General features: G+C 44.1%; 2 protein-coding genes across 2 annotated transcripts; one reads left to right on the forward strand and one right to left on the reverse strand.

The window, feature by feature from the left end:
* Positions 1–1151: 1151 nt before the first annotated feature.
* On the forward strand, positions 1152–24937 carry ASH2L (ASH2 like, histone lysine methyltransferase complex subunit). The gene is made up of 16 exons (XM_069967092.1): positions 1152–1306; positions 5726–5792; positions 5870–6012; positions 6107–6195; positions 7879–7973; positions 8234–8329; positions 8433–8528; positions 9079–9154; positions 15581–15671; positions 17830–18047; positions 18140–18307; positions 19336–19529; positions 19615–19707; positions 20905–21003; positions 21089–21148; positions 23280–24937. The coding sequence occupies exons 1-16, from the start codon at positions 1203–1205 to the stop codon at positions 23385–23387; spliced, it is 1797 nt and encodes a 598-aa protein (XP_069823193.1). The 5' UTR covers positions 1152–1202; the 3' UTR covers positions 23388–24937.
* A 3416-nt stretch (positions 24938–28353) lies between these two features.
* On the reverse strand, positions 28354–47348 carry LOC138767620 (fibroblast growth factor receptor 1-like). Its single transcript, XM_069945256.1, has 18 exons — positions 47331–47348; positions 43732–43897; positions 42817–43071; positions 40521–40598; positions 37875–38041; positions 37181–37304; positions 36074–36264; positions 34879–35023; positions 33999–34201; positions 33619–33764; positions 33409–33530; positions 32696–32806; positions 31745–31935; positions 30719–30841; positions 29652–29722; positions 29427–29564; positions 28808–28913; positions 28354–28706 (listed from the first exon to the last, which is right to left on the reverse strand). Exons 1-18 carry the CDS (start codon positions 47340–47342, stop codon positions 28548–28550), a joined length of 2508 nt encoding a protein of 835 aa, XP_069801357.1. The 5' UTR covers positions 47343–47348; the 3' UTR covers positions 28354–28547.
* Positions 47349–53764: the final 6416 nt, after the last annotated feature.

The following is a 53764-nucleotide window of genomic DNA, read 5'->3' on the forward strand; positions in this document are numbered from 1 at the left end:
TCCGCTGCTTCCATAAGCTTTATTCTATATTTTGCCACTCTTCGGGTGGATGGCGAGGAATGAACCCGCTAAGTCCGTGGGAATTCCGTAGTGTGGACATACTCTTAAAAAGTATAAAATTAAAAAAAGCCATACCCCCCCCCCCATAAAAGTTTAAATCACCCCCTTTCCCATCTTATAAATAAAACATATAAGAATAAACGCATTATATATCGTAGCATGTGTAATTGTCCGATCTATTAAAATAAAACAATATTGTTCCCGCACGGTGAGTGGCATGCCAGGAGTGCAGATTTTTTGAAATTACATTTTATATTAAAAAAAAAATCAATACGTCCGATTTAAACAAATATGGTACTAATAAAAATTAGAGATCACGGCGCAAAAAATGACATCCCATACAGCCCCATAGGTTGAAAAATAAAAGCGCTATAAGTCATAAAAAAAACAGTAAAACTTTAGAAAAGCTATATAAAATGCATATCGCTGTATTCAGACTGACCTATAGAATAAGGATAATGTACCGAAAAGCCGTGGGGGGGACCCGATACAGAGATCGCTGGGGGGGGGGGGGCTAAAATGACCCCCCCCCCCCACCGGGGTCATTTTAGGCTCTTTCCTTAAGGGGTTAATTTTAACATACAGAAAGATACCGGTGAGATCCTTTTTTTTGTACGTCCACTTTTCAATAGGAGATGCGTTTTCAGGTAAAACCTTATGGGTTTTTTTTATGTGAAAATTGACAGGTTTTCTGTAGCAAAAACCACATAGGTGTGAAGTAGCCCTTACAGCTAGCAGAGAGTAGTGGCCCGGCTCTCCAAGGCTCCTGAATGGTCACTACACAGTCTAGTATTACCGCTTACAACATTCGGTACCCAGTGCTCTCCAATATATATAACATTTCAGCTACTGATGAACCACAACCCCCAGCACGTCCTGACAACCAGGGACGGAGGTTTCTCTGAGACAGATTATTTTCTTTTCTCATTATGGATACCAGACGTCTCCCACACCCGCTCACCCCTCCTCTCCGATCTCGTGAGCTTTCGTTTTATCTTTCCCGCGCTTTCCTCTCACTGTGGGAAAACACTGCTCTTGCCCTGACCAAACATGGCCGGCGCCTCACTCTTGCACTCTGCGCATGCTTGGCCACGCCCCCTTCCTGTCCCCGCCCCAGGGCGGTGGACACGTGGTTTTTGTGTATGAAGATGGCGTCGGTTGCGGATAAGGAGGGTGTCGAGGCGGGAGGTGGAGCAGCAGCGGGGTCCGGGTCTAGCCCGACTGGGGGCGGAGACAACCGGAGCGGGTGAGAAGGGGAGGAGCTTTGTGACGATTTGGGGTGTCAACTGTGTGTGTGGTCGTCCTGTCTGCTGCAGCCCATTCATTCCTCCTGTCCTGTATTGTTACTGAGGGGACTACAGGTCCCAGCATGCGTTGTATCTGTGTTATAGTCCTGTATCTCTATCACTACCCCCCCCCATGTGCCCCTCCTGTATAGTCATACACCCCTATCCCTATGTGCCCCCTGTATAGTCATACACCCCTATCCCTATGTGCCCCCCTGTATAGTCATACACCCCTATCCCTATGTGCCCCCTGTATAGTCATACACCCCTATCCCTATGTGCCCCCCTGTATAGTCATACACCTCTATCCCTATGTACCTCCTGTATAGTCATACACCCCTATCCCTATGTACCTCCTGTATAGTCATACACCCCTATCCCTATGTACCTCCTGTATAGTCATACACCCCTATCCCTATGTGCCCCCCTGTATAGTCATACACCCCTATCCCTATGTGCCCCCCTGTATAGTCATACACCCCTATCCCTATGTACCTCCTGTATAGTCATACACCCCTATCCCTATGTGCCCCCCTGTATAGTCATACACCCCTATCCCTATGTGCCCCCCTGTATAGTCATACACCCCTATCCCTATGTACCTCCTGTATAGTCATACACCCCTATCCCTATGTGCCCCCCTGTATAGTCATACACCCCTATCCCTATGTGCCCCCCCTGTATAGTCATACACCCCTATCCCTATGTGCCCCCCTGTATAGTCATACACCCCTATCCCTATGTACCTCCTGTATAGTCATACACCCCTATCCCTATGTGCCCCCCCTGTATAGTCATACACCCCTATCCCTATGTGCCCCCTGTATAGTCATACACCCCTATCCCTATGTGCCCCCCTGTATAGTCATACATCCCTATCCCTATGTGCCCCCTGTATAGTCATACACCCCTATCCCTATGTGCCCCCCCCCTGTATAGTCATACACCCCTATCCCTATGTGCCCCCCCTGTATAGTCATACACCCCTATCCCTGTGTGCCCCCCCCTGTATAGTCATACACCCCTATCCCTATGTGCCCCCTGTATAGTCATACACCCCTATCCCTATGTGCCCCCCCTGTATAGTCATACACCTCTATCCCTATATGCCCCTGTATAGTCATACACCCCTATCCCTATGTGCCCCCCCTGTATAGTCATACACCCCTATCCCTATGTGCCCCCTGTATAGTCATACACCCCTATCCCTATGTGCCCCCCCCCCCTGTATAGTCATACACCCCTATCCCTATGTGCCCCCCCTGTATAGTCATACACCCCTATCCCTATGTGCCCCCTGTATAGTCATACACCCCTATCCCTATGTGCCCCCTGTATAGTCATGCACCCCTATCCCTATGTGCCCCCCCTGTATAGTCATATACCCCTATCCCTATGTGTCCCCCCCCTGTATAGTCATACACCCCTATCCCTATGTGCCCCCCCTGTATAGTCATATACCCCTATCCCTATGTGTCCCCCCCCTGTATAGTCATATACCCCTATCCCTATGTGTCCCCCCCTGTATAGTCATACACCTCTATCCCTATGTGCCCCCCTGTATAGTCATACACCCCTATCCCTATGTCCCCCTCCCCTGTATAGTCATACACCCCTATCTCTATGTGCCCCCCCTGTATAGTCATACACCCCTATCCCTATGTGCCCCCCCTCTATAGTCATACACCCCTATCCCTATGTGCCCCCTCCCCTGTATAGTCATACACCCCTATCCCTATGTGCCCCCCCCCTGTATAGTCATACACCCCTATCCCTATGTACCTCCTGTATAGTCATACACCCCTATCCCTATGTACCTCCTGTATAGTCATACACCCCTATCCCTATGTGCCCCCCTGTATAGTCATACACCCCTATCCCTATGTGCCCCCCTGTATAGTCATACACCCCTATCCCTATGTACCTCCTGTATAGTCATACACCCCTATCCCTATGTGCCCCCCCTGTATAGTCATACACCCCTATCCCTATGTGCCCCCCCTGTATAGTCATACACCCCTATCCCTATGTGCCCCCCTGTATAGTCATACACCCCTATCCCTATGTACCTCCTGTATAGTCATACACCCCTATCCCTATGTGCCCCCCCTGTATAGTCATACACCCCTATCCCTATGTGCCCCCTGTATAGTCATACACCCCTATCCCTATGTGCCCCCCTGTATAGTCATACATCCCTATCCCTATGTGCCCCCTGTATAGTCATACACCCCTATCCCTATGTGCCCCCCCCCCTGTATAGTCATACACCCCTATCCCTATGTGCCCCCCCTGTATAGTCATACACCCCTATCCCTGTGTGCCCCCCCTGTATAGTCATACACCCCTATCCCTATGTGCCCCCTGTATAGTCATACACCCCTATCCCTATGTGCCCCCCCTGTATAGTCATACACCCCTATCCCTATGTGCCCCCCTGTATAGTCATACACCCCTATCCCTATGTGCCCCCTGTATAGTCATACACCCCTATCCCTATGTGCCCCCCCCCTGTATAGTCATACACCCCTATCCCTATGTGCCCCCCCTGTATAGTCATACACCCCTATCCCTATGTGCCCCCCTGTATAGTCATACACCCCTATCCCTATGTACCTCCTGTATAGTCATACACCCCTATCCCTATGTGCCCCCCCTGTATAGTCATACACCCCTATCCCTATGTGCCCCCTGTATAGTCATACACCCCTATCCCTATGTGCCCCCCTGTATAGTCATACAACCCTATCCCTATGTGCCCCCTGTATAGTCATACACCCCTATCCCTATGTGCCCCCCCCCCTGTATAGTCATACACCCCTATCCCTATGTGCCCCCCCTGTATAGTCATACACCCCTATCCCTGTGTGCCCCCCCTGTATAGTCATACACCCCTATCCCTATGTGCCCCCTGTATAGTCATACACCCCTATCCCTATGTGCCCCCCCTGTATAGTCATACACCCCTATCCCTATGTGCCCCCCTGTATAGTCATACACCCCTATCCCTATGTGCCCCCTGTATAGTCATACACCCCTATCCCTATGTGCCCCCCCCTGTATAGTCATACACCCCTATCCCTATGTGCCCCCCCTGTATAGTCATACACCCCTATCCCTATGTGCCCCCCCTGTATAGTCATACACCCCTATCCCTATGTGCCCCCTGTATAGTCATGCACCCCTATCCCTATGTGCCCCCCCTGTATAGTCATATACCCCTATCCCTATGTGTCCCCCCCCTGTATAGTCATACACCCCTATCCCTATGTGCCCCCCCTGTATAGTCATATACCCCTATCCCTATGTGTCCCCCCCCTGTATAGTCATATACCCCTATCCCTATGTGTCCCCCCCCTGTATAGTCATACACCTCTATCCCTATGTGCCCCCCTGTATAGTCATACACCCCTATCCCTATGTCCCCCTCCCCTGTATAGTCATACACCCCTATCTCTATGTGCCCCCCCTGTATAGTCATACACCCCTATCCCTATGTGCCCCCCCTCTATAGTCATACACCCCTATCCCTATGTGCCCCCTCCCCTGTATAGTCATACACCCCTATCCCTATGTGCCCCCCCCCTGTATAGTCATACACCCCTATACCTATATTTCAATGTATAAATGGTTAAATAAAAAAAATATATTTTCTTTAATTTACATTACATGTTTATATAACTTTAACAACGAAGTTTTTTTAATTTGCTGGAATAAGTTATAATGGCTGCTGAACTTTTCCATGCAGCAGATGTGTGTATTCCCATATAAATCCATGAGACAATGGTCTGGCTTGTTCTATCAGCATGCAGAGCGTTGTTGTCTCCTAGAGCAGCGGCACAGCGGTATCCATACCTGGCGGAGCATGTGCAGCACACAAGGGTCCATACGGTGTCTGTATTGTGCTGTACAAGCTCCCGACTTGGCAGGGAACATGGAGGTGTGTGGATCTGTGTCCTGGCCGGAGCTGGGTATATACAGTAGCTATGTCATGGCTGGAGCTGGGTATATACAGGAGCTATGTCATGGCTGGAGCTAGATATATACAGTAGCTATGTTATGGCCGGAGCTGGGTATATACAGTAGCTATGATATGGCTGGAGCTGGGTATATACAGTAGCTATCTTATGGCCGGAGCTGGGTATATGCTGGAGCTGGGTATATACAGGTGCTATGTCATGGCTGGAGCTGGGTATATACAGGAGCTATGTTATGACCGGAGCTGGGTATATACAGGAGCTATGTTATGACCGGAGCTGGGTATATACAGTAGCTATGTTATGGCCGGAGCTGGGTATATACAGGTGCTATGTTATGGCCGGAGCTGGGTATATACAGGAGCTATGTCATGGCCTGGCTATATCCTTCTGTCATTGCAGTGACTCCATACACCTGAGTTCAGGAGCTGCACTGGACACTGAGTCTTCCAACGAGAAGGACGCTTTGGTAAGTAGCTCTTATGGACACCCGCACCTGTCTTCTCCATGGTACAAGAGGAAAAATAAAGTCTCTGTCTCTTCTAGGACTCCACAGCAGAAGGGGAAGTCATGGACACCCAGACCGGCTCAGTGGATGAAGAAAATGGCCGCCAGCTTGGCGAGATAGAGTTACAGTGTGGCATCTGTTTTAAGTGGTTTGGAGCAGAAACATTCGGCATAGATACCACGTATGTTATTATAAGGGGGTTATAGCTACAACAAGCTAGTATTGTGTAGGAAATATATCTTATAATGGACCATTCCTTTCCCCTCTCTGTGCAGGTCATGTCTTCCGTTTATGAACAATTACAGCTTCCATTGTAACGTGTGCCATCACAGCGGGAACACCTACTTTCTGAGAAAGCAAGCCAGTAAGCGAGCAATGAGAAGCCAGTCCATTACTATAGAAATGTGACTGTACGCTTGTGTCGCCAGGATCTATAGAGTTCATATAGACAGGGCCATGCCTAATGAAACCTCGGGCAACCGAACCATTAGTGACAGCCGGAAGTGGAATATCCCTTCCATATATCTAAATAGTGTTGTGTGGACCTGTCAAAATGTTTGGGTTCAGATAACATTGCCGAACCCAACGTCCGGCGTATGATTCCTGCAGCTGCAGAAGTTGGATGCTGCCCTAGGGCATAGGCTGTACCCATGTTTTTCAAGACTCCTTAGGGCGGCATCCAACTTCTGCAGCCGCGGGGTTAAAATACTTAGGGGGAGTTTTATAAGAGGGTGTTAAAGGGGTAGTGCGGCGGTAAACAATTATTCACAGAATAACACACATTACAAAGTTATATAACTTTGTTATCTATGTTATGTCTGTGAATGACCCCCCCACCCGTGTACCCGGAAGTGTGGTGCGCTATACATACCTTTCACGTGCCGACTCGTCTCCGATCTTCAGTCTGCGATGTCGTCTTCGGACGGCCCGGCCGAATCCCTCCGAGCGTCCTGAGTGCCGGCCGCCCTCTTCCGCGTCATCAGCTGCTCAGCCGCGATTGGCTGAGCCAAACTGTGCTCAGCCATTCGCGGCTGAGCATCTGATGACGCTGAAGAGGGCGGCCGGCACTCAGGACGCTCGGAGGGATTCGGCCGGGCCGTCCGAAGACGACATCGGAGACGAGTCTGCACGTGACAGGTATGTATAGCGCACCACACTTCCGGGTACACGGGTGGGGGTGGTGGGACACGGGGAAGGGGGCCATTCACAGACATAACATAGATTACAAAGTTGTATAACTTTGTAATGTGTGTTATTCTGTGAATAATTGTTTACCGCCGCACTACCCCTTTAAACTTAGGGCCCTATTAGACCAGACGATTATCATTCAGATTATCGTTAAATCGTTTGAATCTAAATGATAATCGTTCATTTGAATAGCAGCTAACGACCGAACGAGAAATCGTTGATCGTTTAATAAGACCTTGACCTATTATTATCGTTGATTGTTCGCATTGAATAAGACGACGTTCGGTCGGTCGCAGTAGTGACGAACGCAATAGCGACGACGAGACAACCGCAAGAACGATCATAAGTAACTATTATCTTTCCATGTAAATGGGCGAACAATTTCAGGTCTTTTGTAATAGCGGTCCTTTGGATCGTTTATTATTAACAATTATGCGAACGATAATCGTCCGGTGGAATAGGGCCCTTAGACTGGTGCAAACTGCCCATAGCAACCAATCACAGCTCAGCTTTCATTTTACCACAGCTGAAAGCTGTGCTGTGATTGGTTGCTGTGGGCAGTTTGGGCCAGTCTAAATTTTACACCCTTTAAATCTGGGTCTTAGTGTTCAGGTTCGACAACGTTATCTGAACCTGAGTATTTTGACAGATTTGCAATTTTTTGTTTCTGCAACTTTTGAGTGTGGATTTCTGGGACCTTATTCTGTGATAGTGACAGTAAATCTCGCTCAGTCACCTGAAAAGGTCCTATATGTATATTTAGGATGCCAGAAACTCCTTCACTTCCCATCTGTTTTATTTTGCATTCAGTATCACAATGATAAATCCTAATTCGGTTTATTATAACTTTGTATTGTAGACTTGAAGGAAATGTGTCTTACCACTTTGGCCAACCTAACATGGCAGTCCCGGAACCGGGATGAACACCCTAAGACTATGTTTTCTAAAGACAAGGTGAGGTTTATTCCTCTGTATAGACATTTTGGGGGAGATTTATCAAACATGGTGTAAAGTGAAACTGGCTCAGTTGCCCCTAGCAACCAATCAGATTCCACCTTTCATTCCTCGCAGACTCTTTGGAAAATGAAAGGTGGAATCTGATTGGTTGCTAGGGGCAACTGAGCCAGTTTCACTTTACACCACGTTTGATAAATTTCCCCCCTCATTTTTATATGTCATGAACTTCATCTGTCATTGCTTTCTGTCACCTGCAGGATATAATACCATTTATTGATAAGTATTGGGAAAGTCTAACTACCCGGCAGCGGCCTGGAAAAATGAGCTGGCCTAACAGTATAGTGAAGACTATGGTGAGTGAGTCCTGTGTCCTAGTACTACTGACTACCTGTGTGGTCAGACGTCTCGCTCTCTAGGTGTTAGGTCTCACTTTTATTCTGTGACTTCTGATTTCAGAGTAAAGAACGGGACGTGTTTTTAGTGAAAGAACATCCAGATCCAGGCAGCAAAGACCCAGAGGAGGATTATCCAAAATTTGGGCTGCTTGACCAGGTGACTAAGGGGTATTCCCATCTGATAACATGATAGTGGGGTTCAACCATTGGGATCTTCACCAGTCTAGTCATGGATTTCAGATGTCAATGCTTAACGTGGATGTCTTGTGGATTTTTCCCATTAGAGAAGAGGAGACTGAATGAGAGCCAAATCTACAGCAGAAACTTTGGAGGAGATTTATCAAACATGGTGTAAAGAGAAACTGGCTCAGTTGCCCCTAGCAACCAATCAGATTCCACCTTTCATTTTCCAAAGAGTCTGTGAGGAATGAAAGGTGGAATCTGATTGGTTGCTAGGGGCAACTGAGCCAGTTTCACTTTACACCATGTTTGATAAATCTCCCCAAATTGTCTCCATGCAGGTTTTAGATACAGATTTTCAGTGACGTTCTGTGTCGGAAAATTTGGCAGGGATAATCTCAGTGTGCACATACCCCTACATCTATGAATGAAGCTTTTGTAGTGGAACATCCTCTGTATCAGAAAAAAATATAATCTCTTCTTACCTTACATCTGTCTGATATGTGGAATTCTGTGTTTTATTTTAGGACTTGGCAAATGTTGGTCCGGCTTATGATACCCAGAGGCAGAGCAGCGCAGTGTCCAGCGGAGGGGGATTAAATGGTGAGAGATCTCATTGTATTGTGCTTGCTGCATTTTCGGTCCTTATGTGTAACACCATCTCAAGTGAATGATTTGGCTTGAGCCCTTAGGGCACTATTACACCAAACTATTATCGACTGTACTTTGTTGCCTTTTAACATGACCTATTACACCAAACCATCAGGCAACATGCACAATGTTGTCTTAACCCTTAGGCGACCCTGGACTTACCCGTTCAGAGCGGGACCGCGCGGCGGACGCGCACTGAACCGCCGCGGTTCCGGGTGCCGCTCGTAGCCCGGGGCTGTGGCTATTAGCGGGCACGGTCTGATCGCCATGCCTGCTAATAAAGTAATCGGATGCAACTGTCAAAGTTGACAGCTGCATCCGATTAGTTGTATGCAGCCGTTCCCTGGTGTCTAGTGGGGCTCCGAGGAGCTAGCCACACATCCTGTTGCAGCAGCCGGAAGCAATCAAAGTGCCTATCTCATCAATCTAAGCAGCATAGATCTCAATGAGAGATCAGTGTACTTATACTAGAAGTCCCCCAGGAGGAATAACCCTAACCCCAGAGGGGCTTCTAGTATAAGTGTAAAAGTAAAAAAAAAAAAAAAAAAGTTATTAATAAGCCCCCTTCCCTAATAAGTTTGAATCACCCCCCTTTTCCCATGTTTTATAAATAATAATAAATAAATAAATGTTATTGCCGTGTGCGTAATCGCCCAAACTAGTAATTAATCACATTCCTGATTTCGCACAGTAAATGGCGTAAGCGCAAGAAAAACCCCAAAGTGCAAAATCGCACATTTTTGGTAGCATCAAATCCAGAAAAATTGTAATAAAAAGTGATCAGAAAGTCATATATGCGCAATCAAGGTACCAATAGAAAGTACAGATCATGGTGCAAAAAATGACACCTCACACAGCCCCATAGAGCGATTTTAACCCCTTAACGACATCGGGCGTACGTATACGCCCCCGCAGGGTGGGCTTTAACGCAAACGGGCGTATACGTACGCCCGATGTTTCCCCGATCGCTGCGTGTTCGCACACAGCGATCGGGGACGATGGCCTGCTATAAATCATAGCAGGCCATCTTAGCTTCACGGCACGGGGGGGTGGTTAACACCCCCCGTGCTTACGATCGCCGCTATAGGCTGATCAATTCAGATCAGCCAATAGCGGCGATCGGAACCTTTCCAGGTCATCGATGACCCGGAAAAAAATGGAGGTCGGTGCTGTCCAAGGACGGCACCGACCGCCATTACTGTAAAAAGTAATGGTGGTCACCGTGCCACCGGCCCGATCGCCGTGAACGGCTGTCCGGTACCGGCCGGCCGTTCACGGCGATCGGGCCGGTGGCACGGCGAACAGAGTCCCACAATATAGTAAATACCTGCCCTGGACCCCTCAGCTAGGTAGCCGAGGGGTCCAGAGCCGGTATTTGTACATTACTCACCTGTCCCGGGCTCCTGATCGGCGTCTTCCGGGTTCGCGGCGTCCTCGTGTTCGTTCGGGTCTTCGGCTTCCTCCGTGACGTCACGTTCGGCTTCTCTCGGCTATTTTCGGCTCCAGCGTCGGCTTTTTCCGTATTTTTCGCTCTGCTGCCCTCTAGCGGCTGATATGTGTAATACACTTATCAGCAGCTACAGGGATGTTCAGAATGTAGAAAAAGTTTTTGTTTTTTTTTCAAATTTTTTTTTTTTTCTATTTTCCGCACCCTATCGCCGCTGAGTGTTGATCAGCATCGCACGAAAGTGCGCTGCTAATCAGCAACTCCTCCTTTTTGGCATAGGGTGTTTTTTTTTCTATATTCTACTGCCACGGTCTGCTTATAAGTGCCGCACATAAGTGCGGCATTTATCAGCAACTCCTTTGTTGGCGTAGGTTTTTTTTTTTTTATACTTACTGTAAAAAACACTACACTACACCACACTACATTGAATAAAGTTTGACACTACACCACTACATACCCCATATACTAGTCCCCGTATAACGATGGCCCCCAGGGTGTTTTTGGCGTCAGAGGGATACGTTATTGCCTCCGACACCGAAACAGCCAGTGAGGATGAATGGGGGGATCCTTCTTTCCTCCATTCATCCTCATCATCCTCATCATCCAGTGACGTGTCTGGGGGTAGCGTAGCGTATGCTGCCCCGCAGACACGTCTTTTCTGCCAGTACCGTCCCAATAAGAGATGACGGTATGGAGTGAAATTCTACAAACTCTGTGAGCGTACCTCAGGGTACACTTACAGACTTAGGGTACGTGCACACTGCAGAATGGCGAAGGATAACCCTTCGTGCATTCCGCAGCTGGCACCCGCCGGCGGACTGATGCGGGCGCATGTCTCTACCCGTGTCATAGACTCCATTCTATGCACAGGCGGATTCCATCGTCCATCCAAAGAATGAACACGTTGGACGGAGACCGGAATCCGCCCATGCATAGAATGGAGTCTGACATGGACGGAGACGTGCGCCTGCATCAGTCCGCCGGCGGGTGCCAACTGCGGAATGCACGAAGGATTATCTGTCGCGATTCCGCAGTGTGCACGTACCCTTAGAGTGTATGTAGGAAGGGACACCCAAATGCAGCCCCCAGATGCCCCCTCCCCCCCCATCCTCGGGACAAGTGGGAAGATCGTCCGGGAACTGATCTTCCCACTGCTGGATAAAGGTTACCACCTGTACGGGGATAACTTTTATACCAGCACCCCCTCTTCCGGTCCCTCGCTGCCCGAGCTACTGTAGCTTGCAGCACGATCCGAAAATATCAGAAGTAGTAATAGCGCCCTAATATTTAGTAGCCATATAGCGGACCCAGCGCTTCTGGATATGAAGGACCCCGTATCGCACCAGGACAACATTTTCCAGGTGACGTCCCCCACACTGGAAAACAGGAGACCCCAGAAGAAGTGCAGAGTGTGGCGTAACAGGGGGATCAGGAAGGACACCATTTTCCAGTGTGACACCTGTCCTGATCACCCCGGCCTCTGCATACTGGATCGCTCCAAGGCGTACCACACGTCACTGGGGTTCTACATTATCTAAATTCTTTCCCTTATTCCTATTTCAGGGGTCACGTTGGTCCAGGGATTATTCTGATCGCCATTATGGAGTCGGGAAGGAATTTTTCCCCTGTGATGAGGCTACTGTCGTCTGCCTCACGAGGGGTTTTTGCCTTCCTCTGGATCAACACAGGTTGAATTTGATGGACACCTGTCATTTTCAACCTTATAAACTAATAATTGGCCTAATACCCCCAAATAAATTAGAATGGTCCCTTTTCCCCAGCTAAGTAGGTATGGCCGCCATTCCCATTAGAGGATGCCATGATGCAATTACAAAGCCTCTGTGCGGCCAGGACAGTAGAAACCCCCCACAAGTGACCCCATTCTGGAAACTACACCCCATAAGGAATCTAAGAAGGGGGGCAGCGGGGATATGGCCCCCTGGTGACGGCCACATTTGGGACGTGAAAATGAAAAAAATTGTATTTTTTATTTTCTCGGCACATGTTCTACGTAAGTGCCCGTCACCAGTGGGGTCCATATCCTCACTGCACCCCTTGTTAGATTCCTTATGGGGTGTAGTTTCCAGAATGGGGTCACTTGTGGGGGATTTGGCTAGAATGGATGATGAACGCCATGTCGCATTTACAGAGCCCTCGTGCTGCCAAAACACTGGAAACCCCCCACAAGTGACCCCATTTTGGAAACTACACCCCTCAAGGAATCTAACAAGGGGTGCAATGAGGATATGGACCCCTTGATGACGGGCACATTTGTGCCATGAAAGTGAAAAAATGAAATTTTTTACTTTTACGTCACATTGTTCCACATTTGTGCCCGTCACCAGTGGGGTCCATATGCTCACTGCCCCCCTTGTTAGATTCCTTGAGGGGTGTAGTTTCCAGAATGGGGTCACTTGTGGGGGGTTTCCAGTGTTTTGGCAGCACGAGGGCTCTGTAAATGCGACATGGCCCTTGAAATCCTTTTCAGTGAAATTCAGCTTCCAAAAGCCAATTGGCGCTCCTTCCCTTTGGAGGCTCGTCCTGCGCCCGCTTGGCACTTTATGTCCACATGTGGGGTATTTCTGTACTCGGGAGAAACTGCGCTACACATTTTGTGTCTTTTTTTTTCCTTTTATCCCATTGTGAAAATGAAAAATTGAAGGCTAGAACAACGTTTTAGTGTAAAAAATAAATTTTTCTTTTTTCACGCCATATTGTTCGGAAAATCTGTGAAGCACCTATGGGGTCCAGATGCTCACCGCACCCCTTGTTACATTCCTTGAGGGGTGTAGTTTTCTAAATGGTGTCCCTTTAGGGGTGTTTTTTAGGTTTTGGCACCCCAGAGCCTCTGCCAACCTGAAGTGGTACAGTCAGAAATGACCAAATATAACGGAGGCGTTGAAATTCACTAGGCGCTCCTTTGTATCTGAGGCTTGTGGTTGCGTCAAATATTTCTATAAACTGCAGAAACGGGACAATAATTATTGGGGTGCATTTCTCTGGTAATAGGTTTATAATTATGAAAAATATTGGATTACAATATAATCTCTGCACAGAAAATAAAAATTTTCAAATTCCTTACACACTTAGCTTTTATTTCTGTGACTCCCCTAAAGGGTTAAAACACTTTCTGGATATGCTTTTACAGAGTTTGGGGGGTGCAGTTTCTGAAATGGGGTGCTTTGTGGGGCTTTCTAACATACAGGCCCCTCAAATACACTTTGAGGCTGGGTTCACACTATGTATATTTGAGGCTGTATTTGTGAGGCTGTATAGCAACCAAAACCAGGAGTGGATTGAAAACACAGAAAGGCTCTGTTCACATAATGTTGTAATTGAGTGGATGGCCGTCATTTAATGGCAAATATTTGCTGTTATTTTAAAACAACGGCTGTGGTATTGAAATAATGGCCGTTATTTACTGTTATATGGCGGCCATCCACTCAATTTCAACATTGTGTGAACAGATCCTTTCTGTGTTTTCAATCCACTCCTGGTTTTGGTTGCTATGAGGACCTGACATGAGGACCAAATACAGCCTCAAATATACATAGTGTGAACCCAGCCTAAACCTGAACAGGTCCCTAAAAATATCTGATTTTGAAATTTTACTGGAAATTTGCTGCTAATGTTTTAAGCTCCCTATTGTCTAAAAAAAATGAAAGATAGTTTAATAAATGCCGCCAACATAAAGTAGACATGTTGCTAATGCTATTTAATATATAATTTATATAACCACTTTCTGTATACGCAAAAAAGTTTCAAAGTTGGAAAAATGCATTTTTTTCACATTATTTGGTTTTTATTCATAAAGATTTGTTATGAGTATCGACTCCAATTTACCAGAAATGTAAAGTACAATATGTCACGAGAAAACAATCTCAGAATCAGCCGGATAGGTAAAAGCATCCCGAAGTTATTAATGACTAAAGTGACACTGGTCATATTCATAAAATTTGTCTCTGTCCTTAAGGCCATTTCAGGCTCTGTCCTTAAGGGGTTAAGGTGCATATATTTGTTAACAATGGTTTGAATTTTTTACAGGCCATCATATACAATGAAAGTTATACATGTTTCATATAGTTGTAATCGTAACGACTTGAGGAATATATATAAGAAGTCAGTTTCACCCCGGGGCGAATGGCGTAAAAACAAAAAAAAACAAGTAAAAGAGAAATGCTTTTTTTTTGTTTTTGTTTTTTTCAATTTCACCACGCATTGAATTTTTTTCTGGTTTCGCAGTGTACTTTATGAAAAAAATTCAGCCTTTCGTTGCAAAGTACAATTAGTGGCACAAAAAATAAGGGCCCATGTGGGTTTCTAGGCGAAAAAATGCTATGGCCTTTAAAGCACAAGGAGGGAAAAACGAAAACGCAAAAATTGAAATTGGCCCGGTCCTCTAAGGGTTAAAACATGATCTTTCACAGCGATAACAATAGTGACATACTGCTGGCCACTGCTTGGTGCAATGGCGGCAGCAAACCGCCGCCATCTTTTTTTTTTTTTGGGGGGGGGGGGGGAGGGGGGGCTACCTGGACAATCTAAGGATCAGCCAAGGAGTCGATCATCGGCTGATCGTTGTCTTTTAATGTTTTTTAAAAAAATTTGGCCGCTGGATTGCGTTACTCTGCGTGTAATAGTGATGCATGGTGGACAGCTAATGGCAATGTAAAGAAAATTATTGGCTGTGACTCTGACCCATCTCTGCCAGTGGTTGACTGAGTGGCCTGTCACTTCAGAGATGGCTTCAGCGGGGCCTGCAGTGAGCAGTAAAAAGGCAGTAGGACTGGTGAAGATCCCAATGGTTGAACCCCACTATCATGTTATCAGATGGGAATACCCCTTAGTACTTGTATCCATGTATCTGCCTCCATAACAGAACCTGAATGAATACATCCTCATCTCACGCTGTTAACTTTGTTTGTATTAAGGGTCTGCGGCCGCCAGCTCTGCAAAAGGTAGAGGAGCTAAACGCAAGCAGCAAGATGGCAGTTCTTCCAGTGCAACCAAAAAAACCAGAAGGTAACACATCTGAACTTTTCTTAAAGGGGCTGTCTGGCTAGTAGAAAAGTTAATTCCAACATCATGTAGCTATAATACATTGCATATGCGTTTGGTTTTGACCACATGGTGATAGCAACTTGGTAGCTTCTCTGCTGAAGGAGGAAGTGGAGTGCTGGGGTGCAAAACAGGTTTTCTGCTCCCTGGAAAACCCCTTTAAGCATATGATGATTTGCAAAGTCTAGATCTGTACTAGACCTATATGTGGATTTGGTATTTTTGCCTCTGGTTAGAAATCCAAAAGGGAAGCCGAGGCAAAATCTGCATTTAATATTTTTTACAGACCTGCAAAGAGAAATTCTGCTGCATTTTGGATTTAACCAGAGGCCAGTTATATACTGGGGTTATACAGACGTGTGGATTTTGTGTCCATATTATGCCTGCTGGTCCTGAATCAAATGTGGGACTGATGGTTTGAACTGACAGCTGTCAGTTAATTGTAGGCCGGTGATAAGACCCTATAGTCAGGCCTGGACTGCCAGCCATAACATGGACTTAAAGGGGTTATCCAGCGCGACAGATTTTGTAAGCCAAAGCCAGGAATGGATATGAAAAGATGAAAAAGTCTCATTCTTTCCTTTATGACCTGTTCTCTGTTTACAGTCTGTTCCTGGCTTTGGTTTCCAAAATCTGTCAGATAAATCAGTCTGTGTAAAGGCACCATAAGGGACTGATCACCGGCCTACAATGAATAGATGATAAAAATGCTTACAAAAAGATCTTACAATACACATAACTGACCACTAGGTGGTGCTTATGTCTGGCTAGAAGGAGAACCATCTTTTCTATTAGCAGACTGTTGAGGCACAGGTGTAGTTGTCTGTTTCTTAAAGCCACTCTGTAGCCACTGCCTACGTCATCTTGTAGAGTTCTTGGGATCGGATCCCGTGCAGGCGCACCTACGCGACCGGCTTTATCAAACTAGTCTAGCTGGTGCGTCAGTGCGCCTGTTTGGGATCCAATCCCAAGAACTCTACAAGATGATGTAGACAGTGTGCGCCAACATGAGATGGGGTGGGGTGGCCGCTGACAGGCATGCGAGCCGGGGCTGGGCCGAGAGCGGCACTAAACAGGGCGTGGAAGACTGGCAGAGGAGACACCACAGAGGCGGCGCAGACCCGGCCATGTCACTACAGCGACGCCGAAGCTCAAAAAAATACTGCATGCGCATTCACATGGAACCCTGTAAAGGCGGGCAGGGGGCAGCACGGGAGGCAGGGGGTGACTACCAGCAACACCACAAAGGCGGCGCTACACTAGGGCACAAATGCTCTCGGCCCGCCTCTTAGACACGGCAGCCCCGCTACTAAAGTTGGGTTTTCTCATGAAAGCCTAACCTGCTTTATAAAACATACCACCAGAAAGGACTTCGCCTAAGCTACAACAAGGTACAAGTAGTTTGGGGGGGGGGTTCCACAGTGGCTACAGAGTCACTTTAAAGGGATAGTGTGGAGAGCAGAAGACAGCAAAAGTTTTAAAGGGGTTGTCCAGTGTTAGAAAAACATGACCACTTTCTTCCAGAGACAGCACCACTCTTGTAACAAGTTTGCGTGAAGGTTTTTTTTAACTCCGTTCCATTGAAGTGAATGGAGCTTAATTGCAAACCACACCTGAACTGGAGACGAGCGGTGCTATCTCTGGAAGAAAGTGGCCATGTTTTTGTAGTGCTGGATAACCCCTTTTAAGCTCCTCAGCGCTCACTTCTTGCATTTCAACATCTTGTATACCTTCATAGACAGAAGGGAGCAGGTGCATAATCCCAATTATTTCATTGGGCGAAAACTACACCTACACACAGTGTCCGATGGTGCAGCAACATTGTGACGCTTTCGGTCATCATGTGAAACATGGTCACCTGTTTGCTTGTAGCTATCATCCTCAGTAAGCTGTACCACCATCTTATATAGCCATGACTTGCTACTACTTTTCAGATGTGACCCATTGCTTCAAGCAGTTTTTCTCACAGTTGTATACATATATGTATGATATTTGTCCATCACTTATAGAAAACGTTAGACGTTAAGATGTCACATAGGACAGTATAGGCAGTATAGAATCCAGAGCAGTGTCAGTAATCCTCCTATATCTCCCTATAGTAATAATGTGATTCTCTTTGCAGTGATCCACTGTTTGCCACACAGCGCCTGCCTCCCCATGGCTACCCATTAGAGCATCCGTTCAATAAGGATGGATACCGATACATCCTGGCGGAGCCTGACCCGCATGCACCTGACCCCGAGAAGCTGGAGTTGGACTGCTGGGCTGGAAAACCTATTCCAGGAGACTTGTACAGAGCCTGTCTATACGAGAGGGTGCTGCTCGCCCTGCACGACCGAGGTGAGGAAGATTTCTGCAAGTGTCACTGTGATCTTCACTTTACCATGGCATAGTACATGGCTTCATATGTTATTAATGGATTCGGTTTTCAGCTCCTCAGTTGAAGATCTCTGATGATCGCCTGACTGTATTGGGAGAGAAGGGATACTCCATGGTGAGGGCATCGCACGGCGTCAGAAAAGGATCTTGGTATTTCGAGATGTTTGTCGATGAGATGCCGCCAGATACAGCTGCCCGGCTGGGCTGGTCACAGGCTTTAGGTATGGTGTCTAATAAAGAGAGAGATTTGGGGTCTTGTAGGGGTCTATATTTTGATCATGAACTTGTTGATCTCATTGAGCTATTCCCTCTATTCGCTGTTCTTTATAAGGAGGGATTGTAGTTTGAAAACCATATTGGATTTCTCAGGTCTGTGGACATGTCTAAGTTAGTAGAAACCTTTGCCTCTTCAGGGAATAACAGCTCAGTGACTAAGACATGTGCTGATCCTCTGTTATTTGATTATGACATGCCAAAAGTTTTGATAGGTCCAGGTCTGAACATTCAGACCGGTTCCAATCCTGAGAACGATCTGTGTTACTTGATGGTTCGGGCTTCTAAGGGCCCTATTCCACTGGACGATTATCGTTTGCATATCATTAACGATTAACGATCGCAAACGACCACTATTGCGAAAGACCTGAAAACGTTCACTCATTTCCATTGAACGATAATCGTTACTTATGATCGTAATTGCGATCGTTTTTTCTTCGCTATTTATTCGCTATTGCATTCGTATCTATTGCGAACGACCGAACGATGTCTTATTCAACGCGAACGATTTGCGAACGAGCAACGATAAAAATAGGTCCAGGTCTTATAAAGCGATCAACGATTTCTCGTTCGGTCGTTAATCGTTAACTGCATTTCAACCGAACGATTATCGTTTAGATTCGAACGATTTAACGATAATCTGAACGATAATCGTCCAGTGGAATAGGGCCCTAAGTCTGTGAAGCCTTACTGAGATGGAGCGGATGTGCCACAGCATGGTCCTCTCCCTGCTCGTTCTCCCGATCGGTACGGGTCAAAACTTTTGGCACGTCTCTCATGTGTCAAAAGTTTTCTTTTTATGACCAGTACGTTTTAAGTATAAGTGAAGTTGTATTTGTCTGCTGCTGTGAAAACTTTGACACTTTTGACTAGGAGTTAAAACGCATCATCGTATGGTGAGATAGGAGTAAACATTGCATCCGTATGGATATGATATTGGATTCTGGTAAGGGATAACTCTCATTCTCCTCTGTAGGTAATCTTCAGGCTCCATTAGGTTATGACAAGTTTAGCTATTCCTGGCGCAGCAAGAAGGGAACAAAATTCCATCAGTCAATAGGGAAGCACTATTCTGATTCCTATGGACTGGGAGACACCCTGGGCTTCTACATCAACCTCCCAGATGAGACGGAGACGGCCCTGGCTCTGCCCGACACCTACAAAGACAAGGTAAGGGGGCACAGATCTAGTACAGCACATTGCCTCATGTTATGGATGGTGTCATTCATCTCCTTATATCTGTGTTCTCTCTCAGGCCTTGATTAAATTCAAGAGTTATCTCTACTTTGAAGAGAAGGACTTTGTGGATAAAGCAGAAAAGAATCTGAAGCAAGCCCCGGGCAGCGAGGTGAGTTATGTTTCCTTGGTTTAATCTGTTACCAGAGCTCACCTGAGGCCCCCAGGCCTACTATGGCTGTGTGTCTATAGAGGCCCAATTACACAGACCGATGGTTGAATCTGGCAGACACAGTCTCATTTAATAGGGCCAACCATCATCAGATGAATAAGCAATTGCCCACTTGTCGGCTGATTGCTCAATTCTGACCTGTCAAAAAACTAATATGGCTGCACTTCTCGCTGTGTAGATGTTGGTGGATTAAAGCAAAGGGTGACAAGGATAGGGTGTAGTGGGTGACATTTATCACATTGCGCTGCTCAAACCATACGTCAAAAAAAAGTTCATTGAAAAAAAAAAAACTGGACAGCTTTATCATACATCCCGGGACACATGTATGTGTGTGTGTGTGTGTATGTATATATATATATATATATATATATATATATATATATATATATATATATATATATATATATATATATACACATTTTTATTTTTTTGCTATTAAACCTGGCATAAAGTGCAAGCTTAAAAATAAAAAAAATAATGAATTTGCATAATTTATTCAATACAATGAAGTTCCCTAAAATAGTTCCTGTAACCTGTAGTACCACGCATGTGTAGCCCTCTGGAATACAACTTCACAGCGATCTCGGGATTGGTAGGGATCCCAGCAGTCGGACCTCTACCGATGCACAAGCTATACTATCCCATGTATAGGGAATAACTTGCTTGAGACTATCCATTGCAGCAGGAGTCTCCCACCTCTGCCCTGTCTGGGGTAGGACACTGTTTTCTGCATTGTTTCTTAAACAAACAATCCTGAGAAATTAGATTATCTGGTTTATTTCTAGGTTTAAAGTAGGGATGGTCCGAACCGAGTTCGGTTCGGGTTCGTACGAACCCGAACTCTCGGCAATGATTCCCGCTGTCTGCCTGCTCCGTGGAGAGGATGGATACAGCGGGAGGACCGCCTGGAAAACTGGGATGCAACCATAGCCATAGGCTGTATCCCAGTTTTCCAGGTGGTCCTCCCGCTGTATCCACTCTCTCCACGGAGCTGGCAGACAAGCGGGTATCTGTTGCCGAACGTTCAGGTTCATACGAACCCGAACCTCGGAGGGTTCGGACCATCCCTAGTTTAAAGTCCTATTACCTCAGCTCTTGGTGATTACCCCTGCTTTTTTTTTTCCCTCTCTGATACAGATCATATTTTATAAGAATGGGGTCAGCCAAGGAGTGGCCTATAAAGATATTTTTGAAGGTGTCTATTACCCAGCGATATCCCTCTACAGGGGCTGCCAAGTAAGTATACAGTACAGGAAGCTTTTAGAAATTCTAAATGATAAGAATGAAATATGTTTACATGCTTTTAATTTTTTTTTTATAGGTTTCTATTAATTTCGGACCTCATTTCAAGTATCCACCGAAGGATCTGACCTTTCGCCCGGTGAGTCTAAAATATTTAAAGTGTCACTGTTTCCTAAAACTTTTGACATGTCAAAAGTTTTGATCGGGCCGGGTCTGAGCGTTCAGACCCATAACGTTCGGGAGATAAGAGTCGAGACAAGACCACGCTAAGCACAGTCCTTTCCATATCCCTGAAAAAAAAAAAGTTTTCAAAAAGCCTTGTTTATACCAAAATGGTAAAGATAAAAACTACTGATCATTATAACACACTGTGGGGGAGATGTATCATTATAACACACTGTGGGGGAGATGTATCATTATAACACACTGTGGGGGAGATGTATCATTATAACACACTGTGGGGGAGATGTATCAAACATTTAATAAAGTGAAACTGGCTCAGTTGCCCCTAGGAACCAATCAGATTCCACCTTTCATTTTCCTAAGAGTCTGTAAGGAATGAAAGGTGGAATCTGATTGGTTGCTAGGGGCAGTTTCACTTAATTCCATGTTTGATAAATCTCCCTATAACTCTTCACAAAACTTTTATTTTTGCAGGACTAATATTGCAATGAACAATATTTTATTTATTAAATCAGAAATGTAAAAACACATGATTAAAAAGGAACAAAAGCAATACCAAACAAAAGAATCAGTGAGAAAACATATAACCGTCAATTTATATATTAGTTCAGCAGTAGTATGGGTGTGGATTCCGGCACTCCAGACTTGGTAAATTAAAACATCGCTTTTATTAAGTGCAAATGAAAACATAGCGCTATGTACAAGCTGACCAACGCGTTTTACACAACTGCGCTTAATCATGGTCATGATTAAGTGCAGTTGCACACAATGATAAATTTAGGTAAGTGAAGCAGTCCAAGAAAAAAATAGTGTATGTAGTCCTGCAGGATCTCACATCTAAGGGGCCTATTCCACTGAGCGATAATCGGCCCGATTTGGGCGATTATAGCTCAGTGGAATAGAGATAACGATCAGCCGATTATCAAGTCATTGGCTGATCGTTTATTTAGGCCCAAACCTAACATCATCAGTCACCCACCGCGCATCGCTGCGTGGAATAGCGGTGCGCGGCGGTCGACCGTCGCTTTGAGAAGCAGCATACATTACCTAGCAGGGCTTCTCCTACGCTCGGTCTTCCTCCCTGGGTCCCGTGGCGCAGCAGCAGCTTCGGTGCGGCCTGACTGAGCTGTCAGACCGCTCAGCCAATCACAGGCCAGGACCGCCACGGCCTGTGACTGGCTGAGCGGTCTGACAGGTCAGTCAGGCCGCTCCGGAGTTAATGCTGCACCGCAAGACCCTGGGAGGAAGACTGAGCGGAGGAGAAGCCCTGCCAGGTAATGTATGGTGCAAGGGCTGCAAGGACATCGGTAACTATGTCCTTGCAGCCCTCGCTTACGATTGTCGGGCCGTGGAATAGGCCCAGTAAACGAGCGCCGATCTAGAATAGGACCATAAGGTGTAACTTGACGCCCACTGCTAACAATAAGCGAGATCCTGCAGGACTATATGCAATATATATATTGCACTGCTTCGCTTGTACTTATGCTTATCATTTTGTATACACTCCATTGTGCCATCTAGTGGTAGATACATGTATACTCACACATACTATATACAGCATGTATTGGGATATAGATATATATCAACTACATATGAATTTATGGTTATATGTCTTCTCACCGATTCTTTTGTGTTTTCGTACTGCTTTTGTTCCTTTTATAATCATGTGGTTTTTAAATTTTTGATTTAATAAACAAAATATTGTTCATTGCAATGCTTGTCCTGCATATCCTTGTTTGATCCAGATGGGATTTTTAGTTTTTTTTTAATGGGTATTCTTTATGCATAGGGATTTTTCTTAAAAATAAATTTATACCAAACTGCCCTCTTTATGTATAAGTTGTAAAACATATGTCTCAGGAGGTCTTAGGTTCCTAATTTCTTTTGACCAGTGTGTAGAGCGGTGACAAAGGTCATCCCTCTTTTTGGACGACCTGTCCTATTTCATATTACAGAGACAGAATGTTGATTTGGTTCAACACCATGTAATGCTATATTTTTCCTGTGGTGGCGCTGCAGGGGAACTATTGCCAGTGCTGGCTAAAGTTAACCTCATTGAAATAAACCTGTCATTATTATCCTTACAGATGAGCGACATGGCCAGAGAGGTGGTGGTCGAGCACACGTTAGCGGACGTTCTTTACCATGTAGAAACTGAAGTTGATGGCAGAAAGAGTCCTCCTTGGGAGCCTTAACCTTAGTTATATTTTATTAGTGTTTTTTTGTTACCCTTCATTCCTCCAACCCCTATAAGGGTTATTACACGTATAATGAATTCTGGATCCCTACATCAGATTCCCAGACCCCTGCTTGTTATCATTAACTTTCACTATGTACGTTAATGAGTGATGTCCCTGCAAGGCCGGTCACACGCTAACATATTATGGATGCTAAATTGCAGCCTGACTGTGGGTCTGATCACCTGAGCTGAAAGCTGTAAGATCAGATCTTCAGTCTCATGGTGCATTTACACAGACAGCTTTATTTGACAGATTTTAGAAGCCAAAGCCAGGAATGGATTTGAAAAGAGGATAAATCTCAATCTTTCCTTTTATGACCTGTTCCCTGTTTAAAGTCTATTCCTGGCTTTGGCTTCCAAAATCTGTCAGATAAATCTGTCTGTGTAAACGCACCATTAGGGTCCATTTACACAGAGATGATCTGCCAAAGATTTGAAGCCATAGCCAGAAATGGATTTGAAAAGAGGAGAAATCTCAGGCTTTCCTTTATGACCTGATCTCTGTTTATAGTCTGTTTCTGGCTTTGGGTTTAAGTCTTTGGCAGATAATCTGTCAGATAATGTTTCTGTGTAAATGGACCCTAAGGCACCTATTACTCAGCCTGATATTGAGGAGGAAGCGAGTCCAGACCTCGTTCCCTACTCGTTTGTGCTATTATACGCACAGAAATCATGCGGTGGCCTGCACTGACGATCTTTACATCTTCCGCTTGGCCCATAGAAGAGAGTATCGTTCTGCTGCCGCTGCTCCTATTCACGGAGTGATTGGCAGCAGACCATCACTATAGTTGTCAGGATTTTAGAACATACTGAAAGACAATGATCATTCAAGATCGTGCATGTCAGCTGATCCTCTCCTTTCAACACGAGCTATTACACCAAACGATTATCGCTATGTAATTGGCCCAGTATGGCCGATAATCGTTTTGTGTTATATGACTCGAAGGCTAGGACTTGTGACCGTAATACAGAAACGAGTCCGTATAATGCTTGTGTGAAACCGGCTTAAGACAAAGCTAGGAGTATATAGTCGTCTATTCCCTGACAGCGAGCAGAACATGAACTGTGTGATACAGAAAGTATATTGGAAAATTGTATGATTTTTCATTCAGCAAAGAATAAGCCTCACAGTAATGTGACCCCTTTTAATTTTAAAGATTTGGCCACTGCTGCTGCTTATCTGAAGAGGATTCAACACAGGATCATCCATATAAGCATATGAATACATTGACAGTGCAAGGTCCTGCACATCAGGATACACACTAATATTACACAAGACTTTCCTGGATATACGGCCAAAGCATAAGCAGCGTGGCTTCCAAGTATTCTCATGTTTTATTAACTTAAATGCAGTATAGACTGGGTCATTCACTATTCTTCAACAAAGTATTATTCTTCCTGGTCAGTGAGGGTTGCCTTGTGTGTCGCTGAATCTTGTAGTTCAACTCTGATGTAAAAATATTACTTGTTTCTTTTAAATAAAGATTTTTTTTTTATTATTTACAATTCTATTTTCTTTTCATTTTTTTTAACATGTTGCTAAAGGACTACTTAGTGGCTGTCTAGATGAGAGTTCACACTAACACACATGCTTATCTGTTAAAGGGAATCTGTCTGCACCTAGACTGGACCAAAGTGCTAACAATTTAGTGTAGATGGTACCTGTAGTGTGTGTCCATGCAGTAGATTCTGAGCGATATTATGTCTCATATTGTAATCAAGAGTCAAAGAGGAGTAGTGGCTTGGTGTTTGTGCTTGGCGTTTCGGCATACCTCGCCACTACTTTCTTATCCCTCTTTTTCATGCATGTTTACTGCTGGCCGGCCTCCTGCTTGATGATGTTGTTTCCACTGTGCACGCATGCGCCCCTGATCTCCCAGGCCACACAGCCGCCAACCAGAGTTTATTGATGTCACTCTCTGCTTACCCGCAGTCCTCCCTGATTCCTGGAACAGCAATGTCAGAAGCGTGCAGCCTGGGAGATCAGAGGCGCTTGTGCGAACTGGCAAGATGGCGACTAGCCCTTGCCAGCAGCAGTGGTGCATGCACAGTGATGATGACAGCAAGGAGCCGGAGTCTGACCAGCAGTAAATATGCATGAAAAAGAAGTAGGGAGAAGTGTCAAAACGTGGCACAAACACCAAGTCACTACTCCTCTTTGACTCTTGATTACAGTACGAGACCAAAGATTGCTCAGTCTACTGCATGGACTGATTCACTAAGGGTACCATGCTCACAAGGAACCTGACACCTACACTGTCAGCACCTCTGGTCTGGGTGTTGACAGATTCCTTTTAAGAGGTAGTCTGAAATGCACACCCTCTACTGCTTGTTCATTATGCTTTACACTAAATCTGTCTGACCTTTCGCTTTTCAATAGGGGTAAGTGCCTAGACAGTAACTGTTCCAGACTTTGTAGGGACACACCTTACGACAAGGGATTGGTAACATACAGTTGTCAGTTAAAGGTGCTATAATTTGCTATTTAAATCAATGGGATGTGGGTCGTAGGCAGACAAATGTGTGATTCTGATCAATAGGAAGAGCTACAGGTTGCAGATACTGTCATGGGGATGGGGAGGGGGGGGTACTGTTATATAGAGGTGGAGCTGTTTAACCCCAGAGGGGAAAATTGGACAGGCCATGTTATAACTTGGCCTGCTTAGGCCTTTTTCACACGGTCAGTGATTTTTCTGGGCTGCAAAACCTCATACTATTTTTTTTTTTTCCATGATCCGTGGAAAATGATCTGTATTTGCATCAGTTTCCGTAAAATGTAAATTGTATTAGTTTGTTTAGATTAGATCCAGATGTGAAGTGCATAAAAAATACAGGTCCCAGAGACTTCTTTTTGTAATCTGTACTGCTATGACAATCCACTTTAGGACATGTCGGAACAAATTACAGATCAGAATTAAAACGGACTGTGTGAATAGCCCTATATAAATCAATATTCTCTAAGTTTAACCGTGATCCACAATTACAGACAATTTTACGGGAAGTGTGAATAAGACCTTACTCATGTTTTCCCTAATCTCCACAAAATATGGTCTATGGTGCCTGTGTGAACAATGAAGACAAGAAGCGCACAGCCTGTGATATCATTGGCTGTCAGGACGGCGCACACCCAATGACAGCATTGGGGCATACTTGAACTTGGAGGCTGGCACGAGGCATTCCAGTGCAGAATATCCATGGAGAAAAGTTTGACATGTAAATTATTTGGGTGGACAGCGGAATCTGCCTGAGCATAGAATGGAGCCTATGGGACTGGCGGAACTTCAAGTGGGGGAATCCGCTTGAAGTTCTACACACAGATTCCATAGTGTGCACATACCCATATAGTTAAATCTGATTCCAAATGTGTTGGAGCTGTGGTCTAGGAGTAGCTCACCTGTCTAGAGACCTGCCAGCAGTTCATTCTTTGGTTTAAATGCCCTAATGGAAATGAAATATAGGTCTTTATTATTTTTTTTTCTCATTATTGTATCATTTTTAAGGCTATGTTCACACACAATACTTTTGCTCAGTATTTTGCAACCCAAACCAGGAGTGGATTGAAAACGCAGAAAGGCTATGTTCACACACTGTTGAAATTGAGTGGATGGCCGCCATTTAACAGCAAATAATTATCGTTTTAAAACGGCAGCCATTGTTTTGAAATACTGTCAGCACCTTAGGTAGGCCCGGGAGCTGACAGCTTCCCTTTAAACAGAGACAGGTCACCATACCAGGAACCATTGTATTTTTTTCAACATTGTCAAACATTATAAGCTAGACAAGGCTAAAATTATGGCAAGAGTATGCTCTAGTTCAGGGGTACTCAACAACTTTTAGTGAAGGTCCACTTACTGGGGTCTATTGTCAGGTGAAGGTCCAAGCTGAACATCATTAGCAAATGTGTTGCGCTCCCCCAGTAGTATATAGCCCCCCCCTGTGCGGCTTTCCCAGTAGTGTATAGTCCTCCTGTACTCTCCGAGTAGCATATAGCACGCCTGCTGTGTGCTCCCCGAGTTATATAGCCCCCCTGTGCTCCCCCTCCCATATAGCATAAAACATAAAAATAAACACTTATACTCACCTGGGTCCAGGCATCTCCTCTATCCCCTCGTGGCCACACTGCAGCGGTCACAAGAGGCCGCTCTCCCCTTGTCCTGGCATCTGTGCTTCAGTGACATCACTCGAGTGCAGAAACCAGAGACAGGACAGTGCGGCCACAAGAATGACTGACAGGGAGAGAGCCGATGGCTCCCTCTCTGTCAGTGCTGCTCCAGCACAGTCACTATGAGCGCTCATAGTTACTGTGCAGAGGGGAGCAGCGCAGCTCAGTATACAGGTATACTGAGCCGCAGCAGGGGTCCAGACAGCTGGCCTCCGCGGTCTGCGTTCGGACCGCGGTCCGCCAGTTGAGGACCCCTGCTGTAGTTGGCTTAATCTTTCCCACCTATTTAGAGTACTGCATTAAAGTCCCATGTGCTGTGCTGCCATAGGACAATCAGGAAAACCAAAGTTTACTTACAGAAGTCCATAGGCAGCACACGCTTCCTAACCTTGACTACTTGCTATTGGTACATGAAAAAATACACTGGTTAGTGGTCTGATGATTGGCTTTATAGGGTGGAAAAGTGCTTAACTGATTTATTGCTAACTAACCTGTCTCTGTACCTAGGGGCTTTAACCTATGTGTTGTGCTACCTACAGACTCCAGGAAATTTCAATAAGTAAATTTTGGTTTGGCATATACCTAGGCGCTTGTTCAAGCTTTGCTGTCATCCACGTTATGTTGCCAGCTGTGCCAACCTAGCTGAAGTTAACTAACTTACTTTACAGCATTGTGGGAAAGTGACCAAAGAAATCAGAGGTTTCCAGGGCTCTTTGAGCAGACTTGCTCATTACCAGGCAGCTTAAGACATACAAGTAACTTATTTTTTAGTAACTTATATTTGAAAAAATATATATATGTTTTACATGTGCTTTTAAAAACAAAAAATAATAAATTAGACTAAAGCTCAAATGGTCCATTGGGTCTTGGAAATCTAGAAGCAGGTAGAATGTTTTTCTGGAAAGCGTACAACCAAGTGTCCATAAGCTGTGGCGATGACCTTGAATTAGGGGATCAACGTGTTTGTAAGTCCACTGTATCTGGGAAGACATGGTTCATCTGGTAAGGATCACGACAGAAAATGGAATCTTCCCCAGATGAACACGTGGAGCTTTGTGTATCTGGGAAGCATGGAGAATACTGACTGATTGGCATGACAAGGTCGAGATACTCCTGCAGAAAGAGAAAGGGCCATTAATATATATAGTTAATATATGAAGACAACGCAATGATCAGGTGCTGTCCGCTCCTCCCTCAAGAGAGACATTCTATACCTGGTTAGAGCTTAGGGCCACAATACGGTCCAAATCTTCCACCAGTTGTACAAAGGTCGGTCTCTGACTGGGAACTGCATGCCAGCAATCTCTCATCATCATGTATCTGCAAAAAAACAGCACAAAAGGTACAAGGTTACAGGACTGACGCTAAACCAAAATTCCAACAATTCTAGCAAAATGTGGACAACAACTAGAGAAGAACATTTTAGGCTCTGTTCACATTTATGTTAGATGCTCGTTCCGTCAGCCAATTAGGCCGTTCTGACATTAATAATATTTACCAGTCAGCACACATCTTGAGCTTTATAGGCATGTGTGGCTGATGGGTGGTTATAGCAAAGGGAAACATGAATGATCAGGCAGCCGTTACAGAGCTGTGCAACAGGATCAATGAGATCTGCACTAGTTTACAAAGAGGTTACAAATACAGCCCTTACACTATGTCAAAGGATAAGGAAGATGTACAGTATATTACATTTATGATGACTGTGAACACATTTCAATAAAAAAAGGGTCAGAGACCCATTGGTCAGGTATCCATTGGTTGCCAATGGAAGTTAGTAAAGGAATAGAAACCTCCATATGAAGAAGACTTCTCCTGGAGTTCTATACTCACAACTCATTGGTGCAGTTTGTTGGCTTGTCCATCCGATGGCCTTCCTTCAGTAACTTGAACAGTCCTTCCACTGGGACACCGGGGTATGGAGAACCTCCGAGTGTAAATATTTCCCACAGCAAGACCCCAAAGGACCACCTAGAGAAAAACACAATGGTAAATATTTTTGAATTTCTAGAATGTTTGGGTAAATGACATTAAGCAAGAACTTGACATTGTACTTACACATCACTTTGTTGAGTGTAAATTCGGTCGAATAGGGCTTCTGGGGCCATCCATTTTACAGGCAAACGACCCTATAAAAAAACAAACAAACATAAATAACATCAACGTCCAACTTTGTTTTCAATTCTGTTCATTGTGTAGTTTTTGCTTTGTTAAGATCATTAATGACCAGGTCAGCTATAACCAACTCTGACTTTAATTAATCTTTAGCTCATTGCATACATTGGATCTAGTTTGATCGCCTATCAGGACCAAGAGGGAAATGTTAGTTTCCTTTACAGGGATTTTTTTTTTAAACCTATTAAACTTTTTTTTCTAATCTTCTTCTTTAGTATGATTGTATTTTTTTAAACATTATTATGAGGGCAGCCATCTTGCCTATTTTAACAACATTTAGTGATCTTCATAGACCATAGGCAGCAAACAGACAGGACCTGTTCCATATAGATGAATGAGAAAGGTTTCTGGACGTGCTCTGCAACCTTTATAGAGGTCATTTTACAGGAAGGGGGCGTTGGGTTGTGAGCAGCAGCTATTGTGCATCCCTCCATTATCTATATACGGGTGGGAACTTTCACTGTACTCCTGTCTGTGTTTATAAGGAGGAGACTTTTGGGAAGTGATTTGTACAGGAGATGAAGGCTTAATGTTAGCCTTAGTGGCCAGAATGGAAACTGCAACACTTCAGGATGATTTTAAAATATAAATAGTAAAAGTCACCAAAAAATCTTACATATTTTTTTTAGATAAACACTTGATTTAAGCAGTAGGTCTTTTTTGGATGATACATTCGCTTTAAAGCAGATCTGTCAAAGTTCCCTTTCTAGCAGGCTCAGTGTAAATGTTCTCAGTCACTAAAAAAAATCTCAACACAATGACAGAGTAGAAGGTAATGGGGTATGATGCTGCAGGCTGTAAGGCTGGTGCTGTGAGAGGGGAGGAGGGAGAAGGCTTATCAGTGACAACACGGTACTTCAGCTCCTCACCAGGGTATGTACAACCTTCATCTATAAACAGGAGCGAGTACATGCACTTGTGATGAGAAAACAATTTTTAAAAACACTTACATTTGTCGTCTTTTTGTAATAGTCAATGTGGTGGATATCTCGAGCAAGGCCAAAGTCGGCAATCTTCATCACATTATCGTCTGTGACGAGAACGTTCCGTGCTGCCAGGTCTCTATGAATGCACTGCACAAAACAATGAGAAACAGGACATTAAGTATAATTTATCACAGGTTTACAGCATGAACAGAACGTTCAGAAATCATCAAATTCAGCGTTAACATTTTGTTACCTACTGAAGGGGAGCACTGAGAATCATCAACTAGCCCCCAGGCAATAAGGGTCATGAGAATCTGCGTATACATCTGGATCTGTATGCCATGCACATATCTACCTATATTACTACACTTCTATTGTAGTCATCATTGTAAGGGAAATAAGCAAATAAGGGCCTTATTACACAGAGCGATAATCGGCTGAATGGGGTCGATTCGGCTGATAATCACTCCAAGTAATAGAGACAATTGATCAGCCAATGAAACGATCAGACGTAAAATCATTGGCCCCCAGCCGCGCATGACTACGTGTAATATCGATGAGCGACCAACGGCTGACGATTCAACAAAGTTGTCATCACCTGTCCACATTCCTGGTGTTCTCCTGCACTGTGCAGCTTCAGAGCGTCCCATCCGAGCCAACAGGCCGCTCAGCCAATCGCCGGCCCTGGTGGTCCCGGACAGTGATTGGCTGAGTGGCCTGTCAGCTCAGGCGGGCGCTCTGAAGCTACAGCATGCAGGCCCGGGGAGGAAGCAGAGCGCAGGTGAAGACTGGGATTGTGAACAGGTGATGTAAACTGTTTGGGCAAGGGCTGCACGGACATCGCTAACTATGTTTGAGCAGCCCTTGGTAAACAGCCCTTGGTGTAATATGCCCAGTAAACCAGCACCGATCTAGCAGATTTTCCAGCTGATGTTGCTAGAGTTCCCTGGAGCTGGACCCAAGATCATTGGCAAATTCCCCTCAGTGGCTCTCATATTAAATGGAGTTGCCTGTGAGGTCATCTTTGCAAATTCATCATTTGTAAAATACCTTTTTAGAGGCCAGATATTCCATGCCCCGGGCCACCTGATAGGCACAGGAGACGAGGTCTTTGAAGGAGAGCAATTCATCAGGGGCACAGCTGGGATTGTAGCAATATTCCATGCCTGGTGGACGTCTTGCACGCAAGTACTCACGCAAGTTCCCTTTGGAGGCGTATTCTACAATCACATATAGAGGACCTAGAAGGAACAGACAAAAAAAATAATCAGAAACAAACAAAAGATCCATCTGGATATAGTTACTTGTCCTGAAATGTGTCTAATAGAGATGAGCGAACCTGGAGCATGCTCGAGTCGATCCGAACCCGAACGTTCGGCATTTGATTAGCGGTGGCTGCTGAACTTGGATAAAGCCCTAAGGCTATGTGGAAAACATGGATATAGTCATTGGCTGTATCCATGTTTTCCAGACAACCTTAGAGCTTTATCCAAGTTCAGCAGCCCCAGCTAATCAAATGCCGAACGTTCGGGTTCGGATCGAACCCGGTTCGCTCATCTCTAGTGTCTAACTACTGGGACCCCACTGATCATGAGAATGGGGACTCCTGTGTTCTCCTCTTGAGCATGCATACTTTATACTGTATGAATGGGGTGGCACCTGAGCATGCATACATCAACTCCATTAAAACAGCAGGGACATGGGTCGCTCACTTTGATGATAATGGATGTCCTAAAAGTTTGACCCCCACCGATCAGATACTTATCACATTCTATAGAGGTTCAGTTCAGGCCTATTGTAGGTAACTGGGATGAGAAACTTAAGCCACTTATTTCTGTAGCACCACATAAAGTTAGGAATATATATTCACACATACTAAATAACTGTATGATATAAAACAAACATTTGCCAGATGATATTAATATTGATTGATTTAGTTTTCGGGGTTTTTTGCACACAATAGTCTATTATTACAATAAATTTATTTTTACAAAAACTCACCGTCTTGTGTACAGGCTCCTAGAAGGTTAATGATATTTTTGTGCTTGCCTATCATCTTCATCATTTCCATCTCCGAAATTAGATCTGAGAGGTCCTTCTCACTGGCGTCAGCTAAAACAGGAAAGGAAAAGGTAATGATGTATGGGAAAAATGCACACAGAACACACAGTCAGCCCCAGCAAGGACACCATGTAATGCCCACAGCGTGATCAATTGTGCCGCCAGGCCACATAAATAGTTTCTTGTTCATTCGTATGGCTCTTAAGTTCACCATTGTTGGCAGCACACCCCCTGTTTACACAGTGCAATTTGCTAACAACGGATGCAAAAAAAGATGTAGTCGCTTGACAAATGAGCATTTACTTGGTCCTCTTTAGGTGGCCATACACCCGCAATAACATTTTGCCGAACGATCGGCTGACAGTTAGGTCTACTATCCCCTCCCCATACCCAGGAATGTTCAGCAGAGATGAGCGTTTCTGTGTTCTCTATAGAGTGCGGAGGGTTATCCTGCAGCCAGACAGGCCCGACCCCTATCGTGAAGAGTCCCATAAAGTATAAAGTGTCCAAAGGGACTGGATCTCAGCTAAGACCCCCACCACCATTCAGGAAAACGAGTAATGAGTTTGACACGTCAAAAGTTGTTGTAAATTACAGGTATGATTTAAGCCAATAGGTATTGGATCCTGTATGAATCAACATTGAAGTCTCACGTTTTAACATCTTCACTGCTACTTTTGTGACCTTGCTTGGTTTCTCCTTGTCCAGACCTATGGCCTCTGCCATGAGTACTTGACCAAAGCAGCCTTCTCCAAGTGGGTTTCCAAGAATCAACCTACAAGGAAGAACAATGTCAACCAGTATAGACCAGGAAGAACAATTACACACAGTATAGGAATGTGTAATAACTAGGGTATTATTACCTGTTTCTTGCTACTTCCCATCTGGGGTCTTCGGGGATCTCATATTCAGACACCCCAGACAGCATAGGCGTTCCACTAGATGACAATCGAGAAGGTCTAACCAATATAACTCCAGAATTCATGGAAGAATTTGAGTCTACCGACACCTGTACAGAACATTGAAACCAGCAGGTTATCATATGACAATGACTCCTATATGTTATAAAGAGGTGGAGACGTGTTCTTCAAACTAGTTAACCTAGTAACTAAAGGACAGACTCCCCTATATAGAAATTTGGGACTTCAGTCCAATGGGGCTTCCATCTACATTTGTAAACTCAGCCTTCCCAAATGATCTACAAATTGCAGAGTAAAGCACTGTAAACTCTCTATATACTTACTGTTACCAGTCTACGCAGCGGTATGCTCTTGGCCAGCTTGTGAACAGCCATCTGACTGTAAAATTCTGCCTTTTTGGACGGAGGTTTCATCTTAAGGATGATGATGGTCACCAACATGGCCGACACAATGGCGGCTCCAGCACAGTAGATGATAATCTCCAGATGTAGGGAGGTCGTCATAAGCGATGGCTTGTCTTCAGAAGCTGCACTCATGTGTACAAGAAGGTTGTTATTATTAAAAAATTTTGAATGTTTTTTTTGCAAATAAAGTTTTTGTTTTTGAATGGACTGGATTGTGTTACTTAACCACAGTAAAAACCCACAGGTTCATGTGCAAATTAACAACATGCAATGCAGATTATCTAGTAACTAAACATTATATTGAAAACATTGTTCAGTTACTGTATTTAACATTTTTGAAAAGAAAATTTGAGAATGAAAGAAAAAAAAAACAGGGCAAAATAATAAAAAAAAAAAGAAAATAAAAAAGGTCATATATGCAGATTACCCATGGACAACAATCAGAAAAAGGTTAGAAACACAACGGGGAAATCCAGTTGGCGAACAAGGTTTTTTTTTTGTTTTTGTATAATTTTTTTTTTTAATTTCTATTAAATTGTACTTATTCGAATAAAATTTGTATTAAAATTAAAGAAATAAATAAAAACACTGGAGCCCTCAATACAACACGTGCATTTCATATTAGCCAAAGAGGATCCAGTTTAAGGGCCCCTTCCAAGTAAAACATTTATGTCAGGATAATACAGAACAGAAAAAGAAAAGTAAGCATAAGATCTGGGTTCATAAAATCTAGGGTTGGATATTTTTTGGCTCTGATATGCATGTCACATTTAAGAAGACAGAAGAGAACCTTATATACCTTCAAGAACGGTCAACCATGCAGTATGAAAAGAGTGCCCAATGGAATTAGCAGCCAAGCAGGTATACTGGCCAGCATCCTCAAAAGTAACATTCGTCAGGTGGAGAACCTCCATTTCCTCCTCGGTGGTGTTGACTCCTGCAGTCTATAGAGAAGAGCATCGAAGAAAGGGAAGGAAACGGACAAGCGAAATGCCATTAGAACAAGAAGAGAGAGAGAAAAAAAAAAAAAAGAGAAACCATTGGAAGATTTGAGGAATACCTTTCAATTAAAGAGATTTTCTGGGCAAAATGGATAGATCAGTCAATGATTGGCAGGGTGCTGAGCCCTGGCGGCTATTCAGGGCCTGCACTACTACACTGTGTAGCAGTGGAGACCTGCAACTACAGCTCATCTGTGGTTAACAAGAACAGGAACTTAGCTGCAGCTACACTTCACCATGCTACACAGTGAACAGAGACAATCTGCCTGGTGTGGGCCCTGAACAGCTCACTGGCATGGGTGCTTGGTATTGGCATCCTGCCGATCAATGACTGACAAGCTATCCTGTGGATTGCTCATCGGTCCATTTTACCTGGAAAACCCCTGACTTAAAGGGGTTATCCAGCGCTACAAAAACATGGCCACTTTTCCCCCTACTGTTGTCTCCAGTTCAGGTGTGGTTTGCAATTAAGCTCCATTTACTTCAATGGAACTGAGTTTCAAAACCCCACCCAATCTAGAGACAACAGTAGGGGCAAAGTGGCCATGTTTTTGTAGCGCTGGATAACCCCTTTAAAAGAGAAGATACATTAGTTGAACCCATCACCAAAATGGAAACCACCTGCCTACTTAAGACAAGGTAAAGATTGACAAGACAACATGGAAAATTAGACCCGAGTGTTACAGCCGCAACTGTTTCCATAAAAAAGGGAAGAAAGAAGATAAGTAAGAAAAAGAGTCCAGATGTATTAAGCTTTAGAATTATTAACGTCAGGGGAAGTTAGGAGACAACCAATTTGACCATTTCTTCTACTAGCAAACATATCCTTGACACGATTAACAAATCTTCACTATTACGTAAAAACATGGAGATTGACGGGGTATTGCAATAGGGAGGGCAGATGTAGGGCACAGTACATAGACAGGACACATGAACCTCTTCATCTCCAGACATCACCCCAACATCAGCATGTTATACATTATCTGACCATACCTTTAGGACCTCCACGTAGGGCATGCCATCAGACCCTAGTTTACTCCCATTGATTTCGAGGTGCCTGAGCCATTGGATGTGAGGCTGGGGGTCACTGTAGACTTTGCAGTGGAACTCTGCGTTGCTTCCTACAGTGACGGTCTTATTTTCTGGCAGACCGGCCTGGAGGATCGGCCGATGTGGGGAGCGTTCTGATGGGAAAAAAAAATGTTTCCTCAAATACTTTTTTATAGCATTGGGAGCCCTCATTCCAACTATGTTTTTACTTACTGCTCCCATTATAAAGGGATAATGGGTGGAACTTTGTTCCAAAAAGAGGTGTGAAAGTTAGGCTCAGGGGGTGTGTGGATTAGCAGCTTCATAATCTTGCCCTCCCCAAACATGATTTACTATAAAGTTCCCTCCCATCTGACTGTAAAACAGTAAAAGCCATATATCTTAGGAACAGAAAGCATAGCAAGGTAAAAACACAGATGACATATGGGCACCTGTGGTTATTAAATTTTTATTTTTTTTTTAAATAATTTTTGGCTGATCACAGGTACTTTTTTAGAATGTCCTTGTCAATTGAAATAACTTTTGATATGTCACAGACATGTTAAAGATTTTGATCGAGGTTAAGATCCCCACCAGTTGTTAGATTGGAGCCAAGAGATGCACATGGCTGAGCACTTTTCTCCCCAACTTGCTGCAGTAGAAAGATTCTATTTCAGTGTTTCTCAACTCTCCAGTCCTCAAATACTCCCCAACAGGTCATGTTTTGAGCAATTGCATAGTACGTTTATTGAACCATTCTCCTGCAGCAAGCGGGGGAAAGAATCACTTAATTGTGCGCCTCTCCCACTCATTCTAATGATTGGTGGTGGTCTAAACACCCAGACCCTGAAGACTAAATGGCACACATCCCTCTAAGTACATAACTGAAATCTGCAACAGATAATAGTTTCCATATCTATGCCGTAAACCATAGCAAGTTTGTCTATATGCAGTTAAGTCTCAAAAATTAAAAAGAAAAAGAAACGGCAATAAAACCATAAAAAGGCAGTCATAGATGTTCAGACACTTTGCTAATTAAATCTCAGATGTTCATAATTTTTTGGTCCTTACCAACCACGTCCAGCTGATACGTGTGGTTGATGCTGCCGTACTTATTCTCCACAATACACGTGTAATTTCCCTTATCGGATGGGACCACTGAATCCATAATAAGACTCCAAGATTGAGAACGGACCTAAGAGTGAACAAAGTATAAAGTTATTTTATGTCATTCAACCCCAAGTGTTGTCTTGGTGTTTGTTTTTGTACTAAAAATGGCTCGTTATTGTGGCATCACTGTTAGATCAGTAGATAAGTCAATACAAGGGCCAGTTCACACGGAGTAAAAGAGGCGACGGAACTCTCCACCGCGGAATCAAGCCACACTCTGTGTCGTACAGGCTGTCTATGGTAGGGCTTGTGCGCCTCTCTGCTCGTGACATGTCAACTTTTAAGAGCTGAGAGGTGTGGAGAGCAGAGACGCACAAGCCCACCCATAGACTGCCTGTATGACACAGAGGCTGGCGGGATGCCGCGGCGGAGAGACTCTGTGTGAACTGGTCGGACCAGGCAGCATGCTATAATCACACCTCACTAACCCCAGTATATAAACTCCCGTCTGTGCGTGTAATTTGCGAGCGGGGAAAGTGGGGAAAGTGAACGCTGACCTGACAGGCCAGTGTTGGCTGTCTCCTGTAGATTGGGCCGTGTAATAGGGCCCTTAGTTTTAAAGTGGAGTATCAATGTTTAGCACTGTTGCCCGTACCTTATAGCCACCGATCCGATGATCAGGTTGGAACTCTTTGCCGTTCTTCAGCCAACGTAGAGTAGGGGTTGGTGTGCCCCCTGCTGGACAACTAAACTTTATAGTCTTGGCTGCAGGTACAGGATGTAGTTTCTTCTCCATTTTTTCTAGGTTCACCCAATAAGGTCCTTTGGTTAATAAAAAGGAAAAAATTATTTGAAGTGCACATTCAATTCTGCTGTTTGTTGGAAACCACCAATATGTTTGAAGATCATAGATGGATATAGGTAAATATTTTCCTGATGGCTGCATTTTATTTTAACTTATACACATGCTAGAGCAAAAAGTTGGTACTACTTTTTAAGGGAAACCGGTCATCACTTTCATGAAACCTGAACCCCAAGTTACCAGGGAGGTCCCTGGCAGGTTTTCTCCACATCACCAACCTTGATTCAGAGACCACTTCATGTTTGGGTATAGGGAGAGGTCTATCAATCAAGGATGATGAGGCAAAAAAAATGTTTACTCAGTGCATCAGGTATTATCAGAGCTGTTCATTTTATGGGAAATCCTCAAAACATGACCTGTTGGTGAGGCCTGAGGACTGGAATTGAGAAGCACTGCTCTAAATCATGGGCCAATTCTTCACCCCCTTCTTCGCCAACATTTCAGTTACCCATGACAGTGGAGCATGGCATCTAGTAGTAAAGCAGATGACCTCACCCATGACTGGGTCCTCTCTCAAAGGGCCTCATACTAGCCACATGGTCAACCTCTATGGTATATAATCCCCGATGTACCCTCACACTCCCATACATTTTAGTAGACCCCTATCATATGGTGAACTCTAACTATGTTCATCCCAATCTTTCTGGTTCAATAGTACTGTATGCCAAAAATGGTGCAAGACACCGTGAAACATGCAGATTTCAAAATTTGCGGGCGGTCTGTACATCCTCAAGAAGTCATAATTCAATAGGTCCAGACACACACTTACACACTGCAATTTTAATAATTCTTTTATTTATTTTTTTAAGATTATAATGTGAAAATGTCACAATGACGTTGGTTTTCTCAGACGATCATTCTTGGACAAGGACAATACATCAGTTTAGCGGAGAGAGTAATGCAGCACAATACCCAATATGGCACAATACTCAATGACTGTTTTCTACGACATCTGTCCTCCATGATATATATCAGCCAATAACAGATTGTTTTGAATTTTTTTTTTGTTTCTTATTTTGTATTTTTGGGGGGGATTAGAGCATTGTCACATGGGATATGATCGCAGACTGTTTTCCTTTGGTTTCCTCTGGTTATACTTTATTTTATTACACATAGAAATGTACAGAAGACTTATAATGAAAGCATTCTCCAGTCTCTCTGTGTCTCATAAGACATGAAGTGTATGGTTTAAAGGGGAACTCCTGCGATCCTATAAAAAAATAAAGTGCACAAAAGGCATATGGGAGCACTCACTGATCCCCAATCGTTAGTGTGACACCTTTCACGCTTGTCTACTCTGTCCCTAGCAAACTTTTACAAATGATCCCAATTTTACATAATGCACCCGGCTGGGAAACTACATCTTCCAGCATGTATTGCGCCTGGGAACCAACTATCTGGTACCCACCCCTGCCATGTAGTATCAGCCCAACAGTGGCTCGATCGGCTTCCGCTCTGCACTGTAAACACTGCATCTATCTATTCATCTACATAGATAGATTAGAGAAAGAGATGAAACAACTGTATTTCCTTTCCCCTATACTACTCAGGAGAGGCTGTTGTTTCCCCAGTGTAATGTCAGTGATGGGTGGGGTTACAGATGAGCAGTTACAGCTTGCCTGGCAACAGAAAAGAGATCATGTGACCTGTCTCAGAAGGTAGGTGGAAGGACAGAAGAGTGGAGACAAAATGTACTAGGAAGTGAGGATTTTCAGAATTTTTAGGGTGTGTGTCATGATGTGCTGCAGACAAACGGACCAATCCATGTAATAGAAACCTATTACAAACAAGCTTAGGTTGTTAGGGATTGAACGTGGGTTAATTTTTTTTTTAAATGGAGCTGCCCTTTTAAAATATCAACTCTAGAGATGAGCGAACCGGGTTCGGGTTCGAGTCGATCTGAACCCGAACGTTCGGCATTTGATTAGCGGGGGCTGCTGAACTTGGATAAAGACCTAAGGCTATGTGGAAAACATGGATACAGCCAATGACTATATCCATGATTTCCACATAGCCTTAGGGCTTTATCCAACTTCAGCAGCCACCGCTAATCAAATGCCAAAAGTTCGGGTTCGGATTGACTCGAGCATGCTCCAGGTTCGCTCATCTCTAATCAACTCTGTAGAGGTTTTTCATGAAATTAGTCAAATGACATCACTTCAAAAAGATTTTTCTACTGGTAAAAATGGCAGAACCTTGGCCATGCTCCCTGTATACAAAAGTTTTGATGCTTTCCAAATTAGTTCGCAATAAAATTCCCACCATGTCATTATAATTGCTCCTACCTTCAAATTACATGGCGCTATATATAACAGGGACTGCCCTAAGAGGCTTCTTGGCATCCAGCGCACTTGTGCCAGTCACCCAAACAGGCACTCAGTATGACAGGAGATCTGGGTACAGCCTTGTATCACACACCAGGTCTTCAGTATAACTTACGATTCGGTTTGGAGGAGTTCTCTGCAGCTTTTTCTTTTGAAGAAGAATTGTTGTCATCTTCGGCGGACGGTAGCGCATCTACAACAGAAAGAATTTAGTCAGTACTTCATCTTTTACGCTCAGTGGGGGAGAATTATCAAACATGGTGTAAAGTGAGACTGGCCCAGTTGCCCCTAGCAACCAATCAGATTCCATCTTTCATTTTCCAAAGAGTCTGTGAGGAATGAAAGGTGGAATCTGATTGGTTGCTAGGGGCAACTGAGCCAGTTTCACTTTACACCATGTTTGATAAATCTCCCCCAGTAACTTTTCACATATCCCATAAGGGAACAGGTACCATCTATTATCATCATGTCAATGAGGCTTGCCGTAAAGAATGTCACTAAATGCTGTTAAAAACAACTCAAGCACGATAACTGCAAAAGAACTGAGCTGCAATACCACACACAACTGAGGACAAGAGTGGTGATGTTTTTGGAAAAAAGCAGCCATGTTTTTTGAATGCTGGATAACCCCTTTAAGCGACACCACTCACTGGATGCCTGAGATCAGATGAAATTGGGATTTCCATTACTAAAATACAAAATTTTTCTTGCAAGACTATATACCAATTTGCTAAGCTCTTCCTGCTCGGTAGCATGATACTGGTAGAGTAAGCAGAATTTTTATGTTGACAACTGAAACAAAGATAAATAAAACCTCTTTAAAATAGCATCTAGAATACAAAAACACCCACGTCAAAAACAATAAGATCCTATGGCCTATACACAATGGGCCAACAAGAAAAATCACCATTACATGAGGTGTCAAGCAAAAACTGATAAGATGACATGAAGACACAACAGGGCCATGTTAAATTGATCAGCAACTTCAAAGGAATGGAGCCAAATTGCTGGAAAGGTCTGATAAGAAAGCACTTAGCCCCGAATCTCCATTGTCGTAGGGACCATGTGGCCCAAGAGGTGACTTATCTGTAGAAAAGCTATGAAAGTTCAGCCAAGTCATAGATTATCTGCATATAGAAAAACCTTGTGGCCTCTCTGGTAAAATAATGGAAATTAACTAAGCGGTTAGGGGTCCTGAAGGGCCTTTCCACCAGTTCTATAGGAAGTGCTAATGTGATGCCTTTCATTATAGATCAGAGCGCAAAGGCCATTCACAAGAGAGCTATACTGCAGGGGCGCATTTGCATGTCACATGGAGTGGAAACAATGGACATTGTGGCAATCATAGTAGGGTGTACTTCTGTTTCATTGGGCCATTGAAAATGTTCAAGCCATTCGGAGGTTAGGGGCCGTATTACATGGGTCGATTATGGTTAGAAAAATCATTAGATCGTTCGGATTTAAACGATAATCGTTTTGTGTAATAGCAGGCAACAATTAAACGACCAACAAGAAATCGTTGATCGTTTGATAGAATCTGGACCTATTTTCATCGTTGATCGTTCACAAATTGTTTGGTCGAACAACACGTTGTTTGGTCGTTCCCTGGTCTATCAGCCAGGAAAGGACAAGAACAACCGCAGGTTACGATCACCGTCCTGTGTAATAGAGTGAACAATATAAGATCGTTTGTCATAGCGGTCATTTGAGATCGTTTTTCACATGTTTGTCCCATGTAATTCCACCCTAAGGCCCCGTTCATACAGAGCAAGAGGGGCGGAATTGTCCGCCGTGGAATGCTGTTAGCCTTCTTGTCATAATGGCACTCTATGGGAGGCGCGCGCGCTGCATCTCTCAGCGCTGAATAATGAACATGTTTATTCTTCAGTGCTAAGTGATGCGGGGCACGCGCCTCCCATAGAGTGCCATTATGACAAGAAGGCTAACAGCATTCCACGCCGGACAATTCCGCCCCTCTTTCTCTGTGTGAACGGGGCCTTAGTGTCAGAGCCTCTATAAATCTTGTATGCCCAACAACAGTGGTCAGAGATGGAACTGAATATATATTAGAAATGCTCAGTAATTTAAGCCTTAGGGACAGTTCACACAGAGTAAATTCGGAATTTTGCAGCAGAACTCTCCGCTGTGGAACCCCGCCTGCTTCAGTGTCTCACTGTTTCTCTATGGGAGGGCTCACGGGCCTCCACTCTCCGCTCAAAAAATTGACATGTCAATTCTTTGAGCAGACAGCCGCATGGTGCACGGAGCCCTCCCATAGAGAGACAGTGTCACACTGAAAAAGGCAGGGTTCCACCATGGAATTCTGCTGAATTTACTTTGTGTGAAATGGTTCTTATTGAGAAATTTTTGGTGAATGACACTAAAATGAGGGAAAAATTTTTTTTACAAACCTGATATGTTAACTTTGAATAAAACAGTATCTGTTTCGAAAGGGCCACTAGTAATGCAGACATACAACCCAGAATCCTCTTGCCTTGCGTTGAGAATCTGGATCGCATCGCCTGTTATGCGAGTGCGGTTAGTCTCCGAAAGCTCAACTCCATTTTTCACCCAGCTGATGCTCTGAACATCCTCTCGAAGCCTGCACTGTAATACTATTGGGTCTCCAGGATGAGCCAAAAAGGTTTCCACTTCTTGTTTGGACTCTGGAGGGAAAACAAAAAATCTAGATTAAACTATTTGAGGCTTTATATATGTAAGCCTTAATTGTTAGAAGTGGTGATTTACAGAAAGGCGTTGGGATTGGATGGAAATGCTGAGACAACTCAGGAGGTCCTCTGGTTTCCTAACCAAGAGATTATAGAAGGATCAGTAACCTGGGGCTGTGTTCTGGTAGATGCACAACAGACTGTGAGAGAGGTATGCAATGTGTTTACCCAGAAGATGAGTGCAGGCACCCTGGGGCTATGGAAAGGAAGACAAGTTCTTCGTCGGGACAAAGGCAGAACAGCAAGTCTGTGCCGGATTATCTAAGCCCCAAGGCTGGGAACCTGCTTTGCTTTATATGGTTTGGCATCTAAAATTTAATTTATCTCCATTGAAAATTATAGGTGAGCAGAATGCAGAATTTTTTTTTTTTTATCATGATCCACCCATCACCATCACAGTAACAAAGACAACCAGCGGTTTATGAATTGAGTGCAAAAAACATTAACAATCTCGATTTATTAGTCCAAAAAGTTTTCCATAGTTTTAATTTTAAGTTAATTATGAATCGGCGATAAGCCAAAAAATCCAGCTACAACATTTTATATAAACAACCCCTTCCCAGTGACACTTAAAAACAAATGGTAACAATAACTTACCTTGGTCTGGCAAGGTGGAAGGGGGCCGGGCAGCTGAGAGAGCCGCACCGAGGAGGACACCCCAGAGAAGCAGTGACCTTCCAGAGAACATCCCCACTTGGCTAGTGCAGGCCGCCGGAATCCATGAGGCCTCCAGTGTCGAGAGGAGACAAGCCTCAAGCTGCTCCTGAATAAACAGAGACATAAACAAGTTATAGGCCGGCCATTCACTAATCCTATTATCTAATAAACCAAAAGAAAACATAGTAAATGGGACACACACAATTTGCAGCAGATGTAGCTGCTCCTACGAAGAACCACATGGAAGGTCATCAACTACTATTTAAAGGGAATGTACCATCAGGCCTGGGCTGAAGCACTGGAGGCGGGCCAACCCACCCCCAGTGGGAGGAAACCCCCGCCCCTCTATGACACTATGACACTGCTCCATTAGAAGCAATGGAGCCGTATCATAGAGGGGTGGGTGTTTCCTCCCATTGGGGGTGGGTTGGCCCGCCTCCGATGCTTCAGCCTGAGTGTGGTGGTACATTCCCTATAAGTATATGATGACAGCTACATGAACTAAGTTACTATGTACCATTTTGGTTAAGATGGGACCTTTTGATCAGCAAATAAATAAATCCCAGTGTGTACTGTGTTGCTCCTCCTCGAGCTTTTATTGAAGCTTTAAGTGTCACTGTTGTATTTTTTTGCAAAAATCAGTAGTACAGACGATTTTAAGAAACTTTGTAATTAGGTTTATTAGGCAAATATGCCATTATCTGCATTCAAAAAGACTTTCCCCAGGTCCCCCCCCCCCTTCTCTCTCTCATTCACTGCTCATTATCAGGAAATCTCGACTCCAGTCGAGCCCTGTGTAATCTATGGAGAGGGGAGGGGGAGGAGGGAGATTACTCGCCAGCAGAGAGCAGAGACCTGTGTGAAAGCCGGTATTCAGAGGTCAGAGAGGTCAGTGCTGACGTCAGAGGAGAGACCCCGCCAATCCCTAGAATGAAGGGGCAGAAGTACTTTGCAGCGCACACTCTGCCCCTTCATCTCCCCTTTCACTGGTAAAGTATTAGTGATGGTAGACGGAATTATCATGGAGCCCTAGGGAACTTCTGGTAATTACGTCTACCGGAAGTTCCATAGCCTGCCATTATAATTCTGTCTACTGCTACTTTAGCAGCGAGAGAGAAGACGAAGGGACTGAGCGTGTCTGAGGTACTCTCCACTGACAAATAATGTTAGTAAAAGGTAAGGGTCAGGTATTAAGGATTTCCCCTTCTTGACCCTTTTGTTTTCGGAGGGATAAGCTGGAAACACATAAATGATCGGCCATGCTAAATATGTAACTTGTTCTTATTGAGATGGATAATGCAATAGATCTCCTTACACAATAACTACATTAAAACCATTGCCAATACAGCTCACAACTATTTCAGTCCAAGCGGCGCCTATAAGTCTATGGGGCTGCTGGACAAAGATGACTGACAGTGGGGAAGTGACAACTGCTTCTCCCTACTCGTTCTCCTGATCAGTGGGGGTCTCAGCAGTAATAACCCTAATGATCATAATTTTTCTTTGATCAAAAGTTTTCTTTTTTTTAATTGCCATCTTGCCTGGCAGTTCTCTCTTGTTTTCCCTATAACCGCCAATATGCATGTACAAGTTACTGAATGAGAGAGGGGGGACACCGCTGCCAGACACAGGGCCCTATTCCACTGGACGATTATCGTTTGCATAATCATTAACGATTAACGATCTCAAACGACCGCTATTGCGAAAGACCTGAAAACGTTCACTCATTTCCATGGAACAATAATCGTTACTTATGATCGTAATTGCGATAGTTTTTTCTTCGCTATTTCTTCGCTATTGCGTTCGTATCTATTGCGAACGACCGAACGATGCGAGCGATTTGCAAATGTTTTGCGAACGAGCAACGATAAAAATAGGTCCAGGTCTTATAAAGCAATCAACGATTTCTCGTGCGGTCGTTAATCGTTAACTGCTATTCAACCGAACGATTATTGTTTAGATTCAAACGATTTAACGATAATCTGAACGATAATCGTCCGGTGGAATAGGGCCCTTATAAAGCGATCAACGATTTCTCGTTCGGTCGTTAATCGTTAACTGCATTTCAACCGAACGATTATCGTTTAGATTCGAACGATTTAACGATAATCTGAACCATAATCGTCCGGTGGAATAGGGCCCTTACTTTTTCACTAAGAACAAGATAGGGCATGGTAAGATCGAAGGGTCCATTTACACAGAAAGATTATCTGACAGATTATCTGGCAAAGATTTGAAGCCAAAGCCAGGATTGGATTTGAAAAGAGGAGAAATTTCCTTTATGACCTGATCTCTGTTTATAGTCTGTTTCTGGCTTTGGCTTCAAATCTTTGGCAGATAATCTTTCTGTGTAAATGGATCTTATGGGTCCTATTACACAGGCCGATGGGGGCCCGACAATAACTGCTAGATCGGCGCTTGTTTACTGAGCCTATTACATGGCCGGATAATCGTTTAACAAGGGCTGTATGGACATTGTTACCGATGTCCTTGCAGCCCTTGCTTAAACTGTATACATTGCCTTACATGGTCCAGGGCTCCTCCTGCGGTCCGCTTCTCCCCGGGTCCCATGTGCTCCAGCTTTAGAGCGGCCTGTCTCAGCTGACAGGCCGCTCAGCCAATCACGGCCATTATTTGGCTGAGCGCCCTGTCAGCTCAGACAGGCCGCTCTAAGGGTCCTATTCCACGGGCCGAGGAGGGCCCAATCAACGATGTAAACGAGTGGCTAGATCGCCGCTCGTTCACTGGGCCTATTCCACGGCCCGATGATCGTTGAGCGAGGGCTGCAAGGACATTTGTTACCGATGTCCTTGCAGCATCATACATTACCTGCAGGGCTGCTTCTCCGCGCTGTCTTCATCCCCAGGTCCTGCGCGCTCTATCTTCAGAATGGCCGGTCAGCTGACAGGCCACACCCAGCCAATCACAGGCCGCGGCGGTCCCGGCCTGTGATTGGCTGAGCGCTCCGTCAGCTGACCGGCCATTCAGAAGATAGAGCGCGCGGGACCCGGGGATGAAGACAGCGCGGAGAAGAAGCCTGGACAGGTAATGTATGATGCTGCTGCTTCTCAAATCGTCGGTCGCCCGCCGTGCACCGCTATTCAACCGTAGCGATGGGGGAACGATGATTTTCGGTCATCATCGGCTGATCGTTCTCTCTATTTCACCGAGCGATAATCGGCCGAAATCGGGCCAAATGGGGCCGATCTGGCCGATTATCGTTACTGTGGAATAGGGCCCTAAAGCTGGAGCACATGGGACCCGGGGAGAAGCGGACCGCAAGAGGAGCCCTGCAGCATGGACAGGTAATGTATACAGTTTGGAAATCATCAGCCGGCGGCCGCACACCGCTATTACACGTAGCGGTGCGCGGTCGGCGCCCAACAATTATAGGTCCAAACTGATATCAACAATCAGCCGATGATCGTTATCATCGGCTGATTGTTGTGTTTATTACACAGAGCGATAATCGGCCGGAAAGGGCTGATTTGGCCCATTATCATTCCGTGTAATAGGGCCCTAACTGTGCAGTCCCTTACCATCATATCCATTAGACACTTGGCCACTCCGCCATCAATCATTTGTGTATGGCCAGCTTTAGTCATCTGTTTCTAGCACGTATGGACTACAGGGTTTTCTTCATTGATCTTCATGCAATCATCGGGTTTGGCACAGTTTTTGAAATAAGGGAGCCGTGTTTTTCTAATCCTGGATAACCCCTTTAAATGCTTTAATAACTTCCTTTTAAAAACATTCCATAAAAAGGAAGAAGAGCAGAGCCTGGAAGACTGGAAACTAAACATGTCAAACTAGGACGGCAGACTTCCTCAATTGATCACAGGGCATGTCAAGTATCAAGAGATACATAAACCACTCAGACACATCCTAACTGCTGAGCGATGGTCAATTCCTGGGGGATCATCTGCTCTCCCTCATGTTCCTGATTATTACATAGACATAAGAGATCTCCCCAATAGCTTGAATAGAACAAGTTACTGAGCCTGACACAGCAAAGTTGTTCATCCCCAGACTGGGCTTATACTGCAGTCATGGAACATTTTACAAACACTTTCCGAACCTCCCTCAAGAACTACGTCTGCTGTATAAAAATACAAACGTCACGCAAGGAAGATATCTAAGCTATATATACAGTATACATGAGCTATAATGGGGGATATAGACAGAGCTACCAATGTCCCAGCAGAGGATCCAAGATCCACAAGAACAGTGGAACTACATTAACCAGAATGCCCCTAGTAAGAAAGGTATATAAAGGAATATAAAGGAGGGGATCAGAACTAAATCACACATAATATAATACATACACACGGACATATAAAATACTTTTTCTAACCCTATTTTAAAACCAAAGACATAAAAAAAAAGATAGACAAATAATATTTATAGGATAAACTCCTGGCTGGAAAGTTGGGGAGAGAATCATGGCAGAGGGAGACATTCAAGTCACCTATTGTACAAGTATGAAAACATAGGAACCGAGCAGGAAACTCTGATAGAAAACATATGTGCGGAATGGATCCCACTGACTTATACTTCATCAAAGGAAAGAAAAAGAAAAAATACACCAGTCATACAGTCACCTTCTCATATCTACACTAAAAGAACTAAAATATATATATAATAAAAACCTTGGTCAACACACAAAGCCCAATACGAACAGCAACCACCGGTCTCCTATGTAAGGGAAATAGACAATATTTACCCACTTGAAACGTTGGAGTCTTCTCCTTTATCCTCCCGGAGATGAAGAGTTAAAATAAAGTAACAAAAACAAACAAAAGTTTTGTTTTCTCCCCAACTTCCAACTCTTAACCCTTTAGATTCTTTCCAAAAAATAAAGATAAATACCAGGCTAAAGGGTCTGTGAATTTTTCCTGAAGAAACAAAAGTACTTTAAACTTTTAAACTTTAAAAATCCTAAAGGAATCTTGAAGCAGCTGAATACTAGAGGTTTGTGAGCCAGTGTATCCAGCTCAGCTAGGAGTGCATGAGGCTGTAGTATCCCTCCAAGTGTGCAGGATTCCTTGGGCATGGAGAGAAGTGAGGCAGCTCCTATTCAGACTTAACAATACACAGCAGTCCCATCCCCCATGTTCCCTACAAGAATTTGCAGCCCCTCCCAGGCAGAGTTCATTTACACAATCCCCTCCCAGCCTCTCAGATTTCTCCCTGTGCATGCTGGGGCTTGTAGTTTACACGCCTGGCTCCCATCTCTCTGTGTGAACATGCACATAGGCTGCAGTTACTAACATTATTGATTCATTGGGTTTTATTTATGACAGGGTGAGTTCATGAAAACTTGTGATATGTTTTGAAGTGTGCACAAAAGATGCGATTAGTCGATAATAACTAATATGGTTATATCTGTAGGACTCGTCACATTAAATATTTCGGCAAATACTGTACATTCATATAGCAAATTTGTCTTCTTCTCCAGCCGCTCTTTTACATCCATTGTTGGCAGCTCGTTGTGTAGGTTACCGATCACCACTCTGCTCTAAAAGCAGTGGTCGGGCTGGTATATATATATTTATATATAGATAGATATAATGTAGATGTATAGAGACTCAGTATATATATATATATATATATATATATATATATATATATATATATATATATATATAAAAGCTATGTTCACATGCAGTACAATGCAATGGCCGTGAATGGCTGTTGTTTTACGGTACCTACGCTTATGATCATTAATTCTGGCCATAGGTAGCTTTAAACAACGTTTATTCACAGTGTGTTTAAGAGCTCACAGTTTTTCAAAATTGTGACTTGGTTTAAGAGCATAGCTTTGGTTTAAGAGCATCCTATACTGGGTGGGAGGGGGAGTGGGGGAGGGCATGGTCTGCTTAGCAAGGTCTACAGAACTGTACTCTGACCCAGGAAGTCTCCCTCACCTTTCAAATCATAGCAGATCCACTTCAGGCTGGGGCTTACATCAGAGGACAGGACTGTGGGGGTAATCTCTCCATTTCTGTAACCCCTCTCTCCCCGGACAGAGAGCGCTGCATGTATGTGCCCACATCTGCCCTGCTCATTCCTTCCTGCTCCCTGAAGTCTCTGTCAGCCCTTGTGTTTCCCATCCTCTCCATTACTGTACAGTAACTTATAATATCACATATTCTGCTGTTTCTGAATGTTTGTTTCATCTGTTTTACATGTTATTCAGAATAATAAATCATTATTTTTGGGGTGTGGAACCAATTGTCTGCATTTCTATGATTTCTTATGGGAAAATTTGTTTTGGTTTAAAAGGATTTGGATTACAAGCGCAGACACAGAACGAATTATGCTTGCAATCCAAGGCACCACCATATATATATATACCCATGTGAATTATTCAGATACATCTCAGACACTGTGTAGACAAAGCAATTTTTGACGGTTAACGGTAAACGATTGCAAACAAGATCTACTTGAAATTGTTCACCATATTATACAGAACGATAGTCGTCAGTTACCTTTGTACACATGAACAATTTCTCGCTGGTCATTTGATCGTCACCTGCATTTACACAAAACGATTATCATTCAATTTGAAAAATATAGCGTTTTTTTTTTCGTATGATAATTTTCCTGTGTAATAGTTCCCTAATAGAAGAGTAAGACCAGTGCTACTCCATGTATATTACCATAAGTGAGGTTATCCATCCATGGGCTGAGGGCTCCTCTCCTGTTACCTGGTAACACTTTAGGTGACATATGCGGCACTACCTCTGCACCATTCACCATATGGCGGTGTTTGCTGACTCACAACTAACTGTTTGTATATGCTCACAAAATGTCATTAAACCTTCGATGTGTAACGTGTTGGCCTCATCATCATTTCTGCAGTTAGACATCAAAGAGCTCAAACCAACCTAGGCATGAGCAAATATATTTAATCCACAGAGTTGGAAGAAAAGTTGGTCTAATTCTATGAGTATGGTGGCCCCCAGCAGATGATGTCGGGAGGAAGAAGGATCGACCATGATGAATTTCAACACACAATCCTTTTTTTTTTTTTTTTTTTCCCCTGAAAATTCTTCCTATTATAGAAAAAAATGATGAAAGATATTACATGGACTTACTTTCTTACTGATCTCTTCTTGTAAAATTGAAACATGGTGTCTGGAGGTTTATATGGATAGCTGGGTTTAGTGTTTAGGTTGGGCAGCAAAGTATAGGAGAGTAATGGTGTGTTTACACAGAGAGATTTATCTGACAGATCTTTGAAGCCAAAGCCAGGAACAGACTATAAACAGGAAATGGGTCATAAAGGAAAGACTGGAATCTCTCCTCTTTTCAAATCTATTCCTGGCTTTGGCTTTAATAGTCTGTCAGATAAATCTCTCACCATAAGGGTCCTATTAGACTAAGTGATTTTTAACGAAAAACGACTAACTATCGCAAACGAGTCTATCCGAACCCGAGCATTCGGCATAGCGGGGGCTGCTGAAGTTGGATAAAGCTTATAAGCTGTCTGGAAAACATAAATACATGGATATGTTTTACACATAGCCTTAGGGCTTTATTAGAGATGAGCGAACCGGGTTCGGGTTCGAGTCGATCCGAAGCCAAACGTTCGGTATTTAATTAGCTGGGGCTGCAGAACTTGGATAAAGCTCTAAGGTTGTCTGGAAAACATGGATACAGCCAATGACTATATCCATGTTTTCCACATAGCCTTAGGGCTTTATCCAAGTTCAGCAGCCCCCGCTATGCCGAATGCTCGGGTTCGGATAGACTCGAGCATGCTCGAGGTTCGTTCATCTATAGAGATGAGCGAACCTGGAGCATGCTCGAGTCGATCCGAACCTGAACCTTCGGCATTTGATTAGCGGTGGCTGCTGAAGTTGGATAAAGCCCTAAGGCTATGTGGAAAACATGGATATAGTCATTGGCTGTATCCATGTTTTCCAGACAACCTTAGAGCTATATCCAAGTTCAGCAGCCCCCGCTAATCATATGCCGAACGTTCGGGTTCGGATCGACTCGAACCCGAACCCGGTTCGCTCATCTCTACTTGAAATCCAACATTCCTGATATGCCATTTGGGAAGACACACGAGCATACCCCTTAGATCTTTAGTTGGTTTTAATTAAATTGACAGGTTTCACCAAACTTTCATCTAACGTATGGGCGCCTTTATTAAATTTGATATTTACGTTTACAAAATTGGCATCAAGAAGTGATTCCCCCCCCATCCTGTGTTGGCAGGTCTCCTGATGGGTTAGGTATACTGGAGACATTTCTTTATTATATTGTACATTGGGGCCATGTAGGTTGTAGATAGAAGTGATTATTGGGGATAAGGTGCGGTCACACAGATAGTACATAGCTGACCCCTCTAGCCTGGAATTAGCACTTGGTGGATGAGGACTTCTGCCGGTATCTTTCTACCATGTAATATTATAATGTTCTATACAATACATAAGGGCAGGTACATAAACCATGGCTTGTTTGATCTTGTAGAAGTTTCTCATCAGGAAGCCAGATCCCATTCATGATAGTGTTTGTAGTTTACGTTCCTTCACGATCTTCATAGACGTGTCCTGGGAAGCGGGCAGCTGCATGAGATATGTATGTGTGTGTTGTTACCGGCGTGAAAAATCTCCATGACATGTTTGTCCCCAGGTTACTTATTAAATGAAGCCATAAGGAACATGGGTTTTATTTGACAGCAGAACGTCTTTCTGGATACAAGGGATGTAACATATCATCTCCGATTATATGGTACTTGGTGCATCTGTGTTCATGCATCCATGGTTTATATCCATCCCATCTGTGGTTGGGAACCATATAAACATTCTGCTACTTATTCATGCTTCTTGTAATAATGCCCCTGTAAAAAAAACAAAAAACGTATCTAGCCTGGGCTTCCATGATGCTCAGAGCACCTACAGTGGGGATCGTGTGTCGGTGGCTAATAAGGAACAGGAGTTTGATATTTCACTGTTCTGTCATTCCACTTTATTGCATCTGCGTCCAGAGATCTCGGGCAACAGGTTAAAGATCTGGGGCTTTCCTAAAGGGCCGATGCAACGTCACTGGTCACAGACATGAGTGGTCCCCTCCATCCCCAATATAGACTGAGCAGGTAAACCGAAATTGCAACGTCTCCTTTACTCCTCAACTTTGCAAAATAACACAGACTTTTTTCTTATAAAATTTATATCACGATACAGTTTCACAATCTTGATAAGTAGCACACAACTAAAGCCTGGGTACACCCTGATGTTATCTTAGTAGAAGGATAGAGAGTCCCATGGCTGAGGCAAGAGGGTAGGAGGGGGTATTTACTACAGTCTTGGTAACCATGGTAGCCATGAAGTCCTTAGGTCTGTCCTGAAGCCCTCTCTCGGTTGGCTATAGGGCACATGTCCGGATTCTCCCCGCAGTTTTTCTCTATTCATATAAATCATCTACCTTCTCCTCTCTGTCTTTCCCCAAACACTGGATCAGGATCAACTTCTCCAAGATATAATTCAGACACCACTGGAGCTCTTGTGCCCCAAGCGATACTGTGGAGTAACTTTGGAAAGAAGGAGGATGGACAGAACTCTCTCTTCTTCACAACTAAGTAAACCTCTCTCAGGAAGCAGCCCCTTATCCATAGACTAGATAGAATATTTCATTCACAAAGTGCATGGGTCTATAAGAAGTAGAGTTAACATTTAGCAAACAGGAAGAGCAAGTGTAGGGTTACTTAAGTAGAGGGAAGAAGGTCGGAGGAGCTCCCTATGTTCCCTCCTTCAGTAAGTTGGTTTGCTATCCTGCTGTGAAGAACCCTATCCAGGAGTTTCATTTATCCTACTTTCCCCTTAGAACAAGCTCAATAGAGAGAGAGAGAGATGGAGCAGAGGAGACTACATACACAGCCGGTGGGGAGTACAAGGTGTACAAGAGCCCTATAGAATCACCCGAGAATCAGGTTTATGTGTGGTTTATGAGCAACGCAAAT

This window comes from Dendropsophus ebraccatus, chromosome 1 (genome assembly GCF_027789765.1).
Source record: "Dendropsophus ebraccatus isolate aDenEbr1 chromosome 1, aDenEbr1.pat, whole genome shotgun sequence".
NCBI lineage: Eukaryota > Metazoa > Chordata > Amphibia > Anura > Hylidae > Dendropsophus > Dendropsophus ebraccatus.

What these genes read in the sequence shown, in the direction of transcription:
- ASH2L (XM_069967092.1), top strand. Translation starts at nt 1,203, where the DNA reads ATGAAGATGGCGTCGGTTGCGGATAAGGAGGGTGTCGAGGCGGGAGGT. An exon ending in GGGCTGGTCACAGGCTTTAG is followed by an intron (nt 18,308 to 19,335) that starts GTATGGTGTCTA and finishes TCTCCTCTGTAG; the next exon opens with GTAATCTTCAGGCTCCATTA. An exon ending in CCGACACCTACAAAGACAAG is followed by an intron (nt 19,530 to 19,614) that starts GTAAGGGGGCAC and finishes GTTCTCTCTCAG; the next exon opens with GCCTTGATTAAATTCAAGAG.
- LOC138767620 (XM_069945256.1), bottom strand. An exon ending in ATTCAAAGTTAACATATCAG is followed by an intron (nt 40,599 to 42,816) that starts GTTTGTAAAAAA and finishes TTTCTGTTGTAG; the next exon opens with ATGCGCTACCGTCCGCCGAA. An exon ending in TACACTCAACAAAGTGATGT is followed by an intron (nt 29,565 to 29,651) that starts GTAAGTACAATG and finishes GTTTTTCTCTAG; the next exon opens with GTGGTCCTTTGGGGTCTTGC.